The 72,089-nt window shown below is 44.6% G+C and overlaps 2 protein-coding genes across 3 annotated transcripts; one reads left to right on the top strand and one right to left on the bottom strand.

Annotated features, from left to right (window-relative positions):
* The first annotated feature begins 41,067 nt into the window (after window positions 1-41,067).
* LOC123136896 (plastidic ATP/ADP-transporter) lies at window positions 41,068-44,633 on the top strand. Its single transcript, XM_044556399.1, has 5 exons — window positions 41,068-41,873; window positions 42,073-42,336; window positions 42,417-42,560; window positions 42,884-43,231; window positions 43,961-44,633. The coding sequence occupies exons 1-5, from the start codon at window positions 41,157-41,159 to the stop codon at window positions 44,348-44,350; spliced, it is 1,863 nt and encodes a 620-aa protein (XP_044412334.1). The 5' UTR covers window positions 41,068-41,156; the 3' UTR covers window positions 44,351-44,633.
* Window positions 44,634-44,681: 48 nt separating this feature from the next.
* Window positions 44,682-52,544, bottom strand: LOC123136895 (protein argonaute PNH1). Of its 2 annotated transcripts, none has more exons than XM_044556398.1 (21): window positions 51,903-52,544; window positions 51,573-51,787; window positions 51,184-51,464; window positions 50,960-51,069; window positions 50,673-50,779; window positions 49,033-49,165; window positions 48,803-48,919; window positions 48,103-48,210; window positions 47,956-48,027; window positions 47,731-47,853; window positions 47,298-47,457; window positions 47,067-47,188; window positions 46,799-46,936; window positions 46,580-46,722; window positions 46,293-46,355; window positions 46,114-46,177; window positions 45,897-46,032; window positions 45,715-45,788; window positions 45,451-45,545; window positions 45,314-45,345; window positions 44,682-45,202 (listed from the first exon to the last, which is right to left on the bottom strand). In XM_044556398.1, exons 1-21 carry the CDS (start codon window positions 52,293-52,295, stop codon window positions 45,042-45,044), a joined length of 2,847 nt encoding a protein of 948 aa, XP_044412333.1. In that variant the 5' UTR covers window positions 52,296-52,544; the 3' UTR covers window positions 44,682-45,041. The 2 variants fall into 2 exon arrangements, 1 of the variants encoding a protein (XP_044412333.1); XR_006467451.1 differs by having other exon boundaries at window positions 45,137-45,202; window positions 45,451-45,537.
* Between the last annotated feature and the right edge of the window lie 19,545 nt (window positions 52,545-72,089).

Here is a 72,089-nt window from a genome sequence, read left to right as displayed (position 1 = left end):
GCTGGAGGGTCAGGCACAGACTGTTGGGGAACGTTGCAGAAAATTAAAATTTTTCCTACGGTTTCACCAAGATCCATCTATGAGTTCATCTAAGCAACGAGTCTAGGGAGAGAGTTTGCATCTACATACCACTTGTAGATCGCGTGCGGAAGCTTGCAAGGTGATGATGTAGTCGTACTCGACGTGATCCAAATCACCGATGACCTGCGCCGAACGGACGGCACCTCCGCGTTCAACACACGTACGGAACAGCCACGTCTCCTCCTTCTTAATCCAGCAAGGAAGGGAGGAGAGGTTGAGGGAGATGGCACCAGCAGCAGCACGACGGCGTGGTGTTGGTGGAGCTGCAGTACTCCGGCAGAGCTTCGCTAAGCGCTATGGAGTTGGAGGAGGTGTTGGGGAGGGAGAAGGAGGCAACCAAAGGCCAGGGCTCAAGGTATGAAGTCCCTCCTCCTCCCCCACTATATATAGGGGTGCCAAGGGGGGGTGGCCGGCCCTAGTAGATGAGATCTACTAGGGGGGGCGGCGGCCTAGGGAGGTTTCCCTCCCCCCAAGGCACCTAGGGGTGCCTTCCACCACTAGGACTCCTCCTAGGGGGAAACCCTAGGCGCATGGGCCTATAGGGGCTGGTGCCCTTGGCCCAAGATGGCCAAGGCGCACCCCCTACAGCCCATGTGGCCCCCCGGGACAGGTGGCCCCACCCGGTGGACCCCCGGGACCCCTCCGGTGGTCCCGGTACAATACCGATAACCCCGAAACTTGTCCCGGTGCCCGAAATAGCACTTCCTATATATAAATCTTTACCTCCGGACCATTCCGGAACTCCTCGTGACGTCCGGGATCTCATCCGGGACTCCGAACAACATTCGGGTTACTGCATATACATATCCCTACAACCCTAGCGTGACTGAACCTTAAGTGTGTAGACCCTACGGGTTCGGGAGACATGTAGACATGACCGAGACTCTCTTAGTCAATAACCATCAGCGGGATCTGGATACCCATGATGGCTCCCACATGCTCCTCGATGTTGTCATCGGATGAACCACTATGTCGAGGATTCGATCAAACCCTGTATGCAATTCCCTTTGTCAATCGGTACGTTACTTGCCCGAGACTTGATCGTCGGTATCCCAATACCTTGTTCAGTCTCGTTACCGGCAAGTCACTTTACTCGTACCGTAATGCATGATCCCGTGTCCAACACCTTGGTCACTTTGAGCTCATTATGATGATGCATTACCGAGTGGGCCCAGAGATACCTCTCCGTCATACGGAGTGACAAATCCCAGTCTCGATCCGTGTCAACCCAACAGCTACTTTCGGAGATACCTGTAATGTACCTTTATGGTCACCCAGTTACGTTGTGACGTTTGGTACACCCAAGGCATTCTTACGGTATCCGGGAGTTACACGATCTCATGGTCGAAGGAAGAGATACTTGACACTTACAAAGCTCTAGCAAAACGAACTACACGATCTTTTATGCTATGCTTAGGATTGGGTCTTGTCCATCACATCATTCTCCTAATGATGTGATCCCGTTATCAACTACATCCAATGTCCATAGTCAGGAAACCATGACTATCTGTTGATCACAACGAGCTGGTCAACTAGAGGCTTACCAGGGACACAGTGTGGTCTAAGTATTCACACGTGTATTACGATTTCCGGATAATACAGTTATAGCATGAATACAAGACAATTATCATGAACAATGAAATATAATAATACTTTTATTATTGCCTCTAGGGCATATTTCCAACAGTCTCCCACTTGCACTAGAGTCACTAATCTAGTTACATTGTGATGAATCGAACACCCATAGAGTTCTGGTGTTGATCATGTTTTGCACGCGAGAGAGGTTTAGTCAGCGGATCTGCGACATTCAGATCCGTGTGCACTTTGCAAATCTCTATGTCTCCATCTTGAACATTTTCACGGATGGAGTTGAAACGACGCTTGATGTGCCTGGTCTTCTTGTGAAACCTGGGCTCCTTTGCGAGGGCAATAGCTCCAGTGTTGTCACAGAAGAGTTTGATCGGCCCCGACGCATTGGGTATGACTCCTAGGTCGGTGATGAACTCCTTCACCCAAATCGCTTCATGTGCTGCCTCCGAGGCTGCCATGTACTCCGCTTCACACGTAGATCCCGCCACGACGCTCTGCTTGCAGCTGCACCAGCTTACTGCTCCACCATTCAACATATACACGTATCCGGTTTGTGACTTAGAGTCATCCGGATCTGAGTCGAAGCTAGCGTCGACGTAACCCTTTACGACGAGCTCTTCGTCTCCTCCATAAACGAGAAACATGTCCTTTGTCCTTTTCAGGTACTTCAGGATATTCTTGACCGCTGTCCAGTGTTCCTTGCCGGGATTACTTTGGTATCTTGCTACCAAACTTACGGCGAGGTTTACATCGGGTCTGGTACACAGCATGGCATACATAATAGATCCTATGGCTGAAGCATAGGGGATGACACTCATCTCTTCTTTATCTTTTGCCGTGGTCGGTGACTGAGCTGAGCTCAGTCTCATACCTTGTAACATAGGCAAGAACCCCTTCTTGGACTGATCCATTCTGAATCTCTTCAAAATCTTATCAAGGTATGTACTTTGTGAAAGACCTATGAGGCGTCTCGATCTATCTCTATAGATCTTGATGCCTAATATATAAGCAGCTTCTCCAAGGTCCTTCATTGAAAAACACTTATTCAAGTAGGCCTTAATGCTGTCCAGAAATTCTATATTATTTCCCATCAGGAGTATGTCATCTACATATAATATGAGAAATGCTACAGAGCTCCCACTCACTTTCTTGTAAACGCAGGCTTCTCCATAAGTCTGCATAAACCCAAACGCTTTGATCATCTCATCAAAGCGAATGTTCCAACTCCGAGATGCTTGCACCAGTCCATAAATGGATCGCTGGAGCTTGCATACTTTGTTAGCGTTCTGAGGATCGACAAAACCTTCCGGCTGCATCATATACAGTTCTTCCTTAAGATGCCCGTTAAGGAATGCTGTTTTGACGTCCATCTGCCATATCTCATAATCATAGTATGCGGCAATTGCTAACATGATTCGGACGGACTTTAGCTTCGCTACGGGAGAGAATGTCTCGTCGTAGTCAATCCCTTGAACCTGTCGATAACCCTTAGCGACAAGTCGAGCTTTATAGATGGTAACATTACCATCCGCGTCCGTCTTCTTCTTAAAGATCCATTTGTTTTCTATCGCTCGCCGATCATCGGGCAAGTCTGTCAAAGTCCATACTTTGTTTTCATACATGGATTCTATCTCGGATTTCATGGCTTCAAGCCATTTGTTGGAATCCGGGCCCGTCATTGCTTCTTCATAGTTCGAAGGTTCATTGTTGTCTAACAACATGATTTCCAGGACAGGGTTGCCGTACCACTCTGGTGCGGAACGTGTCCTTGTTGACCTACGAAGTTCAGTAGTAACTTGATCCGAAGTACCTTGATCATTATCATGGTTTTCCTCTTCAGTTGGTGTGGGCATCACAGGAATGGTTTCCTGTGCTGTGTCACCATCCCGCTCAAGAGGTAGTACTTCATCGAGTTCTACTTTCCTCCCACTTACTTCTTTCGAGAGAAACTCTTTTTCCAGAAAGCATCCGTTCTTGGCAACAAAGATCTTGCCTTCGGATCTTAAGTAGAAGGTATACCCTATAGTTTCCTTAGGGTATCCTATGAATACGCATTTTTCCGACTTGGGTTCGAGCTTTTCAGGTTGAAGTTTCTTGACATAAGCTTCGCATCCCCAAACTTTTAGAAACGACAGCTTAGGTTTCTTTCCAAACCATAATTCATACGGTGTCGTCTCAACGGATTTAGACGGTGCCCTATTTAAAGTGAATGTAGCTGTCTCTAGAGCGTATCCCCAAAATGATAGCGGTAAATCGGTAAGAGACATCATAGACCGCACCATATCCAATAGAGTGCGATTACGACGTTCGGACACACCGTTTCGCTGAGGTGTTCCAGGCGGCGTGAGCTGTGAAACGATTCCACATTTCTTTAAGTGTGTACCAAATTCGTGACTTAAGTATTCTCCTCCACGATCTGATCGTAAGAATTTTATCTTTCGGTCACGTTGATTCTCCACCTCATTCTGAAATTCCTTGAACTTTTCAAAGGTCTCAGACTTGTGTTTCATTAAGTAGACATACCCATATCTACTCAAGTCATCTGTGAGAGTGAGAACATAACGATATCCTCCGCGAGCCTCAACGCTCATTGGACCGCACACATCGGTATGTATGATTTCCAACAAGTTGGTTGCTCGCTCCATTGTTCCGGAGAACGGAGTCTTGGTCATTTTACCTAAGAGGCATGGTTCGCACGTGTCAAACGATTCATAATCAAGAGACTCTAAAAGTCCATCGGCATGGAGCTTCTTCATGCGCTTGACACCAATGTGACCAAGGCGGCAGTGCCACAAGTATGTGGGACTATCGTTATCAACTTTAAATCTTTTGGCATCTACACTATGAACATGTGTAACATTACGCTCGAGATTCATTAAGAATAAACCATTGACCATCGGAGCATGACCATAAAACATATCTCTCATATAAATCGAACAACCATTATTCTCAGACTTAAATGAGTAGCCATCTCGTATTAAACGAGATCCAGATACAATGTTCATGCTCAAACTTGGCACTAAATAACAATTATTAAGGTTCAAAACTAATCCCGTAGGTAAATGTAGAGGCAGCGTGCCGACGGCGATCACATCGACTTTGGAACCATTCCCGACGCGCATCGTCACCTCGTCCTTTGCCAGTCTCCGTTTATTCCGCAGCTCCTGCTGTGAGTTACAAATATGAGCAACGGCACCGGTATCAAATACCCAGGAGTTACTACGATTACTGGTAAGGTACACATCAATCACATGTATATCAAATATACCTTTGGTGTTGCCGGCCTTCTTATCCGCTAAGTATTTGGGGCAGTTCCGCTTCCAGTGACCCTTCCCCTTGCAATAAAAGCACTCAGTCTCAGGCTTGGGTCCATTCTTTGACTTCTTCCCGGTAACTGGCTTACCAGGCGCGGCAACATCTTTGCCGTCCTTCTTGAAGTTCTTCTTACCCTTGCCCTTCTTGAACTTAGTGGTCTTATTGACCATCAACACTTGATGTTCTTTCTTGATTTCAGCCTCTGCTGACTTCAGCATCGAGAACAATTCAGGAATGGTCTTTTCCATTCCTTGCATGTTGTAGTTCATCACAAAGCTCTTGTAGCTTGGTGGGAGCGACTGGAGGATTCTGTCAATGACCGCCTCATCTGGGAGGTTAATGTTTAGCTGGGTCATACGGTTGTGCAACCCAGACATCTTCAGGATGTGCTCACTGACAGAACTGTTTTCCTCCATCTTACAACTGTAGAACTTGTCGGAGACATCATATCTCTCGACCCGGGCATGAGCTTGAAAAACTAGTTTCAGCTCTTCGAACATCTCATATGCTCCGTGATGCTCAAAACGCTTTTGGAGCCCCGGTTCTAAGCTGTAAAGCATGCCGCACTGAACGAGGGAGTAATCATCAGCGCGAGTTTGCCAAGCATTCATAATGTCTTGGTTCTCTGGGACGGGAGCGTCACCTAGCGGTCCTTCTAGGACATATTGTTTCCTGGCAGCTATGAGGATGATCCTCAGGTTCCGGACCCAGTCCGTATAGTTGCTGCCATCATCTTTCAGCTTGGTTTTCTCTAGGAACGCGTTGAAGTTCATGTTGACATTAGCGTTGGCCATTGATCTACAAGACATATTTGCAAAGGTTTTAGACTATGTTCATGATAATAAAGTTCTAATCAAATTATGAACTCCCACTTAGATTAGACATCCCTTTAGTCATCTAAGTGTTACACGATCCGAGTCGACTAGCCCGTGTCCGATCATCACGTGAGACGGACTAGTCATCGTCGGTGAACATTTTCATGTTGATCGTATCTTCCATACGATTCGTGTTCGACCTTTCGGTCTCCGTGTTCCGAGGCCATGTCTGCACATGCTAGGCTCGTCAAGTTAACCCTAAGTGTTTTCGCTGTGTAAAACTGTCTTACACCCGTTGTATGTGAACGTAAGAATCCATCACACCCGATCATCACGTGGTGCTTAGAAACGACGAACTGTAGCAACGGTGCACAGTTAGGGGAGAACACTTCTTGAAATTTTATAAGGGATCATCTTATTTACTACCGTCGTTCTAAGTAAACAAGATGCATAATACATAATAAACATCACATGCAATTATATAGTTGTGACATGATATGGCCAATATCATATAGCTCCATTGATCTTCATCTTCGGGGCTCCATGATCATCTTGTCACCGGCTTGACACCATGATCTCCATCATCATGATCTCCATCATCGTGTCTTCATGAAGTTGTCACGCCAACGACTACTTCTACTTCTATGACTAACGTTTAGCAATAAAGTAAAGTAGTTTACATGACGTTATTCAATGACACGCAGGTCATACAAAAAATAATGACAACTCCTATGGCTCCTGCCGGTTGTCATACTCATCGACATGCAAGTCGTGAATCCTATTACAAAGAACATGATCTCATACATCACAATTCATCATTCATCACAACTTCTGGCCATATCACATCACATGATCAATCGCTGCAAAAACAAGTTAGACGTCCTCTAATTGTTGTTGCATCTTTTACGTGGTTGCAATTGGGTTCTAGCAAGAACGTTTTCTTACCTACGAATCACCACAACGTGATTTTGTCAACTTCTATTTACCCTTCATAAGGGCCCTGTTCATCGATTCCGCTCCAACTAAGGTGGGAGAGACAGACACCCGCCAGCCACCTTATGCAACTTGTGCATGTCAGTCGGTGGAACCGGTCTCACGTAAGTGTACGTGTAAGGTTGGTCCGGGCCGCTTCATCCCACAATACCGTTGAGCAAGAAAAGACTAGTAGAGGCAAGTAAGATGACAAAATCCACGCCCACAACAAAGTTGTGTTCTACTCGTGCAAAGAGAACTACGCATAGACCTAGCTCATGATGCCACTGTTGGGGAACGTTGCAGAAAATTAAAATTTTTCCTACGGTTTCACCAAGATCCATCTATGAGTTCATCTAAGCAACGAGTCTAGGGAGAGAGTTTGCATCTACATACCACTTGTAGATCGCGTGCGGAAGCTTGCAAGGTGATGATGTAGTCGTACTCGACGTGATCCAAATCACCGATGACCTGCGCCGAACGGACGGCACCTCCGCGTTCAACACACGTACGGAACAGCCACGTCTCCTCCTTCTTGATCCAGCAAGGAAGGGAGGAGAGGTTGAGGGAGATGGCACCAGCAGCAGCACGACGGCGTGGTGTTGGTGGAGCTGCAGTACTCCGGCAGAGCTTCGCTAAGCGCTATGGAGTTGGAGGAGGTGTTGGGGAGGGAGAAGGAGGCAACCAAAGGCCAGGGCTCAAGGTATGAAGTCCCTCCTCCTCCCCCACTATATATAGGGGTGCCAAGGGGGGGTGGCCGGCCCTAGTAGATGAGATCTACTAGGGGGGGCGGCGGCCTAGGGAGGTTTCCCTCCCCCCCAAGGCACCTAGGGGTGCCTTCCACCACTAGGACTCCTCCTAGGGGGAAACCCTAGGCGCATGGGCCTATAGGGGCTGGTGCCCTTGGCCCATGATGGCCAAGGCGCACCCCCTACAGCCCATGTGGCCCCCCGGGACAGGTGGCCCCACCCGGTGGACCCCCGGGACCCCTCCGGTGGTCCCGGTACAATACCGATAACCCCGAAACTTGTCCCGGTGCCCGAAATAGCACTTCCTATATATAAATCTTTACCTCCGGACCATTCCGGAACTCCTCGTGACGTCCGGGATCTCATCCGGGACTCCGAACAACATTCGGGTTACTGCATATACATATCCCTACAACCCTAGCGTGACTGAACCTTAAGTGTGTAGACCCTACGGGTTCGGGAGACATGTAGACATGACCGAGACTCTCTTAGTCAATAACCATCAGCGGGATCTGGATACCCATGATGGCTCCCACATGCTCCTCGATGTTGTCATCGGATGAACCACTATGTCGAGGATTCGATCAAACCCTGTATGCAATTCCCTTTGTCAATCGGTACGTTACTTGCCCGAGACTTGATCGTCGGTATCCCAATACCTTGTTCAGTCTCGTTACCGGCAAGTCACTTTACTCGTACCGTAATGCATGATCCCGTGTCCAACACCTTGGTCACATTGAGCTCATTATGATGATGCATTACCGAGTGGGCCCAGAGATACCTCTCCGTCATACGGAGTGACAAATCCCAGTCTCGATCCGTGTCAACCCAACAGCTACTTTCGGAGATACCTGTAATGTACCTTTATAGTCACCCAGTTACGTTGTGACGTTTGGTACACCCAAGGCATTCTTACGGTATCCGGGAGTTACACGATCTCATGGTCGAAGGAAGAGATACTTGACACTTGCAAAGCTCTAGCAAAACGAACTACACGATCTTTTATGCTATGCTTAGGATTGGGTCTTGTCCATCACATCATTCTCCTAATGATGTGATCCCGTTATCAACTACATCCAATGTCCATAGTCAGGAAACCATGACTATCTGTTGATCACAACGAGCTGGTCAACTAGAGGCTTACCAGGGACACAGTGTGGTCTAAGTATTCACACGTGTATTACGATTTCCGGATAATACAGTTATAGCATGAATACAAGACAATTATCATGAACAATGAAATATAATAATACTTTTATTATTGCCTCTAGGGCATATTTCCAACACAGACATGTTCACTTCATGAACTATTTCTTCAGGCATGGGGGGAGTTTGGACACGTTCTTCTTGACGTTCCTCATCGGCTAATGCAGCCGGATTGTCTTCAGCAGCTTGTGCTTCAGACACAGAGACATTCACAGTTGGAGTGGCTTCAGAGAACACTTGACGTGCAACAGGTTGACGGTGCACTTCTCCTTCTGGAACGCTCAGAAGAGGGACATGAGGGCTTGGTCCTTTGTGAAGCCTTTGTAGTACAGGCGACGCCTTGGAGATGGAGTGGGCAGGTCCTCATCCTCTTCAACTTGTACGGACGGTGTGGTTTGTTGTTGTTGGGGAGTACTGGGGGAGTCTTGTTGCTATGGGTGATCAGCCCACGATGCATCCTGAGCAATTGGCATTAGAGGACGACCAATGCTGATGTTTTTGTTGTTCGTATGAACAGGCGATGATACCACATTATATTCGATCTGAGGAAGAACTTCATCATCTTCAACATTGTCATCATGACCAATGTCTTCAGCAACGGTGGGTTCAGCTGCTGGTATATCTTCAGCTTCAGGAGCCTCTGTGAAAGCAGGCTCATGAACAGTCATGCGAAGTTCTTGGGATGCAGATGCAGGACGAACCACTTAGATGGGTTCAACAACAAAGGGCTCTGTGGGAGCAGCCCGACTCTTCTTGGTCTTGCGCTTCTTCTTGGAGGGAGTGGCATCAGAGGCTTCGGTGTTCTTCCTCTTTCTGGCTTCAGCCTCGGCAGCCCTCATCTTCTTCTGTTCAGAAGCGGTTGTGGTGACCTTTGGCTTCGAGCCAGTCATGCTGCTCGGGAAGATAATGCGTGGGGCTTCTTGGCTTGAAGGTGCAGGCTGGTCAGCAGAAAGCTTCTTCTTTTTCTTTGCAGCCATCCTGGGGTCAATGCCATGACGGCCAAGTGACTTGCGCTTCTCAGCCTCATTGTAGGCAAGCACGCACTTATCAGCCAAACGCTTCATGCGCTCACGAGAGCCTTGAGCTTCTTGGCGCTTCTTTAGAAAAGCTTCTTTAAGCTCATGCAGCATGACTTTGAAGTTTCGGACGTCTTAAACACTTAGCTTGGCCACATGCTTCTTGAATTGAGCCTTCTCATAATCAATCTTGTTCTTGAGCTCAACGATTCACTGAGCGAGAGCCAGCTCAGAAGCAATGGCACCATTGAAGGCGACACTGAGGCCAATGGGAAGCTGTAAATCTTCAAAGCTGACATTGGGGGTGTCGAACCACTCATCAATGAAATTGTGGATGATGGCCACATCAAAGAGAGGCAAGTTGTTGAAGATTTCTGCTTCTTCCTTGCTCTTTATCAGCTGCTCAAGAGCATCATCAGCAAGATCTTCATCACTTGACAGATCAATGGGTTCTTCACGCAGAATGGCGGCAGGAGTCAAGGCTTGATCAGTATGCCTGACAAGTTGCTTTTTCTTCTCCGTCTTCTTGGAGATACGGGATTGATCTTCAGACTGCACACTGGCTTCAGGAGGTGCAGTGGCCAGAGGCTTCGCACGTAAAGCTTTTGGAGGTGCTGATTTAGAAGCCTTTAGCTTCTTTTGCTTCTGTGGCTTTGAAGGAGGAGCTGGGGCTTCATCAGTGTCAGCATCATTATCCGAATGATCTACCTTGGCACCTTGGACCAAGATGTAAGTGATGAGGCCATCAAGGTTTGCAAAGGGGCCAATTCTATTTTCTTCAGCTTCACGTGTGCCATCATCACGGGGAGCAGAGGGACCAGGATTGAAGTCTAATCCCCGTGACTTCTTGTTTTCCTTTGCCGAAGCTTTAGCAAACTGGAAGTTGCGCCTGAAGAGATTGTCGTCACGACACCAGAGCAATGATGATGGGTCGGCTTCTTCAGGCTGTGGCCCACGGACCATGCAAGGATAGAATTCTTGCGCAATGGCTTCAGCTTTGTTCTTGGGGGGAAGGCCTCGATAGAGAATATCACCCCAAGGACTCTTGATAGAATTTTTCTCTGCGTACTCCTGGGTGACGAACTTGTACTTGTACCATTGTTCAGCCTAATGGCGTCGAATCCATTGGATTCGAGTCTTGTGCTGATTGTAATCTTCTTCAGGATCTGTTTTATACATTTCTGCCAGATCATCAGGCAGATCCCTTGATGTTCCCCCACGACGCTGTCTGCCACCCTTCCTGACAGATTTCTCCGTGGCCATGAACTTCAAACTGAACGGTTTCAATATGTTCAAAGGCTTTCGCTTGCTGGTCAGACAGGAACTGGCTTCAGGAGAATTGATATGATGCCGTAAGTATTCTGCAAACGAATGCAGACTATGAGAACCAAGGGATTCTCCCACGGACATGTACCTGTGACAGCATTAGAGATGCGAGGGAAGGGGAAGAGGTCATATGCATTCTCAGAAGATTTTGAAGATAAATCAGTTTGAAGATATTGACCTCATGATGCGAAGACATTCACTTATATAGGTGAGTTGGTTCCAGATTTGTACCAATCCGTGAATGAGTACAAGTGAGGAATCAAACTAGATAGGAAATCTAAGTGAATAGACTAGGCATTATGAGATGCAAACAGAATAGATCTAACATTGAGTAGGTAGAAACCACTTTCGGTAAGTAGGATGAATCAATGAAGATCAAAAAGGTGGTAAAAATAGAGTTATAATTACCGCACGATGAACTACAAGATGGGAAGAATAGGAGAGCGAGCAGTTCAGCCCACCGTGCCCTAACTTGGCGACGGAGGACACCTACGGCGACGGCGGAGAGGACGATGTCCGCGGCCGGCGTGAGGGCGGCATCGGAGAAGTCGCGACAGTTAAGCGCTTCGTCGCCGGCGTCGTCGCGAGCTAGCGGTGGCTCTAGGGTTTTGACGGAGGTGGAGAGGTGGAAGAAGGATTTCTTTACCGCAGGGGACAAGTATTTATAAGTAGGTGAGAGACACAGTGCAATTACGCTGGTGCCCCTGGCGGTTCACATCTGAGGGGTACGTGTCAAGCATGCAACATACTTAGAATTGTCCCACGTTCCCACGCCCGCCAGGCATGTCGGAGAGTTGTTCCGGCTTCTCCGGATTTCAACAATAAAGATAAGTCATTTAAAACAGATTTAATGTTTGTCTCTTTGCCTTCTGCTGACTAGGACGCAGAGAAGACATTCGACAGTTTCAATAGAATGCATATGATTTGGACAGATAGAGTTTGAGATAGGAAGCATAGAGAGGTTAGGGTCCGATCACATTCACTTAGTTCAAAAGATCCAATCTTGAAGACATAGCTATAAGTGAATGTTGTAGAGGACAGAACACTAGTATATATATATATATATATATATATATATATATATATATATATATATATCAGAAAGCAATCAAATCATCATAGTGTATAAGATCATGAAGATAAATTGAAACTGAAGACAAACCAAATGCGAAGTTATTGCAATATAACGCCATGAGTGAAACACTTCAGACATAGAAAGTTGGTGGTGGCGTTACCCACCGTATAGGAAGTATTAGACCCAGACACGGCGCACAATTATCGTGGCGCTCCGAAGTCAAATTCCATGTTAATGTATTCACACTCAGAGTGTAAATCTTCATTGATTGAAGATATACATTACTTTGTGTGTTGCACATCTAAGTCATCAACATGCATAAGTGTTAGGATGTGTGCCTGATCACAGGACATTCGAGGATTCCAAGATATTTAGCTCACACCGCAACTTGCAAAACCTTTTCTCATCCAAGGGCTTTGTGAAGATATCTGCCAGTTGCTCTTCAGTGTTGACGTGCATGATATCTATATCTTTCTTCATAACATGATCTCTGAGAAAGTGATGACGTATTTCAATGTGCTTTGTCTTCGAGTGCTGGACTGGATTGTTGGCTATCTTGATGGCACTTTTGTTGTCGCAGAAGAGAGGTACTTGTTTCAGGTTGATGCCATAATCCTTGAGAGTTTGCTTCATCCATAGAAGTTGAGCACAACAGGATCCAGCAGCAATGTATTCAGATTCAGCAGTTGAGAGTGATACACAGTTCTGCTTCTTTGAAGACCAACAGACAAGTGATCGACCAAGAAAATGACATGTGCCTGATGTAGACTTGCGATCCACCTTGTCACCAGCATAATCAGCATCCGAGAATCCAACCAAATCAAACTTTGAGCCCTTGGAATACCATAATCCGAGTGTTGGGGTGTAAGCCAAATATCGAAGAATTCGCTTCACAGCTAAGTGATGCGATTCCTTTGGTGCCGCTTGGAATCGAGCATACATGCAAACACTAAGCATAATATCTGGCCTAGATGCACATAAATAAAGCAAAGAACCAATCATGGAGCGGTATACCTTTTGATCAAACTCTTTACCATTATCGTCAGGACCAAGATGGTGTTTGGCTGGCATTGGCGTCGTGTAGCCTTTGCAGTCTTCCATTCCAAACTTCTTCAGACAATCTTTGAGGTATTTTTCTTGAGATATGAAGATGCCATTTCGTTGCTGACGAATTTGAAGACCAAGGAAGAACTTCAGCTCACCCATCATGGACATTTGATATTGCTCTTGCATCATGTACCCAAACTCATCACTGTACTTTTGGTTGGTGCAGCCGAAGATTATGTCATCCACATATATTTGGCACACAAACAGTTCACCATCATATGTCTTCGTGAAGAGTGTGGGATCGAGGGATCCAGGTTTGAAGCCTTTGCTCTTCAGGAAGTCTTTGATTGTATCATACCAGGCACGAGGAGCTTGTTTGAGGCCATACAGTGCTTTGTTTAGCTTGTACACCATATCAGGATGTTTTAGATCTTCAAAGCCAGGTGGTTGTGCGACATATACTTCTTCTTCAATCTTGCCATTGAGAAATGCACTCTTTACATCCATTTGATATAGCAAGATGTTGTGATGATTAGCGTAGGCTAGCAGTATGCGAATAGCTTCAAGCCTAGCAAGAAGCAAATGTTTCATCGGAGTCAATTCCTTCAACTTGAGTATATCCTTGAGCCACAAGACGTGCTTTGTTTCTGACGACTTGACCATGCTCATCTTGTTTGTTTCGATATATCCATTTTGTGCCAATTATGTTATGCTTGCGAGGGTCAGGGCGCTTGACAAGTTCCCAAACATTATTCAGCTTGAACTGTTGAAGTTCTTCTTGCATGGCTTGAATCCATTCGGGTTCCATAAAAGCTTCAGCAACTTTCTTGGGTTCTGATATTGACACAAATGAAAAGTTCCCACAGAAGTTTGCTAACTGTGTTGCTCTTGAGCGAGTAAGCGGACCAGGCGCGTTGATGTTGTCAATTATCTTCTCGATTTGTACTTCATTTGCAACACGAGGATGGACAAGACAAAGATTTTGCTCTGGCTGATCATTGTCATCATTGGGAGGATTGTCTTCGGTCTGAGCAGTGTCTTCAGGTTGATTTGGTGCAGAGATGATAAGTTCCTCTTCAGGCTGTGCTTCAGAAGGCATGATTTCACCAGTTCCCATCAGCTTGATAGATTCGCTTGGAGGAGCTTCATCTAGTGTACTTGGCAGAATTTCTCTTTGTGAACCATTGGTTTCATCAAATTTCACATCCACAGTTTCAACGATCTTATAGAGAAAGAGGTTGAAGACTCTGTAGGAGTGTGAGTCCTTTCCATAGCCAAGCATGAAGCCTGAGTGAGCCTTAGGTGCAAATTTTGACTTGTGATGGGGATCCTTGATCCAGCATCTAGCTCCAAATACTCTGAAGTAACTGACATTTGGCTTCTTGCCAGTAAGGAGCTCATAGGATGTTTTGTTCAGAAGCTTGTGGATGTAAACACGATTGATGATGTGACAGGCTGTATCAATAGCTTCAGGCCAGAACTTTCTTGGTGTCTTGTATTCATCTAGCATTGTTCGAGCCATCTCAATGAGGGTTCTGTTTTTGTGCTCAACGATGCCATTTTGCTGAGGTGTGTACGGAGCAGAGAACTCATGAGTGATTCCCATTGTATCTAGATACAGATCAAGTCCTGTGTTCTTGAATTCAGTGCCATTGTCACTTCTGATATGCTTGATCTTCATGCCATAATTGTTCATTGCTCGATTTTTGAAGCGCCTGAAGACATCTTGCACATCAGTCTTGTAAAGAATTATATGAACCCATGTGTATCTTGAGTAGTCATCAACAATGACGAAGCCATAGAGACAGGCAGTTGTTGTGAGGGTGGAGTAGTGAGTAGGTCCAAATAAGTCCATGTGTAACAGCTCGAAGGGTTGAGATGTTGTCATGATTGTCTTCGAGGGGTGCTTTGCCCTTGTCATCTTTCCAGCTTCATAGGCACCACACAGATGATCCTTCTTGAACTTGACATCTTTGATGCCAATGACATGCTTCTTCTTGACAAGTGAGTGTAAGTTCCTCATGCCAGCATGTCCTAGCCTTCGATGCCAGAGCCAGCACTCTGAAGCTTTTGTGAGAAGACATACGGCAAGCTGTGGACCTGCTGAGAAATCTACCACGTATAGATCGTCTTTCCTATATCCTTCAAAGACTAGAGATTTGTCAGATTCCATTAGTACAAGGCAACGATATTTTCCAAATAGCACAATCATGTTTAAGTCACAAAGCATTGAGACAGACATTAAGTTGAACCCAAGGGATTCAACAAGCATCACTTTATCCATGTGTTGATCCCTAGAGATTGCAACTCTACCTAGACCCAATACTTTGCTTTTACCAGTGTCAGCAAATGTGATTTGACTCTTGTCGGATGGACGTAAGGTTGAGTCCATGAGAAGACTTTGATCACCAGTCATATGATTAGTGCATCCGCTGTCAATAATCCATTCTGAAGCTTTTGGTGACATGCCCTACAGTGCAGTAGGAGGATAGGCTTCACAAGGTATGTTGTGAAGCATAAGCATTTTATGCATACTAGGATTATCACAACATGGATCAAGATTAGAACACACAGTATGACAAATAAGAGATTCATATGTGGAATACATAGTAAGTCATTTTATCATGCGTCCCTTTATGTTTTAGGTCCCCAGCAATAATATCGGATGCCATTGATTGCTGGCTGGAGACCACATTCTGCAAAAGAGAGTTAATTCTTCTTCACCACCCACATTTTCAGGGGTGGCTTAGAAGCAATGAGTCTAAGTGCAGCATCTAAGAATTTCGGCTTTGAAGCCCTAGCAAATAGCCTTGCAGGAAATGAATGATACTCATGTGAATAAGCAGAAAAGTTCTTAGTTCTATGAACATAGCGGTTTGAAGACACATGCTCATATTCATGAGTCTCAGTATGATTTCCCTGCAAAACATTGGCGTTAGGGTGACTCAAGTGAGTCTTGTGTTCGTAAGTAGCCGTTGGACCATATGATGCATTTGGTCTGGGGTTTGTCTTCTTCCCTGGTGGTGTCATGATGACATTCACTGGAAGATTCTCAAGGCAGCTTTTGGGAACCCAGATCTTCTTCATAGGAGGTCCATTCCTGCAGTTAGTACCAATATACCTGGCAAACACTTCACCATTCTGATTTTTGAACAGTTTATAGTTTGCATCAAAGGATTCATTAATGATAATAGGATTAGCACAGGTAAATCCAGATAAAGTGGATGGATCCACTAAAGGTTCCTTTGCAGCAACCCATGTGGTTTTGGGATACTGCTCAGGCTTCCAATAGGAACCATCAGCATTCATTTTCCTCTCGAACCCAACACCCTCTTTCCTAGGGTTTCGGTTCAGAATCTGCTTTTTGAGGACATCGCAGAGTGTCTGATGTCCCTTCAAACTTTTGTACATCCCTGTTTCAAGCAATGTCTTCAACCTAGCATTTTCATCAGCAATATTAGTGGTATCCTCCGCAGAGGGGTTAGTAACCACATCAATAGTTGAAGACAATGAAACAGCAGGAGCAGTGGAACATTCAGCAACAGATGTAGCGTTATCACGCTCAATGCATTTTAAACATGGTGGTTCAAATCCATTCTGAGCGGAACTGATCTGTTGAGCGCGAAGTGACTCATTCTCTGTTTGAAGGTCTTCATGAGTCGCTTTCAATTTCTCAAGATCTCGCTTCCTTTGAAGATAATCATAGGAGAGCTTTTCATATGTGGTTGAGAGCATCTCATGAAGACTTTCAAGTTCTTGGTACTTAGCATGAAGATTTTTTATGTCTTCTACTAAGGACTGTGAACGTGTCATTTCCGCGTCCAACAGGTCATCGCTTTTGTCTAACAGTTTTTGAGTATGTTCCATAGCCCTTTGTTGTTCAGTAGCATTTTTAGCAAGTGTTTTGTAGCTGGGTTTAGATTCACAATCAGAATCATCTTCACTTGATGTTTGAAAGTAAGCATCGCGTGATTTTACCTTGGCACCGCGTGCCATGAAGCAGTAGGTGGGAGCAGGATTGTCCATGTCATCAGCTTCAGCGTTGGTGTGGAAGTCATTGCCTTCAGTGTTGAAGATGGACTTGGCAACATAGGCTGTGGCTAGAGCCAGACTCGCAACGCCAGGGTCGGACTCCTCTCCAGATTCCACCTCCGCCTCCTCAGAAGCAGACTCCTCCTCTGACTCCATTTCCTTGCCAACAAAGGCACGAGCCTTGCCTGATGAGCTCTTCTTGTGTGATGAAGACTTGGAAGAAGACTTTGAGGATTTCTTCTTGTTGTTGTCATCAGAATCATATTCCTTGCTCTTCTTCTTCTTCTTCTTCTCATTGTCCCACTGTGGACACTCAGATATGTAGTGACCAGGTTTCTTGCACTTGTGGCAGGTTCTCTTCTTGTGGTCATGGGTGGAAGCTTCATCAATCTTGGAGCTGGATCGTGAAGACTTTCTGAAGCCCTTCTTCTTGGTGAACCTCTGAAACTTCTTCACAAGCATGGAAAGTTCCTTTCTAATGTCTTCAGGATCATCAGAACTGCAGTCAGATTCTTCTTCAGATGAGGAAATCACTTTTGCCTTCAAGGCACAAGTTCGGCCATAATTGGGACCATAGATATCTCTTTTCTCAGAAAGCTAGAACTCATGTGTGTTGAGCCTCTCAAGTATATCAGACGGATCGAGTGTCTTGAAGTCAGGACGTTCTTGAATCATGAGGGCAAGGGTGTCAAAGGAGCTATCAAGTGATCTCAGCAGTGTCTTAACGATTTCATGCTTGGTGATCTCAGTGGCGCCAAGAGCTTGAAGCTCATTTGTGATGTCAGTCAGACGATCAAACGTGAGCTGGACATTTTCATTGTCGTTCCTCTTGAAGCGGTTGAAAAGGCTGCGAAGAACACTGATCCTTTGATCTCTCTAGGTTGAGACGCCTTCATTGACCTTGGATAGCCAGTCCCAGACTAGCTTCGACGTTTCCAGAGCACTCACACGGCCATACTGTCCTTTGGTCAGATGACCACAGATGATGTTCTTTGCAGTAGAGTCCAGTTGAATGAACTTCTTGACATCAGTGGGGGTGACACCTTTATTAGTTTTGGGAACGCCGTTGTTGACGACATACCAGAGGTCGACATCAATGGCTTCAAGATGCATGCGCATCTTATTCTTCCAGTAGGGATATTCAGTTCCATCGAACACTGGACAAGCAGCGGAGACTTTGATTATCCCTGCAGTCGACATAGCTGAAACTCCAGGTGGTTAAACCGAATCACACAGAACAAGGGAGTACCTTGCTCTGATACCAATTGAAAGTGCTAGTATCGACTAGAGGGGGGGTGAATAGGCGATTTTTGTGAAAGTCTTCAAGACTTGGAAGTTTAGAAGACAAACAATAGAAATAACCTAGTTGATATGCAGCGGAAGATAAACTACCTTAAGCGAGCCATAGTCAAGTATGCAATGATGTGAAAGTACAGGACTAATAGCAGCTAAGTAGTAAGGATCAGGATGGAAGATAGTATGAAGCCAATCAACAGTAGTAGTCAAACAATGAAGTCAAACAGATAGACATATGGGCAGTGACTTCACGAAGACAAACTTAAGTAAAGGATGGAAAGGGATAGAACCAGTTGCTTGTTGAAGACACATGATTTGTTGGACCAGTTCCAGTTGCTGTGACAACTGTACGTCTGTTTAGGGAGGCTGAGATTTAACCTAGAAGACCGTGTCTTCACCTTATTCCCCTTGAGCTAAGGACACCCAGTCCTCGCCCAATCACTCTAGTAAGTCTTCAAGGTAGACTTCCAAACCTTCACAGACTTCGTTCACCGGCAATCCACAATGACTCTTGGATGCTCAGAACGCGACGCCTAATCGGCTGGAGGATACACAGTCCTCAAGTGTAATAAGTCTTCAGGTCACACAGACAGAAAGACTTCAGTGATGCCTAACACTCTTTGGCTCTGGGTGTTTGGGCTTTGTCCTCGCAAGGATTTTTCTCTCTCTCAAATGCTTCGAGGTGGGTTGCTCTCAAACGACAAAAGCCATGTACAAACTCTGAGCAGCCACCAATTTATGGTGTAGGGGGTGGGCTATTTATAGCCACTAGGCAACCCGACCTGATTTGTCCAAAATGACCCTGGGTCACTAAGGAACTGACACGTGTTCCAACGGTCAGATTTCAAACACACGCGGTAACTTTACTTGGGCTACAAGCAAAGCTGACTCATCCAGCTCTGGATAAGGTTTGCTCTCATTGTCTTCGCTCGAAGACATAGGATTTGAGTTGAGCATCACTTCAGTCACTCCGACTTAGTTCACTTGGACCCCACTTAACAGTACGGTGGTTCCTATGACTCAAGAAGAAAAGGAAGCAACGAATCCACACAATCTTCGCGCTCCATAGTCTTCACGCAATGTCTTCTCATGTCATAGTCTTCAATATGAATATCTTCTCATACCACCATTTTCTTCAATGTCTTCATACATTTTTAGGGGTCATCCCCGGTAGGTAAACCGAATCAATGAGGGACACTACCTGCGTTATCCTGCAATTCTCACAAACGCATTAGTCCCTCAACCAACTTTGTCGTCAATACTCCAAAACCAACTAGGGGTGGCACTAGATGCACTTACAGTATATCACATCATGTCTGGACCATATCACATCACAAAATGCCCTGCAGAAACAAGTTAGACGTCCTCTACTTTGTTGTTGCAAGTTTTACGTGGATGCTACGGGCTTCTAGTAAGAACCGTTCTTACCTACAGCATAAAAACCACAATGATGATTTATCAAGTTTGCTGTTTTTACCTTCAACAAGGACCAACCGCAGTCAAATTCAATTCAACTAAAGTAGGAGAAACAAACACCCCCCAGCCACCTTTATGCAAAACTAGTTGCATGTCTGTCGATGGAAGCGGTCTCATGAACATGGTCATGTAAGGTTGGTCCGGGCTGCTTCATCCAATAATACCACCAAATCAAAGTAATGCATTGGTGGTAAGCAGTATGACGATCACCGCCCACAACTCTTTCTGTTCTACTCGTGCATATCATCTACGCATAGACTTGGCTCTTGATGCCACTGTTGGGGAACGTAGCATGCAATTTCAAAATTTTCCTACGCTCACGCAAGATCTATCTAGGAGATGCATAGCAATGAGGGGGAGAGTGTGTCTATGTACCCTTGTAGACCATAAGCAAAAGCATTTCACAATGCGGTTGATGTAGTCGAACTTTCTTCATGATCCACCGAACGAGTACCGAATGTACAACACCTCCGAGTTCTGCACACGTTCATCTCGATGACGTCCCTCGCCTTCTTGATCCAGCAAGAGGTTGAGGTAATAGATGAGTTCTGTCAGCATGACGACGTGGTGATGGTGACGGTGAAGTGATCTCCGTAGGACTTTGCCTAAGCATTACAAAATTATGACCGGAGACATAAACTATTGAGGGGGCACCACACACGGCTAAGATAATGTCTTGGGTGTGCTAGGCGCCCCCCTACCACATATATATAGGTGGGGGGAGGAGGGAGCAGCCAGGGGGCGCCCCAAGTAGGATCCGAATCCTACTTGGGGTTTCCCCAAGTGGCGCCCCCTGCCTTTTTTCACCGGAGAAGAAAGGGAAGAGGGAAGAGATAAAGGGAAGGGGGCCGAACCTCCTCCTTCCTTCTCCCAATACGGCCTCTGCCGTAGGGGGGCGCACCACCCCTTGTGGGCTGGTGTGCTCCCCTCTCATGCCCCATATGGCTGATACGTCTCCAACGTATCTATAATTTTTGATTGTTCCATGCTATTATATTACCCCTTTTGGATGTTTATGGGCTTTATTTTACATATTATTATCATTTTTGGGACTAACCTACTAACCGGAGGCCCAACCCATATTGTTGTTTTTGCCTATTTCAGTATTTTGAAGAAAAGGAATATCAAACGAGTCCAAACGGAATGAAACCTTCGGGAGCGTGATTTTTGGAACGAACGTGATCCAGAGGACTTGGAGTGCAAGTCAAGAAGCAGCCGAGGCCTCCACGAGATAGGAGGGCGCGCCCCCCTATAGGGCGCGCCCCCTGTCTCGTGGGCCCCTCGGGCGGCCACCGACGTACTTCTTCCTCCTATATAAGCCTACGTACCCCGAAAACATCCAGGGAGCAGCCGAAACACAATTTCCACCGCCGTAACCTTCTATATCCGCGAGATCCCATCTTGGAGTCATCCCCGGCGTTCTGCCGGAGGGGGAATCCACCACGGAGGGCTTCTACATCAACACCAGAGCCCTTCCGATGAGTTGTGAGTAGTTTACCACAAACCTTCAGGTCCATAGTTATTAGCTAGATGGCTTCTTCTCTCTTTTTGGATCTCAATACAATGTTCCCCCCTCTCTTATGGAGATCTATTCGATGTAATCTCTTTTTCCGGTGTGGTTGTCGAGATCCGAATTGTGGGTTTATGATAAGTTTATCTATGAGAAATATTTGAATCTCCTCTGAATTCTTTTATGTATGATTGAGTTATCTTTGCAAGTCTCTTCGAATTATCAGTTTGGTTTGGCCTACTAGATTGATCTTTCTTGCCATGGGAGAAGTGCTTAGCTTTGGGTTCAATCTTATGGTGTCCTTACCCAGTGACAGAAAGGGTTGCAAGGCACGTATTGTATTGTTGCCATCGAGGATAAAAAGATGGGGTTTATATCATATTGCATGAGTTTATCCCTCTACATCATGTCATCTTGCTTAAGGCGTTACTCTGTTCTTATGAACTTAATACTCTACATGCAGGCAGGAGTCGGTCGATGTGTAGAGTAATAGTAGTAGATGCAGGTAGGAGTCGGTCTACTTGTTGCGGACGTGATGCCTATATACATGATCATGCCTAGATAATCTCATAATTATTCGCTTTTCTATCAATTGCTCGACAGTAATTTGTTCACCCATCGTATTACTTATGCTATCTTGAGAGAAGCCACTAGTGAAACCTATTGCCCCCGGGTCTATCCTTTATCATATTTGCTTTCAATCTACTTTTATTTGCATCTTTACTTTTTGCATCTATATTATAAAATACCAAAAATATATTTATCTTATCATACTATCTCTATTAGATCTCACTTTCGCAAGTGGCCGTGAAGGGATTGACAACCCCTTTATTGCGTTGGTTGCGAGTTCTTTGTTTGTTTGTGTAGGTGCGTGGGACTTTTGAGGAGCCTCCTACTGGATTGATGCCTTGGTTCTCAAAAACTGAGGGAAATACTTACGCTACTATTGCTGCATCACCCTTTCCTCTTCAAGGAAAACCAACGCAAGCTCAAGATGTAGCAAGAAGGATTTCTGGCGCCATTGCCGGGGAGGTCTTCACTCAAGTCAAGACATACCACCTTTGCCGTTTTATTCGCCCTCTCTTTCCCAATCTCTCCTCCTCTCTTTTCGCTTGCCTTTTTTCTGTTTGCTTGTGTGTTGGATTACTTGTTTCCATGGCGCAAGATAATACCAAATTGTGTGATTTCTCCAATACCAATAATAATGATTTCCTTAGTACTCCGATTGCTCCTCTTAATGATGTTGAGTCTTGTGAAATCAATACTGCTTTGCTGAATCTTGTTATGAAAGATCAATCCGCCGGCCTTCCTAGTGAAGATGCCGCTACTCATCTAAACAACTTTGTTGATTTGTGTGATATGCAAAAGAAGAAAGATACATATAATGATATTGTTAAATTGAAGTTATTTCCGTTTTCACTTAGAGATCGTTCTAAAGTTTGGTTTTCGTCTTTGCCTAAAATTAGTATTGATTCTTGGAACAAGTGCAAAGATGCTTTTATCTCTAAGTATTTTCCTCCCACTAAGATTATCACTCTTAGGAACGATATTATGAATTTTAAACAACTTGATCATGAGCATGTTGCCCAATCTTGGGAAAGAATGAAATTGATTATTCGCAATTGCCCTACTCATGGTTTGAATTTATGGATGATCATACAAAAATTTTATGCCGGTTTGAACTTTGCTTCTAGAAATCTCTTAGATTCGGCCGCGGGAGGCATGTTTATGGAGATCACGTTAGGAGATGCTACAAAACTTCTTGATAATATTATGGCAAATTATTCTCAATAGCACATCGAGAGATTTTCTAGTAAAAAAGTGCATGCTATAGAAGAAATCAATGTTTTGAGTGGAAAGATGGATGAACTTATGAAATTGTTTGCTACTAAGAATACTCCTCTTGATCCCAATGATATGCCTTTGTCTACTTTGATTGAGAATAATAATGAATCTATTGATGTGAATTTTGTTGGTAGGAAAAGTTTTGGAAACAATGCTTATAGAGGAAACTTTAATGCTAGACCGTTCCCTAGTAATTTCTCTAATAATTATGGAAATTCCTACAATAATTCTTATGGTAATTTTAATAAGATGCCCTCTGATTTTGAGAATAGTGTGAAATAATTTATGATTTCTCAAAAGAATTTTAATGCCTTGCTGGAAGAAAAATTGCTTAAAGTTGATGATTTGGCTAGGAACGTTGATAGACTTTCGCTTGATGTTGATTCTCTTAAACTTAGATCTTCTTCTCCTAAGCATGATATCAATGAGTCTCTCAAAGCAATGATAATTTACATTGATGAGTGCAAAGAAAGAACCGCTAGATTGCGTGCTAAGAAAGATAGCTTTATAATGGTGTGTTCTGCTAGTTTCCACGAAAATAATGATGAAGATCTTAAAGTTATTGATGCGTCTCCTATTAGATCTTTGTTTTGCAATATGAATCTTGATAATTATGGGACTGATAATGAGTCAACTTTGCCTAGAAGGCGTCCCAAGAATTCGGAGTTTTTAGATCTTGATGCTAGATTTGGTAAAAGTGGGATTGGAGAGGTCATGACTTTAAATAGCATTGAACCCACTATCTCGGATTTCAAGGAATTTGATTATGATAATTGTTCTTTAGAAGGTTGTATTTCCTTGTTGCAATCCTTTGTTAATTCTCCACATGCTTATAGTCAAAAGAAAGCTTTTACCAAACATATCGTTGATGTCTTGATGCAATCTTATGATGAAAAACTTAATTTGGAAGTTTCTATACCTAGAAAACTTAATGATGAGTGGGAACCTACTATAAAAATAGAATTAAAGATCATGAGTGTTTTGCTTTGTGTGATTTGGGTGCTAGTGTTTCCACGATTCCGAAAACTTTATGTGATATTCTAGGTTTCCATGATCTTGATGATTGCTCTTTAAATTTGCACTTTGAGGATTCCACCATTAAAAAGCCAATGGGAAGGATCAATGATGTTCTCATTGTTGCAAATAGAAATTTGGTGCCCGTAGATTTTATCGTTCTTGATATAGATTGCAATCTTTCATGCCCTATTATTCTTGGTAGACCTTTCCTTAGAATGATTGGTGCGATTATTGATATGAAGGAAGGGAATATTAGATTCTAATTTCCATTAAAGAAAGGCATGTAGGACTTTCCAAGAAAGAAAGTCAAATTACCTTATGAATCTATCATGCGAGCTACGTATTAATCAAGTGCCAAAGATGGCACTACTTAGATCTATCTTCGCTTTTATGCTTAGCTAGGGGCGTTAAACGATAGCGCTAGTTGGGAGGCAACCCAATTTTCTTTATGTTTCTTGTTTTTGTTCCTATTTAGTAATAAATTTTGTATCTACTTTCTGTTTAGATGTGTTTTTATCTTTTAATTAGTGTTTGTGCCAAGTAGAACCTATAGAATAAACTATGATGATAGTTGATTTGATTCTGCTGAAAAACAGAAACTTTGCGCTCACGAGAAAACATTCAATAAATAACAGAAACGTGCTTTTGCATTGATTCTTTTTGCTGCTGATCAATAAACAAATTTTCCAGTACGTCCTGTTTTGGTAGGATTTTTAGAGTTCCATAAGTTTGCGTTAGTTACAGATTGCTACAGACTGTTCTGTTTTTGACAGATTCTGTTTTCGTGTGTTGTTTGCTTATTTTGATGCATCTATGGCTAGGAAAATAGTTTATAAACCATAGAGAAGTTGGAATAAATAATGAGTTCATTACAGTACCTTATGTGGTGATTTTGTTTTCTTTCACTAACGGAGCTTATAAGATTTCCTGTTGAGTTTTGTGTTGTGAAGTTTTCAGGTTTTGGGTAAAGCTTTTATGAACTATGGAATAAGGAGTGGCAAGAGCCTAAGCTTGGTGATGCCCATGGCACCCCAAGATATTAAAGGATAGCCAAAAGCCTAAGCTTGGGGATGCCCCGGGAAGGCATCCCCTCTTTCGTCTTTGTTCATTGGTAACTTTACTTGGAGATATATTTTGATTCGCCACATGATATGTGTTTTGCTTGGAGCGTCGTGTATTATATTAGTCTTTGCTTTTTACTTTACCACAATCATCCTTGCTGTACACACTTTTTGAGAGAAGCCTATTTGACTAGAATTTTGCTAGAATACTCTATGTGCTTCACTTATATCTTTTGAGCTTGATAGTTTTTGCTCTAGTGCTTCACTTATATCTTTTAGAGCACGACGGTGGCTTGATTTTATAGAAATTGCTAGTCTCTCATGCTTCACTTATATATTTTTGAGAGTCTTTTAGAACAGCATGGTATTTGCTATGGTTATAAAGTTGGTCCTAGAATGATGAGCATCCAAGTTGGGTATAATAAAAACTATCATAGGAAGTGAATTCGATGCTATGATCAATTTGATACTTGATAATTGTTTTGAGATATGGAGGTAGTGATATTAAAGTCATGCTAGTTGGGTGATTATGCATTTAAAGAATGCTTGTGTTGAAGTTAGCAAGTCCCGTAGCATGCACATATGGTTAAAGTTGTGTAACAAATTTGAAACATGAAGTGTACCTGGCTTGTGCATCCTTATGAGTGGCGGTCGGGGACGAGCGATGGTCTTTTCCTACCAATCTATCCCTCTAGGAGCATGCGCATAGTGCTTGATTTTTGATGACTTCTAAATTTTTGCAATAAGTATAGGAGTTCTTTTGACTAATGTTGAGTCCATGGATTATACGCACTTTTACCTTTCCACCATTGCTAGCCTCTTCGGTATCGTGCATTGCCCTTTCTCGCCTTGAGAGTTGGTGCAAACTTCACCGGTGCATCCAAACCCCGTGATACGATACGCTCTATCACACATAAACCTCTTTATATCTTCCTCAAAACAGCCACCATACATACCTATTATGGCATTTCCATAGCCATTCCGAGATATATTGCCATGCAACTTTCCACTGTTCCGTTCATCATCATCATGACATACTTTACTTTTGTCATATTGCCATTGCATGATCATGTAGTTGACATCGTATTTGTGGCAAAACCACCATGCATTATTTTTTATACATGTCACTCTTGATTCATTGCACCATCCTGGTACACCGCCGGAGGCATTCATATAGAGTCATATCTCGTTCTAGTTTCGAGTTGTGATTCATATGTTGTAATCAATGAAAGTGTGATGATGATCATTATTAGAGCATTGCCCAAAAAGAAAAAAAAGAAGTAAAGAAGAAAGGCCAAAAAAGGGCAATGTTACTATCTCTTTTTCCACACTTGTGCTTCAAAGTAGCACCTTGTTCTTCATGTAGTGAGTCTCATATATTGTGCTTCAAAGTAGCACCATGTTTTTCATATAGTGAGTCTCATAGGTTGTCTTTTTCATACTAGTGGGAATTTTTCATTATAGAACTTGGCTTGTATATTCCTACAATGGGCTTCCTCAAATGTCCTAGGTCTTCGTGAGCAGGCAAGTTGGATGCACACCCACTAGTTTCCTTTTGTTGAGCATTCATTTATAGCTCTAGTGCATCCGTTGCATGGCAATCCCTACTCCTCATGTTGACATCAATTGATGGGCATCTCCATAGCCCGTTGATTATCCTTGTCATTGTGAGACTTTCTCCTTTTTTTGTCTTCTCCACACAATCCCCATCATCATATTCTATTTCATCCATAGTGCTATATTCATGGCTCACACTCATGTATTGCGTGAAGGTTCAAAAAGTTTGAGATTATTTAAGTATGAAACAATTGCTTGGCTTGTCATCGGGGGTATAGAAGTTGGGAACATCTTTGTGTGACGAAAATGAAGCATAGCCCAACTATATGATTTTGTAGGGATGAACTTTCTTTTGCCATGTTATTTTGAGAAGACATGATTGCTTTGATTAGTATGCTTGAAGTATTACTATTTCTTTTATCAATATGAACTTTTATTTTGAATCATTTGGATCTGAATATTCATGCCACAATTAAAGAAAATTACATTGAGAATTATGCTAGGTAGCCTTCCACATCAAAAATTTCTTTATTATCATTTACCTACTCGAGGACGAGTAGGAATTAAGCTTGGGGATGCTTGATACGTCTCCAACGTATCTATAATTTTTGATTGTTCCATCCTATTATATTACCCCTTTTGGATGTTTATGGGCTTTATTTTACACATTATTATCATTTTTGGGACTAACCTACTAACCGGAGGCCCAACCCGTATTGCTGTTTTTTTTGCCTATTTCAGTATTTCGAAGAAAAGGAATATCAAACGGAGTCCAAACGGAATGAAACCTTCGAGAGCGTGATTTTTGGAACGAACGTGATCCAGAGGACTTGGAGTGCAAGTCAAGAAGCAGCCGAGGCCTCCACGAGATAGGAGGGCGCGCCCCCCCTATAGGGCGCGCCCCCTGTCTCGTGGGCCCCTCGGGCGGCCACCGACGTACTTCTTCCTCCTATATAAGCCTACATACCCCGAAAACATCCAGGGAGCACCCGGAACACAATTTCCACCGCCGTAACCTTCTGTATCCGCGAGATCCCATCTTGGAGTCGGCGCCGGCGTTCTGCCGGAGGGGGAATCCACCACGGAGGGCTTCTACATCAACACCATAGCCCTTCCGATGAGTTGTGAGTAGTTTACCACAGACCTTCGGGTCCATAGTTATTAGCTAGATGGCTTCTTCTCTCTTTTTGGATCTCAATACAATGTTCTCCCCCTCTCTTGTAGAGATCTATTCGATGTAATCTCTTTTTGCGGTGTGTTTGTCGAGATCCGATGAATTGTGGGTTTATGATCAAGTTTATCTATGAGAAATATTTGAATCTCCTCTGAATTCTTTTATGTATGATTGAGTTATCTTTGCAAGTCTCTTCGAATTATCAGTTTGGTTTGGCCTACTAAATTGATCTTTCTTGCCATGGTAGAAGTGCTTAGCTTTGGGTTCAATCTTGCGGTGTCCTTACCCAGTGACAGAAAGGGTTGCAAGGCACGTATTGTATTGTTGCCATCGAGGATAAAAAGATGGGGTTTATATCATATTGCATGAGTTTATCCCTCTACATCATGTCATCTTGCTTAAGGCGTTACTCTGTTCTTATGAACTTAATACTCTAGATGCAGGCAGGATTTAGTCTACTTGTTGCGGACGTGATGCCTATATACATGATCATGCCTAGATAATCTCATAATTATTCGCTTTTCTATCAATTGCTCGACAGTAATTTGTTCATCCACCGTATTACTTATGCTATCTTGAGAGAAGCCACTAGTGAAACCTGTGGCCCCCGGGTCTATCCTTTACCATATTTGCTTTCAATCTACTTTCATTTGCATCTTTACTTTTTGCATCTATATTATAAAATACCAAAAATATATTTATCTTATCATACTATCTCTATTAGATCTCACTTCCGCAAGTGACCGTGAAGGGATTGGCAATCCCTTTATTGCGTTGGTTGCGAGTTCTTTGTTTGTTTGTGTAGGTGCGTGGGACTTTTGAGGAGCCTCCTACCGGATTGATACCTTGGTTCTCAAAAACTGAGGGAAATACTTACGCTACTATTTCTGCATCACCCTTTCCTCTTCAATGGCCCATATCTCCCCCCCGGGGGTTCCGGTAACCCCTCCGGTACTCCGATAAATATTTGATACACTCCGGAACACTTCCGGTGTCCGAATACCATCGTCCTACATATCAATCTTTACCTATCGACCATTTTGAGACTCCTCGTCATGTCCATGATCACATCCGGGACTCCGAACAACATTCAGTCACCAAATCACATAACTCATATAATACCATATCATCAATGAACGTTAAGCATGCGGACCCTACGGGTTCGAGAACTATGTAGACATGACCGAGACACCTCTCCGATAAATAACCAATAGGGGAACCTGGATGCTCATATTGGCTCCCACCTATTCTATGAAGATCTTCATCGGTCGAACCGTTATGACAACATACGTTATTGTCTTTGTCCATCGATATGTTACTTGCCCGAGATTCGATCGCCGGTATCATCATACCTAGTTCAATCTCATTATCGGCAAGTCTCTTTACTCATTCTGTAATACATCACCTCGTGAATAACTCCTTAGTCCTTTGCTTGCAAGCTTATGATGTGTATTACCGAGAGGGCCCAGAGATACCTCTCCGATACTCGGAGTGACAAATCCTAATCTCGATCTATGCCAACTCAACAAACACCTTCGGAGATACCTGTAGAGCATCTTTATAATCACCCAGTTACATTGTGACGTTTGATAGCACATAAGGCATTCATGTGGTATCCGGGAGTTGCATAATCTCAGAGTCGAAGGAATATGTATTTGACATGAAGAAAGCAATAGCAATAAAACTGAACGATCAATATGCTATGCTAACAGATGGGTCTTGTCCACCACATCATTCTTCTAATGATGTGATCACGTTCATCAAATGACAACAGATGTCTATGGTTAGGAAACTTAACCATGTTTGATTAACGAGCTAGTCTAGTAGAGTCTTAGTAGGGACACGATGTTTTGTCTATGTATCCACACATGTATCAAGTTTTCGGTTAATATAATTCTAGCATGAATAATAAACATTTATCATGAAATAAGGAAATATAATATAACAACTTTATTATTGCCTCTAGGGCGTATTTCCTTCAAAAGCCACCTAGGAGAGAGGTGGGCCTGGTCCCTGGTCGTTGTCCGCGGTTATTTCTTAATAACCTGCTTAACGAGATTGGATATTTGATCTGAGTTGGTCGTTGACCTATATGCACTAACCGCCACGCGAAAATAGTTATGGGCACTCAGCATCGTACATTTTCTCTCGAGCTTTCCAGACGTCACGGTTGAGCGACACGCGCCCGGGTGGTCCATGTAAGCACCTGCCTTGTATAAGGAGGTAGCCAGGACTGATCCCGACCATCCTCGCAACATGCAGGAGTGCAACGAGGTGATGTGCCGAAGACCCGTGCGCACTTAGGAGGTAGACCGGCGTGCTGACCTCTCTGGAGAGCCTAGGTAGGGCTACGACGTGTTGATCTTCCGAGGTCGGGCATTACCCAGAAAAGTGTGTCCAACCAGAGTAGTCGAGCGTGTTGGGTAATGTGGTGCACCCCTGCAGGGAAGTAATCTATTTCAATAGTCGTGTCCACGATAACATGATGACTTGGAGTTGTATTCTGACCTCTTATAACTAAAACCGGATACTTAATAAAACACACCCAGATAAGTGACAGATACAACCCGGTGATCGCTCTCTCATAGGGAGATGAGGAGAGGATCTCCGGGTAGGATCATTGCTATATGATGATACTTGTTACATACCAACTACTCTCTTCTACTGCTCAAGATGGTAGCTGCCAGAAGCGTAGTCTTTGATAGGACTAGCTTCTCCCCCCTTATTCTGGTATTCTGCAGTTTAGTCCACATATACTACCCTTTTCATTGATACCAATGTATATGTAGTGTAGATCTGATGTAAATTTTGCGAGTACTTTGGATGAGTACTCACGGTTGCTTTGCTACCTCTTTTCTCACTATACCCGATTGTTGTGATCAGATGGCGGATCCCAGGAGCCAGATGCCACCGCCGACTACTACTACTACCCGAGGGTGCCTACTACTACGTGAAGACTGCTGACGACCAAGAGTAGTTAGGAGGCTCCCAGGCAGGAGGCCTTCCTTTTCGATCTACATTGATGTTTGGGCTAGCCTTCTTAACGCAAACTTGTTTATCTATGTTTGTACTAGAATATTGTTGCTTCCACTGACATGTTTGTATTCGAGTCCTCGAGGTCTCTGACTTGTAATATGAACCTTGTATGACTTAAATTTGTCTTTATAGTTGTGTTCCTGTTGGGGAACGTAGCAGAAATTCAAAATTTTCCTACGTGTCACCAAGATCTATCTATGGAGAAACTAGCAACGAGGGAAGGAGAGTGCATCTACATACCCTTGTAGATCGCTAAGCGGAAGCGTCCAAGAGAACGGGGTTGAAGGAGTCGTACTCGTCGTGATCCAAATCACCGGAGATCCTAGTGCCGAACGGACGGCACCTCCGCGTTCAACACACGTACAGCCCGGTGACGTCTCCCACGCCTTGATCCAGCAAGGAGAGAGGGAGAGGTTGAGGAAGACTCCATCCAGCAGCAGCACAACGGCGTGGTGGTGGTGGAGGAGCGTGGCAATCCAGCAGGGCTTCGCCAAGCACCATGGGAGAGGAGGAGTAGGGAGAGAGGTAGGGCTGCACCAAGAGGGAGAGAACTCATGTGTTGGGCTGCTCCAAAACCTCCAATATATATAGGGGGAGAGGGGGCTGCGCCCCCTTTAGGGTTTCCCACCCCAAGGGGTGCGGCCAAGGGGGGAGGAGTGCCTCCCAAGTCAAGTGGAGGCCTCCCCCTTTAGGGTTTTTCCCTTCCCATGCGCATGGGCCTTGGGGGGGCTGGTGCCCCTGGCCCATTAAGGCTAGGGCGCCCCCATACAGCCCATGCTACTGTATTGGACGTGGTGGAACAATTTCCGGACCTCTGGTCCCCTCCGGAATCCTCCGGAACCTTCTGGAAGCTTCCCGGTACAATACCGAAAAAACCCGAACTTTTTCCGGAACCCGAACAACAACTTTCCATATATAAATCTTTACCACCGGACCATTCCGGAACTCCTCGTGACGTCCGGGATCTCATCGGGGACTCCGAACAACATTCGGTAACCACATACAAACTTCCTTTATAACCCTAGCATCATCGAACCTTAAGTGTGTAGACCCTACGGGTTCGGGAGACATGCAGACATGACCGAGACGTTCTCCGGTCAATAACCAATAGCGGGATCTGGATACCCATGTTGGCTCCCACATGTTCCACGATGATCTCATCGGATGAACCACGATGTCAAGGACTCAATCGATCCCGTATACAATTCCCTTTGTCTAGCGGTATTGTACTTGCCCGAGATTCGATCGTCGGTATCCCGATACCTTGTTCAATCTCGTTACCGGCAAGTCTCTTTACTCATTCTGCAACACATCATCCAACGGTCAACTCCTTGATCACATTGTGCACATTCTGATGATGTCCTACCGAGTGGGCCCAGAGGTACCTCTCCGTTTACACGGAGTGACAAATCCCAGTCTCGATTCGTGCCAACCCAACAGACACTTTCGGAGATACCTGTAGTGCACCTTTATAATCACCCAGTTATGTTGTGACGTTTGGTACACCCAAAGCATTCCTACGGTATCCGGGAGTTGCACAATCTCATGGTCTAAGAAAAAGATACTTGACATTAGAAAAGCTTTAGCATACGAACTACACGATCTTTGTGCTAGGCTTAGGATTGGGTCTTGTCCATCACATCATTCTCCTAATGATGTGATCCCGTTATCAACGACATCCAATGTCCATAGTCAGGAAACCATGACTATCTGTTGATCACAACGAGCTAGTCAACTAGAGGCTCACTAGGGACATATTGTGGTCTATGTATTCACACGTGTATTACGATTTCCGGATAATACAGTTATAGCATGAATAAAAGACTATTATCATGAACAAAGAAATATAATAATAACACTTTTATTATTGCCTCTAGGGCATATTTCCAACAGTCTCCCACTTGCACTAGAGTCAATAATCTAGTTCACATCGCCATGTGATTGACACTGACAGGTCACATCGCCATGTAACCAACATCCAAAGAGTTTACTAGAGTCAATAATCTAGTTCACATCACTATGTGATTAGCACTCAATGAGTTCTGGGTTTGATCATGTTGCTTGTGAGAGAGGTTATAGTCAACGGGTCTGGACCTTTCAGATCCGTGTGTGCTTTACAAATCTCTATGTCATCTCCTAGATGCAGCTACCACGCTCTATTTGGAGCTATTCCAAATAACTGTTCTACTTGGAGCTATTCTAAATTGTTGCTCCATTATACGTATCCGGTATCTCTACTCAGAGCTATCCGGATAGGTGTTAAGCTTGCATCGACATAACCCTTTACGACGAACTCTTTTACCACCTCCATAATCGAGAAAATTCCTTAGTCCACTAGTTACTAAGGATAACTTTGACCGCTGTCCTGTGATCCATTCATGGATCACTCTTGTACCCCTTGACTGACTCATGGCAAGGCACACTTCAGGTGCGGTACACAGCATAGCATACTGAAGAGCCTACGTCTTAAGCATAGGGGACGACCTTCGTCCTTTCTCTCTATTCTGCCGTGGTCGAGCTTTAAGTCTTAACTTCGTACCTTACAACTCAGGCAAGAACTTCTTCTTTGACTGATCCATCTTGAACACCTTCAAGATCATGTCAAGGTATGTGCTCATTTGAAAGTATTATTAAGCATTTTGATCTATCCTTATAGATCTTGATGCTCAATGCTCAAGTAGCTTAATCCAGGCTTTCCATTGAAAAACACTTTCAAAATAACCCTATATGCTTTCAAGAAATTCTACGTCATTTCTGATCAACAATATGTCAACAACATATACTCATCAGAAATTCTATAGTGCTCCCACTCACTTCTTTGGAAATACAAGTTTCTCATAAACTTTGTATAAACCCAAAATCTTTAATCATCTTATCAAAGTGCACATTCCAACTCCGAGATGCTTACTCCAGTCCATGGAAGGATCGCTAGAGCTAGCATACCTTTTAGCAACCTTAGGATCGACAAAACCTTTCTGATTGTATTACATACAACCTTTCCTTACGAAAACTGGTAAGGAAACTTGTCTTGACATCCATCGGCCAGATTTCACAAATGCAGCTAATGCTAACATGATTCCGACGGACTTAAGCATCGCTACGGATGGGAAAATCTCATCGTAGTCAACTCCTTGAACTTGTGAAAAACACTTTGCCACAAGTCAAGCTTCATAGACGGTGACATTACCGTCCACGTCCGTCTTCTTCTTAAAGATCCATTTATCTCAATGGCTTGCCGATCATCGGGCAAGTCCACCAAAGTCCATGCTTTGTTCTGATACATGGATCCTATCTCGGATTTCATGGCCTCGAGCCATTTATCGGAATCCGGGCCCACCATCGCTTCTCCATAGCTCGTAGGTTCATTGTTGTCTAGCAACATGACTTCCGAGACAGGATTACTGTACACTCTGAAGTAGTACGTATCCTTGTCACCCTACAAGGTACGGCAGTGACTTGATCGAAACTTCATGATCACTATCATAAGCTTCTACTTCAATTGGTGTAGGTGCCACATGAACAACTTCCTGTGCCCTGATACACACTGGTTGAAGTGATGGTTCAATAACCACATCAAGTCTCCACCATCCTCCCACTCAACTTTTCGAGAGAAACCTTTCCTCGAGAAAGGACCCGATTGAAGAAACAATCCATATTGCTTTCGGATCTGAATTAGGAGGTATACCCAATTGTTTTGGGTGTCCTATGAAGATGCATTTTATCCGCTTTGGGTTCGAGCTTATCAACCTGAAACTTTTTCACATAAGCGTCGCAGCCCCAAACCTTTAAGAAATGACAGCATAGGTTTCTCTAAACCGGTGTCATCTCAACGGAATTACGTGGTACCCTATTAAAGTGAGTGCGGGTGTCTCTAATGCCTAACCCATGAACGATAGTGGTAATTCGATAAGAGACATCATGGCACCCACCATATCCAATAGGGTGCCACTATGATGTTCGGACACACCATCACACTATGGTGTTCCAGGCGGTATTAATTGTAAAACAATTTCCACAATGTCTTAATTGCGTGCCAAAACTCGTAACTCAGATATTCATCTCTACGATCATATCATAGACATTTTATCCTCTTGTCACAATGATCTTCTACTTCACTCTGAAATTACTTGAACCATCCAATAATTCAGACTTGTGTTTCATCAAGTAAATATTCTCAACATCTACTCGAATCATCTGTGAAGTAAGAACATAACGATATTCACTGCATGCCTCAGCACTCATTGGACTGGACACATCAAAATGTGTTACTTCCAACGAGTTGCTATCTTGTTCCGTCTTACTAAAACGAGGCTTTCAGTCATCTTGCCCATGTGGTATGATTTGCATGTCTCAAGTGATTCAAAATCAAGTGAGTTCAAACGGTCCATTTGCATGGAGTTTCTTCATGCGTATACACCAATAGACATGGTTCGCATGTCTCAAACTTTTCAAAAAATGAGTGAGTCCAAAGATCCATCAACATGGAGCTTCTTCATGCGTTTTATATCGATATGACTTACGTGGCAGTGCCACAAGTAGGTGGTACTATCATTACTATCTTTTGGCATGAACATGTGTATCACTACGATCGAGATTCAATGAACCATTCATTTTAGGTGCAAGACCATTGAAGGTATTATTCAAATTAACAGAGTAACCATTATTCTCCTTAAATGAATAACCATATTGCGATAGACATAATCCAATTATATCTATGCTCAACGCAAACACCAATCTCGATGGTAGAGGGAGCGTGCGATGGTTGATCATATCAACATTAGAAACACTTCCAACACATATCGTCAGCTCACCTTTAGCTAGTCTCCGTTTATTCCGTAGCTTTTATTTCGAGTTACTAACACTTGGCAACCGAACCGGTATCTAATACCCTGGTGCTACTAGGAGTACTAGTAAAGTACACATCAACACAATGTATATCCAATATACTTCTATCGACCTTGCCAGCCTTCTCATCTACCAAGTATCTAGGGTAATTCTGCTCCAGCGGCTGTTCCCTTTATTACAGAAGCACTTAGTCTCGGGTTTGGGTTCAACCTTGGGTTTCTTCACTAGAGCAGCAGCTGAATTGCCGTTTCATGAAGTATCCCTTCGTGCCCTTGCCCTTCTTGAAACTAGTGGTTTCACCAACCATCAACAACGGATGCTCCTTCTTGATTTCTACTTTCGCGGTGTCAAACATCGTGAATACCTCAAGGATCATCATATCTATCCCTGATATGTTATAGTTCATCACGAAGCTCTAGCATCTTGGTGGCAATGACATTGGAGAAACATCACTATCTCATCTGGAAGATCAACTCCCACTCGATTCAAGTGATTGTTGCTCTCAGACAATCTGATCGCAAGCTCAACGATTGAGTTTTTCTCCCTGAGTTTGTAGGCTAAGAAAATCGGCGGAGGTCTTATACCTCTTGACGTGGGCACGAGCCTGAAATCCTAATTTCAGCCCTCGAAACATCTCATATGATCCGCGATGTTTCGAAAAACATCTTTGGTGCCTTTACTTAAGCCATTTAACTGAACTATCACGTAGTTATCAAAACGTGTATGTCCGATGTTCGCAACATCCACAGACGACGTTTGGGGTTCAGCACACTAAGCAGTGCATTAAGGACATAAGCTTTCTACTGTCCGCATAATTGCTACTATCAACTTTCAACTATATTTTCTCTAGGAACATATCTAAAACAGTAGAACTAAAGCGCGAGCTACGACATAATTTGCAAAATCCTTTTGACTATGTTCAGGATAATTAAGTTCATCTTATGAACTCCCACTCAGATAGACATCCCTCTGGTCATCTAAGTGATTACATGATCCGAGTCAACTAGGCCGTGTCCGATCATCACGTGAGACGGACTAGTCATCATCGGTGAACATCTTCATGTTGATCGTATCTGCTATACGACTCATGCTCGACCTTTCGGTCTCCGTGTTCCGAGGCCATGTCTGTACATGCTAGGCTCGTCAAGTTAACCCTAAGTGTTTTCGCGTGTGTAAATCTGTCTTACACCCGTTGTATGTGAACGTAAGAATCCATCACACCCGATCATCACGTGGTGCTTAGAAGCGACGAACTGTAGCAACGGTGCACAGTTAGGGGAGAACACTTCTTGAAATTGTTGTAAGGGATCATCTTATTTACTACTGTCGTTCTAAGCAAACAAGATGCATAAACATGATAAACATCACATGCAATCAAATAGAGTAGTGACATGATATGGCCAATATCATATAGCTCCTTTGATCTTCATCTTCGGGGCTCCATGATCATCTTGTCACCGGTATGACACCATGATCTCCATCATCGTGTCTTCATGAAGTTGTCACGCCAACGAATTCTTCTACTTCTATGACTAACGCGTTTAGCAATAAAGTAAAGTAGTTTACATGGCGTTCTTCAATGACACACAGGTCATACAATAAATAAAGACAACTCCTATGGCTCCTGCCGGTTGTCATACTCATCGACATGCAAGTCATGATTCTTATTACAAGAACATGATCAATCTCATACATCACATATCATTCATCACATTCTTCTTGGCCATATCACATCACATAGCATACCCTGCAAAAACAAGTTAGACGTCCTCTAATTGTTGTTTGCATGTTTTACGTGGCTGCTATGGGTTTCTAGCAAGAACGTTTCTTACCTATGCAAAACCACAACGTGATATGCCAATTGCTATTTACCCTTCATAAGGACCCTTTTCATCGAATCCGTTCCGACTAAAGTGGGAGAGACTGGCACCCGCTAGCCACCTTATGCACCAAGTGCATGTCAGTCGGTGGAACCTGTCTCACGTAAGAGTACGTGTAAGGTCGGTCCGGGCCGCTTCATCCCACAATACCGTCGAAACAAGATTGGACTAGTAACGGTAAGCATATTGAACAAAATCAACGCCCACAACTACTTTGTGTTCTACTCGTGCAAAGAATCTACGCAATAGACCTAGCTCATGATGCCACTGTTGGGGAACGTAGCAGAAATTCAAAATTTTCCTACGTGTCACCAAGATCTATCTATGGAGAAACCAGCAACGAGGGAAGGAGAGTGCATCTACATACCCTTGTAGATCGCTAAGCGGAAGCGTTCAAGAGAACGGGGTTGAAGGAGTCGTACTCGTCGTGATCCAAATCACCGGAGATCCTAGTGCCGAACGGACGGCACCTCCGCGTTCAACACACGTACAGCCCGGTGACGTCTCCCACGCCTTGATCCAGCAAGGAGAGAGGGAGAGGTTGAGGAAGACTCCATCCAGCAGCAGCACAACGGCGTGGTGGTGGTGGAGGAGCGTGGCAATCCAGCAGGGCTTCACCAAGCACCATGGGAGAGGAGGAGTAGGGAGAGAGGTAGGGCTGCACCAAGAGGGAGAGAACTCATGTGTTGGGCTGCTCCAAAACCTCCAATATATATAGGGGGGGAGGGGGCTGCGCCCCCTTTAGGGTTTCCCACCCCAAGGGGTGCGGCCAAGGGGGGAGGAGTGCCTCCCAAGTCAAGTGGAGGCCTCCCCCTTTAGGGTTTTTCCCTTCCCATGCGCATGGGCCTTGGGGGGCTGGTGCCCCTGGCCCATTAAGGCTAGGGCGCCCCCCTACAGCCCATGCTACTGTATTGGACGTGGTGGAACAATTTCCGGACCTCCGGACCCCTCCGGAATCCTCCGGAACCTTCTGGAAGCTTCCCGGTACAATACCGAAAAAACCCGAACTTTTTCCGGAACCAGAACAACAACTTTCCATATATAAATATTTACCTCCGGACCATTACGGAACTCCTCGTGACGTCCGGGATCTCATCTGGGACTCCGAACAACATTCGGTAACCACATACAAACTTCCTTTATAACCCTAGCGTCATCGAACCTTAAGTGTGTAGACCCTACGGGTTCGGGAGACATGCAGACATGACCGAGACGTTCTCCGGTCAATAACCAACAGCGGGATCTGGATACCCATGTTGGCTCCCACATGTTCCACGATGATCTCATCGGATGAACCACGATGTCAAGGACTCAATCGATCCCGTATACAATTCCCTTTGTCTAGCGGTATTGTACTTGCCCGAGATTCGATCGTCGGTATCCCGATACCTTGTTCAATCTCGTTACCGGCAAGTCTCTTTACTCGTTCCGCAACACATCATCCCGTGATGAACTCCTTGATCACATTGTGCACATTCTGATGATGTCCTACCGAGTGGGCCCAGAGGTACCTCTCCGTTTACACGGAGTGACAAATCCCAGTCTCGATTCGTGCCAACCCAACAGACACTTTCGGAGATACCTGTAGTGCACCTTTATAATCACCCAGTTACGTTGTGACGTTTGGTACACCCAAAGCATTCCTACGGTATCCGGGAGTTGCACAATCTCATGGTCTAAGAAAAAGATACTTGACATTAGAAAAGCTTTAGCATACGAACTACACGATCTTTGTGCTAGGCTTAGGATTGGGTCTTGTCCATCACATCATTCTCCTAATGATGTGATCCCGTTATCAACGACATCCAATGTCCATAGTCAGGAAACCATGACTATCTGTTGATCACAACGAGCTAGTCAACTAGAGGCTCACTAGGGACATATTGTGGTCTATGTATTCACACGTGTATTACGATTTCCGGATAATACAGTTATAGCATGAATAAAAGACTATTATCATGAACAAAGAAATATAATAATAACACTTTTATTATTGCCTTTAGGGCATATTTCCAACAGTGTTGTGATATCTTCTCGTGGGTCTCTGATCTTGATCGTGCACGTTTACGTGTATGATTAGTGCATGATTGAATCGGGGACATGACAGCTACTCTTCAACGCCAGGGGCTAACATTGGGCGCTATTTCTACGGTAATTAAACTATCTATGTGTCGCACGCGATGGGGGGGGGGGAGAAAGCGCTCGACGCACATCTTTGCGCCCCGTGGCGTCCGATGCCAGGATTTGATTGCTTTAACTGCCAATCGACCGGGGTATTGATAGGAAGGAATCCTGGCGCCTTGCATTGTACAAGCCCTAAACTTCTTTCACTAAATTTATTTTTATTTTTATTTTTAATTACATAAAAAATAGATGGTTGACTAAGACCCGCCAGTCAGTGACACACATGAGGGCTATGGTGCGGTGGCCGCCGGCGAGGAGCGACACGAGCTGCGGCATTCCGGCGAGTGGCGGTGGGTGGCAGCGGCGGTGTTTATAAGAAGTTGGGGCAAGTGGAGGTGTGTCTCCGGCAGATATATCTTTGGTGGATTTGCTCGGATCTCGTTGTTGTTCGTCTACGTTCGTGTGTCTTCGGTTTGGATCCTTCTGATCTACGCTATTTTTCATCGGCGGCGGTTGCTGTTTTGGGGTGCTGGTCCTATGGGGCCTTAGCACGACGACTTCCCGACTGTCTACTACAACAAGTTGTGCCCGGCTCCGGCGATGGAGGGGCGATGACGGCGGCGCGCCTTCAGCTCGCTTCGGTGCTCGTAGTCGTCGCTAAGTGATCTACGAATCTGGATGTAATTTTTATTTCTGGTATTCGTTGTACTGCCATAATTGAAAATGAATAGATTGGAAGTTTTTCCGAAAAAATGTTGGGGCAAAAGAAACTCTCGAATGGTTCTCGTAAAGTTGATCTTCCTGTAAACCTGTGGGGAGAAAATGTCATTTTGTAGTGGTTTTTTGCGGTAATTTTTGGTAAACATCGATTATTCCAGAGATACGGGAGAGAGATGCCCTAACCAGAATTAAGGTAGGTCGGGCAATACCAATTTCGCACTAAGCCACTGGCATCTTCTCTAATCTCTCGCCAGCGGTGGCAGCGGGGCATCAGAGGAGTGGTATAAGAAAGAACCCTCCCCTGCCCAAACCCCTGCTTTGCCCGAGCTCCTCACCCTTATCTCCTCCATCCTCCATCCCGGGAATCTTCCTTCCCACCTTCTCCGTCCCCATGGAGTCCGGCCTCGTCGCAAGCCACCGCCTTCGCCTCCCGGCCCTCCCCTCCGCGGCCCATGCCCACCTCCTCCGCCACCGCCGCCTCGCGGCCACGCCCCTCCGCCTCCCCACCACCCCGACCCCTCTCCGCCAGCCCGCCGCGCTCCCGCTCCGCCCGTGCCTCAGGCCTCCCCGCGCCGCCTCCGTCGCCTCCCCCGCGCCGGTGCCCGGCGATGCGCCGGACAATTCCCGCAAGTTTCTCGGCGTGGACGCGCTCACGCTCAAGAAGATCGTGCCCCTGGGGCTCATGTTCTTCTGCATCCTCTTCAACTACACCATCCTGAGGGACACCAAGGACGTCCTCGTCGTCACCGCCAAGGGGAGCAGCGCCGAGATCATCCCCTTCCTCAAGACGTGGGTCAACCTCCCCATGGCCATCGGCTTCATGCTTCTCTACTCCAAGCTCGCCGACGTGCTCTCCAAGGAGGCGCTCTTCTACACCGTCATCTTCCCCTTCATCGCCTTCTTCGGCGTCTTCGGATACGTGCTCTACCCTATGCGCGACGCCATCCACCCCACCGCGCTCGCCGACCGCCTCCTCGCGTCGCTCGGCCCCAGCTTCCTGGGCCCCGTCGCCATCCTCCGCGTATGGAGTTTCTGCCTCTTCTACGTCATGGCGGAGCTCTGGGGCAGCGTTGTCATCTCCGTCCTGTTTTGGGGATTCGCCAATCAGGTACACTCAGGGAAACACTTCTCGTTCCGGAATCTTGGCAATAAGTGTGCAAAATTGTTGGGTCCTCCGTTGTTCCAAAATATTGGGAACGACTAAAGTACGTGTGCACAGGAATTTATAAATTACTGTTTCAGAATCAGTCGCAGTAGATGGTTCTGCTGTTATACAGTTTCTCATGTGCCAGTACTGTTGTTCTTAGATTACTACGGTTGAAGAGGCTAAAGAGTTTTACCCACTCTTCGGGCTTGGGGCCAATGTGGCTCTCATCTTCTCTGGTCGCACGGTGAAATACTTCTCAAACATGAGGCAGAATTTGGGTCCAGGGGTGGACGGATGGGCTATTTCACTGAAGGGCATGATGAGCATAGTGGTTGTACTGGGTTTCGTCATTGCCGGTATCTATTGGGGGGTGAACAAGTATGTTATTGATAAAACATCTCTGCCGGTCGAACGGAAGAAAAAGGTTAGCTTTGGTTTCTGTGCTTTTACTACTTGTATATATAATAGAGTTTCTGTTGACGGTGCTGTGCATAAATCTTATAGAATAAGCCAAAGCTTAGCATGGGGGAGAGTTTGAAGGTGCTGGTATCATCTCGATATGTGAGGGATCTTGCCACACTGGTCGTTGCGTATGGTATAAGCATCAACCTTGTAGAGGTGACATGGAAATCGAAATTGAAGGCACAGGTAAGTTCATCCATAAATCAGGACTTACAATTTGTATAGTACTCCCTTCATTCCACAATGTAGTGCTTCCTCTATCCCCGTGCTTCAACTTTGACCGCAGATTTAACTGCCAAGACCGATTGCGGCGGGAGCAAAAATTATATCAGTGAATTCGTATTCAAAAGAAGTTTTCAATTATATATTTTTTTCTCCCGCCGCAGTTGGTCTCGTTGGTTAAATTTATGGTCAAAGTTGGACCTCGGAAAGCGTGGGCGCACTATATTTTGGAATGGAGGGAGTATATAGACGACATAGTAGTTAACTTTTATGTTGTTCTGTTGCAGTTCCCAAGTCCTAACGAGTATTCTTCATTCATGGGTGATTTCTCAACGGCTACTGGCATAGCTACGTTTACAATGATGTTGTTGGGGAGATTAATTCTTAGAAAATTCGGGTGGGGAGTTGCAGCTACAATCACCCCTGCAGTGTTGCTTGTCACTGGAGTTGGATTCTTCTCACTGCTTCTGTTTGGTGAGCCACTCACTCCTCTTCTAGCCACGTTTGGGATGACGCCTTTGCTTGCTGCGGTCTTCGTTGGGGCACTACAGAACATTTTCAGTAAGAGTGCAAAGTACAGTTTGTTCGATCCTTGCAAAGAAATGGCGTACATTCCTTTGGACGAGGACATGAAGGTTAGTGCTGAAAGTTACTTGTTCTTAATGTAGAAAATCTCTCGCCAGTTATAATATAGTAGCGTGGGAACACACGGCAAAAACAACCAGTCATGTTTCATACTGTTTTGGATTTCCAAGATCTGAAATCGATTTACTAGTAACTGAAACAAAACAGAACGTGTCGTCAATCATGATGATTATGTAACTATGGTATTTTTAAGCTTCTTTGCTGTCTCAGTTTAGTACAGTTCAAAAGAAAGTATAGATTTTGAGAACAGACAAGGAAGAATGTGAATAGAACATAAACTTCATTTGATATACTTGCTATATTACAAAATGAGAATCAATCATCATATGATAAAAATATACATGCAAAACTGTATAGTTTGATGAGGCCTGGTTTAAATTGTAACTAGAATTTGGTTATGTTGATATGATCAAAGTATGTTTAAGTTGTTGTGTTTCATTATTTTTACTTCCAATCGTAACTGTCTCGCACACTAGAATCGTTGCTCAATGTTATCTCACAATTATCTGTACTTGTTTGTTGTTCCCTCTCGTCATGAAGAAAGGCGTGCTTTCTCCCGCGTTCCTGAAAAAAAATGATATATACTTAATTATCAGAAATTTTATGATGGATATAAACGCCTTAGTAGTCCACAGGCCTTGATGCTTTAACGAATACACTTGACTATTGTCGAATTCTTGATACTTATTGAGTAACCTTTTCTCTTGTTGTGATTATAGGTCAAAGGTAAGGCAGCAATAGATGTGGTATGCAACCCATTGGGAAAATCTGGAGGTGCCCTGATCCAGCAGTTCATGATCTTGTCATTTGGGTCTCTTGCTAACTCAACGCCGTACCTTGGAGGAATATTGCTGGTGATTGTCATCGCGTGGTTGGGCGCCGTAAGGTCCCTCGACTCGCAGTTCTCTCCCCTGGCAAAGCAAGACCTGGAGAGGGAACAACAACTGAAAGCAGAGGCGGTAGAAACGACAGCTCAAGTCGTCGGGACAGGAAACGGCTCTCTTCAAGAAAATGTTGCCAGCCAGAACTCCACGAACGGTACAGTCATCAAACAATCGCAAGAACCCGAGATCACTGCCCCTGAAAAATCTGGCAAGCAGTCTCAATAAGTTTCCGCCCCCAGAAATTTAGTTAGTACAAGTTTTTGATGGAACCAAATGTTGCTTGGTTGGGCCTGCCGCCATGGGGAGCTGCTGGGAAAGGCAGTAGTGATTGATAAGAAAAATAAGATGGCCTATTCTTCTGTTGTTGTAGCATATTTTTGACTTCATGCGAGTATCTATAGCTGTTTACTGGGAGTATCTGTAGCTGTTTGGTTTGTGGCTCCGTAGATATGGAACTATTTTTCTTGATTTTTTTATATTACAATTTTGCGGAAAATCTGCTTTCACAGATCTATTAGTCCATGCTCAAAAGTTACTACTCCTACTTTTTTTTTTGCTACTGCTTGTTATTCAAATAAACCCTAATCTTTCGGAACACTGATCAGACAATTAATCATGAGCCTTGCCTAATTCTGGCATCAATATATGCCCAAAATACAGCACAACCCCTGCAAAGTTGAAGAAAGGAGTGCCCTTAAGAAGCATATTTGTGCACGTTTTCCAGACTTGACTTTGTCAATATATAAGCTATATATTACGCAGGATTTTTTCGCCCTTTTAACGAAACATCGGCCAAGTTTTTACAGGACAAGATACCTAGTTCTTCACTCTTCCCGCCCTACATATCTAATCTAAACCTCTAACTCCTAGTGTTAGCTGGAGTATATAGCATGCCTGGGTGAGTGTTTTCCCCTCGTCAGCAGTAGAACATCACCCTCTTCACCCTCTCTTTCACCGCCGGCATAGTCTTCATGGCGCCTCCATTCCTCCAGTTGGCATTCTTCACCGAGAGGTTATCTTGGTCCATGTAGAAACGTGCCCGGAATGCGGCTAGATGAGCGTAGTAAACAGGCGGCACTGCTCAAACAACACAACAGATCAAAGGCCAAAGTTCAGATTTGTCACCAAATTGTAACGTCGAAAGAGGAAATGTATTCAGCAGGAGCACAAGAAGGAAGAAGAAATTACCCACAGAAACAGACCGTGTGCAACGCGCATACCTGCGACGAATTCACATAGCTAGTAAGATATTCTTCAAACTGAATAGCGAAATGCAACTTTGGTTCTGAAAAAGTATCATGAATTATAGGATGGGAACAGCATACGTGTAGCAAAGGTTGTTTGTCAAAGTCTGCATTTCGTCCGCCGTGAAATTGTTCTCGTCCCACAGAACATGATAATGTGCTGGCTTACTGGTGCCCTGGCAATGTCACTAACATTAGCTAACTCACTATAAGATCATCTCAGCTTTTACCACTATAATTATTGCACAGGTTGTTCTCTGCATTTTATACATTCAAGCATATAATCATAGCCGCAAAATATGAAATCAAGGCAATCCTTTCAAATTCTATCAGACGCACCCTTACCTGAATTCCAGCATGACTGCAGAGGTAGAAATCAAACTGTGTGGGATGGCATATCTTCGAATCAACAACGGTGCCTATTTTAGGAGGAACCAATGAGCAGCTATGAAAATTTATTAGGGCAAACAAAATGTAAATTAATAAATGGGTCATCAATATCTTGATGATGGAATGGCACGTCATACCAGGCAGAATATTTCCGCTCTTGTCGGTGCTACTTTTATCGTTGTGGTTGTTTGCAAATAGTTTTGTATGGTGACGCTTTTGGACTATCACAAACGTCACTGGAGGTTGGTAATTTGGTTCTAAAGACGCACAAGCCTGAAAAAACTCCAAGGGGTTAATTAGGATATTTTATCGTGTAAGCATGTCAACATAATAGGTAGAACATTAGTTGACAACCTTGCGGATAGCATCTAACTCGTAAAGTAATACTTGATGGAACTGTCCTGCGCTGACACCGTCCCTGCAGAAGAAAAGAGTTCGTAATTATCTGAACTTCCATACAACACAAAACAGGTGGCAATAGCAAGCCTTTTGTACTCTGCAAGAGATATCCAACATGCACAGTGAAGTACTACCTGTAGAAGATTATTCTCAATGGTTTCTGCCCTGTGGCTTTCCTGAAGGAAATTAAAAGCTCCCTGTATGAAGTTGCACAAAGAAAGGAAATTCGTCAAGCTCATTCTGTGCATGGGGGTCCTGATATTTTTTCCAAGAGATCCAGTGATCTAATGTTGGAGGCTCTATATAACACTTTCACGGCACATGATGACGGATGATCAAAACGCACACATTGTTCTGTGCTTCTTTGTCGTCTCAAGTGAACTTGTGTTATCAAGGGTGTGACTCAGTGTATGAGAAATACCTGATCATGCCTCCGGTTACAGTGCCTCGCTGAGGATCATGCCATGTTTTGTAGAGGTCCTGGATGAGCTCTTGCCGATAAGCTTGAGCACACACCAATCCAGCGTACTTTGTAACTTCTGGCCAGTCTTGAGAAGCAACAACCTGTAAAAGCATCGTATTAGAGGAAAATCATATGGAAAATTGGTTAAAGAGACAGCAGAGTAATGCTAAATCTTACTGCAGCTATAGATGGACTGGTATCCTCTCTGGTTTCAGGATGTGTTACATCTGCACCAAATATTATTGTCGGTATATCACTGACCAATGGGATCCTCCGACTTACCGCGTCCAAGAGTACGGTATTTCTTCCCCCCATCTGATTTCACCAAAATTGTTAAACATGAGATATAGTCAATTGTCTCTATCATCAGAGGATAACTTACTTTCTGAACGTGGAATCTACTGTATGTGTGAAAAGAAGGCCATTGCTCCCAGTTAATAACTACCTTAACATTGATTTTGAGTGAGACATTGGCCAGGTATCGTTTGCAGATCTTAAATACATGCTTTGCTAAGCAGCACTGTGACATTAATCCCAATTCGGTTTCACAAATGCGCTTTATGTCACCTGAAAATTAATACTCATTATATGTGAGAAAAGCAGAAAGGACGAGCAGAAGACTGAAAAATATTTGCAACAAAGTACTGTACAATAGGAGGTGAAACTGCATCCTCACCATACAATGCGCCATTGCTGTCAGGGAGGATTACCAAAAGAAGCTCAAGCTCCTTTCCCTTGAGTTTTTTCAGTGCAGCGTTATACACATGCTTAAGCGCCTGTACTGCTTGCTCTGGTCTAGCCGAATACATTGGTATAGCAGGCTCACTGTTGAACTCCTGCAATGCCATTTAACAAATAACAGTTGCTTGAAAAAATATTGCTAGTCTGCAACTGAAAAAAGCAAGCCTCTGTATAATACTCCCTCCGTTCCTAAATACTTGTCTTTCTAGAGATTTCAACAAGTGACTACATACGGTGCAAAATGAGTGAATCTACACTTTAAAATATGTCTACATACATCCGTATATTGAGTCCATTTGAAATGCCTAGAAAGACAAGTATTTGGGAACGGAGGGAGTATAATATACTAGCATAAATGAGAGGTATACCATGCCTAAAAGTCTACACGTTTGGGCTAACTCCTGGCAAAATCCACTGGCAGTGTTTTCTTGAACACTTCTTGAGAAGTTGATGGATGCCCAATGATTCACAGTGCATCCATTGACAACTTTCTGCAAAAATGATTTTATTTCAGTGGTGAATTGACAACTTCAGGCACAATAGTAACTCTACTACAACTGAGAAATGATGACTTCAGCAGAGTGGATATTAACCTTGTTTTTCATGTCCCATTGGCCAACACGAGGTAAGCACTCTGACTCTTTTCCGGTATCATGATATTTTAGCTTCACACAGAAAGGCAAGTCAGGAATGAGCAGAGAAGCTGGCAATAGCAAATTGGAGAATAGCATTGATCTTACCCAGGGTGCAGGCAGAACTCTTGCTTCAATAGAGGTGAGTTTGTCGCTTATGTTTATCCCAAATTCCTTCGCATAGGGATCTTGATCATATCCATTTTGGTGAACGGTCTGAAAACAGTTGCCTTTTAGTCTTTTAGGCAATTTTGGTAGGGGCCAGACCATGTTTTATGTTACTCAATGTTGTGTAATGAAACAAAACAAGAAGAATTGGCTGCGAGCAGTGAAAATTGTACTCTTTCTATATCGGGTTTTGACTGAATTATGTTGAAGCACTGACAAAAACAGAGTACATGCACGTTTGGTTCATAACCGAGCTTGGCTAAGATTTTCCTCTAAACTGTGGCAAGCTAAAAAGGGTGCGTCAAATAAATTGGTATTGGCAAAAGTTGTGCGAGTTCGGTGACAGGTGGAAGGTGGAGCAGGCTGGTAAGTATGCCGCGACACTTACAGCCGTGCCAGTAAAACAAACAGTAGCTATACAGAGCTGTCACGTCTGTTGCAAAGTGTGTCAATGAAGCAAAAAATATTCTTCAATGTACTACTCAAAGAATGAAATAAACTTGCAATGTTAATTATTCAAAAAATGAAGAAGTTATTCAAAATAAATTTGGCATGTTAGCATCTGAATTTCTTATGAATGGTGTCTGCAAATATTGCCAAGTTCAATCACTTTTTGAGTATACCAAGAAACACTCCATACCCGTCGAATATCCATTTCCTTGTCTCCAGGCCTTTGGCATGTAACTTTCAGCAATGATGTGATCTGCTTTTCATTCAACCTCTTCTTGTATCTCTGACCTTCAACAATCTTACAGGCCTGTCAATAAGCATCTCATGTCACGCAGGATTCAGCAATAGGAAAAGCATCATGTATTGCACTGGCTGATAGAAAGTTGTGACAGCGCGAGACTAAAGACATTAGTTACTGACCTCCATTGGTAGATAATTTGGCTTCTTTTGGTTTCCTACAAGAAGGCAGGGAAGATGTTGTTGCTTTATGGTAAAACCATACATTTCCTTGAAGTACTCTACAACCGATTTCATTTCATCGTCAATTAGGAAACTGTTATAAGAAAAAGAGCAAAGGCAGGTGCTGAAATGTTAGCCCAAGCACCACTACTTTGTTTTTTGCATGTTTAAGTACATGTTTGCGTAACAGTGTAAGAAAGGATGCCAATATGCCATGCACCGTCAATACGCTATGCACTTTAGGAGTTAGGACAAGTTTGAATTAGCATAGTTTATCTAGCAATTGTTAACACATATAACACCAAAAATTAAGGCCTCCTATTGTTCTGTAGGAATTCCATAGTATAGGATTCCTATAGGAAAAAATCAAAGAAATCTAGCGAAGCTGTGGATGAGGCTGGCTAAGGGAGAATATCATACGGAAACCAACATTCGGTGGAAACCACGCGAAAACGATGTTTTAGAGTTTCGAAAAAATCTCAAAAAAATATGGGATGTTAAAAGGGTGATGTTCTATTGCCATGCAAGATTTCAAGTTCAGATACATTAGGGATGTGAGCTATGAAAAAGACAAAATCAGCATTGAATAGTACTCCCTCCGTCCGGAAATACTTGTCAGAGAAATGGATGTATCTAGACGTGTTTTAGTTCTAGATACATCCATTTTTAACCATTTCTCCGACAAGTATTTCCGGACGGAGGGAGTACCAAACAGTAACATCACTATTCATTGCTGAATTTGTCTTTTTCATAGCTCGAATGTGTTTTTACTTGAAATTTCACATGAAAATAGAACATCATCCTCTTAACATCCCACATTTCACATGACAATAGAACATCCTCCTCCTATGGTTTCCACAAAGTTTTCTTTGAATGTTGGTCTCCGTATTATATTCTCCTGGCGGCTAATGGGGCGGTCATCTTTCGAACCAAGGTAAAAGGCACTTAAGTTTCATCAGATTCAGACTTACGGTCAGTGCTGAAACCAATGTCCGAACACCCCACTTAAGATAAATTCCTTTAGAGCCCTTTGGTTTGTTAGAATAGATTCCTATTCCTATGTAGGATTGGTTCCCATCCTTCATATTTCAAAGGAAAACAAACATTAGCCTGGACCTAATGTAAAAATTCCTATCTATGAACCAAATGACATCTCATTTGCTATAGGAACTGAGATACATGTCATCCCATTTCCTATGACTTCCCCATTCCCATGATACTTCTATCCTATCAACCAAAGGAGGCCTAACTAACTGCATATAGTTTCATGTATCAACCAGTTCAGTGCTCAAGTTGTTAAGAAAAACTGCTGTTCATGCTACAACATATTTTAAGTATTCTATTTCTCAGACTAGAACCATCACCAATAAGCCTGTCGAATCATTTTTCTTCCAGTATTTTTGATTATTACACAAACATTTCAGTTGCCAGTACAAAACTACAAATCATCCTGGAATAAGCTGAAGTTCCCATAACATTTAAAGTCCAATCAGATAAATTTTATGGCATTAAAACTGACAATCGCCGATTATTTGAAAAGTAAAATCGAAGGCAAAAAACAGGAACACAAGAATAACACCAACAGAGATTTCAGAACATACATTAGCTCATGAGTTGGTTGCGCCGTCAAGCCAAAGACGCGGTACTTCCGTCTTAAACTTCCTCGGTGAGTGATTTCGACCTTCAAATCGCGTAGAGCTTTCTTTACCTGCTTGACATCAAACACAACCATATAAACTAATCATCGGGCATGAAGTGTTGAAAAACCTCCAGTTCACAACCGAATAAGTACGATTTTCACATGGTTTTGCCTATGTAATGTACGTAAGTAGTAGTGTATCACTAGTCTGGATATAGCACATAAATGCAAGTGTGCAACACAATTTACCCTGACTCGGTTCGCGTCCGACAACGGCCTTGACATGACATCCTTCCCCAGGATCTGCGCCGCGAAGTCAATCACCGGCAGCGGCTCGACAAATGCCGTGGACGACATGTCTGAAATCGGCACCCGGGTGTAAGCTCAGGACACACACACACACAAGGAAGCAATCACTTGGATCATCAAGAGACAGGAAACGTTGAGGCAACCAAGGCATATAAGTATCTCACCAATGTTGAGTGACAATCCCATTTGGGTCGGACGGATGCTCTGGTAGAAGCCGAACCACGACTGCAAACCATCGCCGAGCCTCTGTGGCGTCCTAATGTCCGGCGAGTAGAACGACCGTCTTACGGAGAGGTACCTCTGGCTAGCGACTTCCCGCAGCACGACGTCGAGGACCTGTAGGGCCCCCTGCGGCTCATCGGGTTGCCGCCCCGCCATGAAATCCCGGAGGTTGCGCAGGTCGGCGCCGGCAGCGAATTTGATGGCCACCTTGTACTCCTTCTCCCTGCAGGTACAGGTACAGGTACAGACAAACGAAATCAATTAGTCGTCGACAGAGACGGGGCGCGTTAGGGCGTACTGTGTTTGCGTACGGATCGGCCGATTGTGGTACCGGGCGGTGGCGCCGGAGACGCCGTCGTTGTCGGCGGCGAGGCGTATGACGAACTCTCGGGCGTCGAAAGGGAGGCGGCCGGCGGTGTAGAGGTTGCTGCGGCCGTCGTAGGCCGGAAGGCGCATGCCGAGGTCGGACGCGCGGTAGAGGCGGACCAGCTCGGCCACGATGGCCCGGTTCACGCTCCGCGACCTCACCTCCGGCGTGATCTTGACCTGCAGGACATCGAAAACACCCCGCCGTGGTGGGCGTCACTGTCACGGTCACCACGGTTGCTCATGCACGGCCACGTTGTGTTCGGCGAGAGGCTAGGAGTGGCGAGCGACTTACGTCGTACTGGGTGAGGTCCTTGTCGGCGACCTCCGCGAGGAAGTGGTTGGCCTTCACCACGCAGCGCGTGCCCGCCCTCCCGAACCCCGGACGGCGGCAGAGCTCCAACCCCTTGCTCGACACCGGCGGTGGCTCCGCTGGCGCGATGGCGAAAACGCCAGTGCACGCGGCCGGCACCGCTGCCGCCTCCTCCTTGTTCCGCCCCTTCGGGCCGTTGCGCCGCGGGCCGCTCGCACCGGAATTGCACTTCTTGCCTCCCACCCCCGGCGACCGCGCGGCCGCCTTGGGCCGCGCCAAGCTGCTTTGCAGCGCCTGTCTCCGCGGCGGCCCCGGGCACCCGCCAGCCGCCCTACCACCGACCACCGTCCACGGCACCTCCAAAACCTCGAGCATCCCGCCGGACGTGGCCGCCGGGAGCCGCACTCACGCAACAAGACAAAGCAGCCGCCTGGCGATCAAGAATCCAGGCAGGAAACTCGATCCGCCGTCCAGCGGGAAGTACCAGTGGGCAGAGATAGTAGAAGAAGAAAGCCAAGATTTAGCTAGCATGCGTCAATGCGGACACGACGGCACGAGCACGGCCCGATCACCACCGTGACAGGGAGCGGGACATTCGAGCTCCGCGCGCCATAAAAGGGAGAGGTCGGCATTGACGCGACAGCCGCAGCACGCACGAAAAAGGGTTCGCGTCGACGACGTCCTCCGGCATTAAAATCCTTCCTTGTTCCAGTACCCAAGCGATAACTCCACCTGACCAACGGCGTTTTTACCAAACGGAGTAGTAGGCGTCAGCGGGACTAGGGTAGCACGTTTGGTTGCAAGGGCGGTCATGAATGGATTGGGATCGTTCAAAAAATAGACATGTTTGGTTATAAAGCCATGAATGGTTCGAGCCAAAAAAAGAGAATATGTCATGAAGATGCTGAACCGTTCCACCCAACCAAATCGGTCGAATCAAATGGCCACCCTTTGCATGCATGACTATGTGAGCATGACTGGTGCTTCCGTTCTAAATAATTAGCTCACCACTTAATATTCAGCCAAACACATGAATTGAATGGTTCAATCCCAAAAAAATTGAACGGTCCCAACTCATTCATACGACACCTTTAACCAAACGCATCCTAAAAGGTCACGAACAGTGGCGCAGTGGGTGGGCTACAGAGAGGCGGGAGTATTTTTATTGAACGGAAGGGGGTGGCGGAGGAAGCCTCGGCGATCTCACCCAAGAAGGAATTAATATGGCGACCTGTGCCAGCGCTGGTGGCCGTGGCGTCGAAAGCAGCGTCGGCCTCCGGTTGGGGTGTGTGCACGCTGTTTTCAAAGACGCACTTGTGTCATGCGATGCATCGATCTCACGGCCCGTTTCACCGCGAAAATTCAATTCGGTGCCCGAGCTCGTCTACGTCCGGTATATAGCAAAAAGAAAAGCTCGAACTTTTTATGGTTTATAAGACGCTCAAAATGCGTATTGTTTGTGTAAAATTTCAACTTGTTTTAACATTTGAGGAGCTTCTGGCAAAAAAGACAAAATCCGTATGAACGGCGTTGTTTTTGAAAAATTTCTCACTCACAGAATTTGTATTTTTTCGCCACTAGCTCCTCAAATGTCTAGATAAGCTGAAATTTTGCACGAACCTCGCGCATTTGAACATCTTACACATTTTTCTATTTTGCTGCTATTTTTAAAATTTATTGTTTACACTCGGGTGTAGATGAGCCTAGATGCAGAATAGTCGCTTCCCGCTTAGATTTCTCTCCCACAATACCATCGGAGCATGTACAACCGGGCGTCCTATATTCGCCTCAATCATCCAGACCTGCCCATACACTCTTTGACATAAAAATTCACTCAACCAATCATCCCAAACGCAGCCTAACATCCGGAATATCAGGCAGCCCCATATTCAGCCTAATATGTGGGGTGGACTTGGGACGCATGGACGTGTCCATCACGTCGGATCCAACTCATTATGACCCACACCGATCCCACATACATTCATCCCTATCCGCTCTCCATACCAAATCGTATAGACTCCACTCCCCTCCGTCCTCAAGCTCTTGTCTCACGAACTCCGACCTTCTCCCGCATGACAGGCAGTGATCCGCCCCCGAGAACTCCTGATCCATTGGTCGGGACCTTGTCCCGTGCAGAGAGAAGAGGAGAGGGTCGTATGCATGGCTCTCCACCGCTCCCAAGAGGAGTGCGCCCGACCGCGATAGAACTCGATCCGAAGGGAATCAATTGTGTCCAGTCAAATGTCGCTTGGATCCGTCAAAGCTAGTAGCGCGAGGCGGGTGACGCCGCAACCAAGATGTGGTGGCTCAATCCCTTTGGTGTTGCCGAGTCCCCATGGCGTTGGGCTCCCAGTCGGAGATCTACACTGGCATGCCTCATGGCCCGTCTGTCGCGGGAGGGTGCGAGAGGGCGCGGAGGCAGAGTCGCACGACACCAATTAGGCCGCCACCCCGGTCTGTCCACGTCAATTGTAGACCTCGCCTCGATCGGTGACGTCCAGGTCGTGGGCTCCAGCGAAGAAGAGTAGGGCATGGGTGTGACGCCCCCGCCTCGACCGTGCACTAATCATACACGCAAACATGCACAATCAAGGCCAGAGACTCACGGGAAGATATGACAACAAAACTCTAGACACAAAGACAATATAAAGTTTTATATTACAAGCCAGGGCCACGAGGACCAAATACATAAGTCAGCGAAAATGACAATATCTTAGTACGGACATAAATAGACAGGTTTGCCTTAAGAAGGCCGAGCAAAACAACGACAACTAGATCAAAAAGGCGCAGGCCTCCCGCCTAGGGCATCCTATCTACTCCTGGTCGCCAGTCTCCACGTACCAGTAGGCTCCGTCGGTATAATAGTAGTCATCAACGGGAACAACTGGCTCCTGGGCTCCGTCATCTGATCGCAACAATCAGATAAAAGGGGGAAAAGGTAGCAAAGCAACCGTGACTACTCATCCAAAGTACTCGCAAGACTTACATCAGATCTATGCTAAGTATGCATCAGTATCAAAGGGAAGGGGTTGTATCTGTGGACTATACTACAGAATTGCGATAATACATGGGAAGACCTAGCCAAAGGAAGACTAGCATCTCGCAACAACAGAAGAGAGTAAAGTAACTTAACATATAGTAACTAGTATATAATTGCCATGCCCGGAGATCCTTCCTCGTCTACCCCACGAGGAAGCGACCCCAGAGCCATCATATCAGTTTGGTATCACCAGTATCCAATTTTAGTTGTAGTAGATCGGGATACAACTCCGAGCGTCCGTTACCGTGGCGACGGCTATTCGAATGAATAAACTTCTCTGCATGGGTGCACCAACTTACCCAACACACTCGGTTAACTCCGGTCGGACACACTTTTCGGGTCATGTCCGACCTTGGCTGATCGACACGCCGTAGTCCAACCTAGGCTCAACAAAGAGTTCAGCACGCCGGTCTACATCCTAAGTGCAAAGGTGTCATGGGCCAATTGTTCTAAGCACTCCTGAGCGTTGCGCGACTGGTCGGGGACTAGACCCACCTCCTTATACAAGCGCAGGCGGTTACCGTCCACCTCAGTAGTCAGCCCACATCTCTGAACTGTGACATCTAAAGAGCTTTCGGAAGAATCGTACGACGCCGAGTGCCCATAACTTAGCCCGCGTGGTGGTTAGTGTGAAAAGGCCAGAGGCCTACTCAGATCATACATCCAAACCCGTTAGTGTGTTGGGAGCTCGTGCTAATGATCAATGCTCCTATCACCCCGTCTCGCGGTCTTATGACAAGGGCCAACCCCATCCCTCTCTAGGGCAGTTTGCTTGCCCGGTCGTGCCGCGTCATTATTGAAGGAAATATGCCCTAGAGGCAATAATAAATTTGCTATTTTATATTTCCTTAATTCATGCTAGAATTGTATTAACCGGAAACTTGATACATGTGTGGATACATAGACAAAACTCCGTGTCCCTAGTAAGCCTCTACTAGACTAGCTCATTAATCAAAGATGGTTAAATTTCCTAACCATAGACATGTGTTGTCATTTGATGAATGGGATCACATCATTAGAGAATGATGTGATGGAGAAGACCCATCCGTTAGCTTAACATAATGATCATTCAGCTTTATTGCTATTGCTTTCTTCATGTCAAATACATATTCCTCCAACTACGAGATTATGCAACTCCGGATACCGGAGGAACGCCTTGGGTGCTATCAAACGTCACAATATAACTGGTTGATAATAAAGATGCTCTACAGGTATTTCCGAAGGGTTTGTTGGGTTGGCATAGATCGAGATTAGGATTTGTCACTCCAAGTATCGGAGAGGTATCTTTGGGCCCTCTCAATAATGCACATCATAAGAAGCCTTGCAAGCAATGTTACTAATGAGTTAGTTGCAGGATGATGCATTACGGAACGAGTAAAGAGACTTGCCGGTAACAAGATTGAACCAGGTATGAAGATACCGACGATCGAATCCCGGGCAAGTAACATACTGATGACAAAGGGAATAACGTATGTTGTCATAACGGTTCGACCGATAAAGATCTTCGTAGAATATGTGGGAGCCAATATGAGCATCCAGGTTCCGCTATTTGTTATTGACCAGATAGGTGTCTCAGTCATGTCTACATAGTTCTCGAACCCGCAGGGTCGCACGCTTAACGTTCGTTGACGCTAGAGTACTATTGGGATATTTGATGAGTGGTAACCAAATGTTGTTCGGAGTCCCAGATGTGATTCCGGACGTCACGAGGAGTATTGGAATGGCCGAAAGGTAAAGATTTATATATAGGAAGTCATATTTTGGGTTCCGAAAAAAGGTGCAGTTTTTTCGGTATTGTACCGGGAAGCTTCTAGAAGGTTCCAGAGGATTCCAGAGGGGTCCGGAAGTCCACAAGTGGGCTCACCACGATCCAAGGGATAGCATGGGCTGGGGGGAGGTGCCCTAGCCTTATTGGGCTAGGTGCACCAAGTCCTCAAAAGCCCATGTGGCTAGGGAAGGCAAAAAAGGAAGGAGTCCTAGTAGGAATAGGATTGGACTTGGAGTCCAAGTCCTCTCCCCCTTAGCTGCGCCCTAGGGCTTGGAGGGGCTGTTTGCTACGCCCCTCTGTCGATGTCAAAACCGGCGGATCTCGGGTAGGGGGTCCCGAACTGTGTGTCTAAGGCTAATGGTAATAGGAGGCAGGGGACATGATGTTTTACCCAGGTTCAGGCCCTCTCGATGGAGGTAATACCCTACTTCCTGCTTGATTGATCTTGATGATATGAGTATTACAAGAGTTGATCTACCACGATATCGTAGAGGCTAAACCCTAGAAGCTAGCCTATGATTATGATTGTTCTTGTCCTACGGACTAAACCCTCCGGTTTATATAGACACCGGAGGGGGCTAGGGTTACACAGAGTCAGTTACAGAGAAGGAAATCTACATATCCGAATATCCATGCTTGCCTTCCACGCAAAGGAGAGTCCCATCCGAACACGGGACAAAGTCTTCAATCTTGTATCTTCATAGTCCAACAGTTTGGCCAAAGTATATAGTCCGGCTGTCCGAGGACCCCTTAACCCAGGACTTCCTTAGTAGCCCCTGAACCAGGCTTCAATGATGATGAGTCCGGCGCGCAGATTGTCTTCGACATTGCAAGGCGGGTTCCTTCTCCGAATACTCCATAGAAAATTTAGGACACAAGGATCGTGTCCGGCTCTGTAAAACAAATTCCACATTCCACCATAGAGAGTATAATATTCCACAAATCTAAACTGCCGACAGCTTTTTACGACATCACGCCATGGTCCGGTCTTTATTTGAACCGTTTTCATAACCCTACCACACGTAATGCGAGGCAGTTTCCTTGACACGTCTTGTCAAAGCAGAGATCGTGTCCCCTTATCATGGGATTCTCATCAATACGGGTATGGGTAACCCAACCGCGCCATCAATCGTGGCGCTTGGGAAATAAGCAATTTTAACGGGCAAGTGGGGAGGTGCACAGTTTTCTACCGCCTTTATAAAGAGATAAGGATTCTCCTCTTTCACCCACACCTCCTTCCTTCTTCGCTCATCCATTCTCGCACGCTCGAGCTCCAGCGCCCCAGTTCTCACCTTCTCCGCATAGCCAAACATGTCTGGAGTTGGAGGTAGGTGGATGCCCTCCTCCGTCAAAGAGGAGGACATTACGAAGCTCCGGGCGACCGGATACTTGGCCGCAAACATCGTGCACCGGCTTCCGGACGCAGGGCAGATCATACCGACTCCGAGACCCCATGAGAGGGTTGTGTTCCTCGCCCACTTCGTCCGTGGACTGGGATTCCCCCTCCACCCATTTGTCCGCGCGCTCATGTTCTATTACGGGTTTGATTTTCATGATCTGGCCCCTAATTTCATCCTCAACATCTTGGCGTTTATCTTCGTGTGCGAGGCTTTTCTCTGCATTAGGCCCCACTTCAGCCTGTGGCTGAAGATCTTCAACATGAAGCCGAAGATAGTGGTCGGCCAGCAGGCGGAGTGTGGAGGCGCCATGGTGGGCAAGATGCCCAGCATCACTGATAACCCGCAAGTATACGAGATAGTTGTAGCCTCTTTCGATAAGTAAGAGTGTCGAACCCAACGAGGAGATAAAGGTAGAACAAATACTCTCTCGAGTCCTATCGGCCACTGATACGACTCTACGCACGCTTGACGTTCACTTTACCTAGAACAAGTATGAAAATAGAAGTACTTTGTAGGTGTGATAGGATAAGTTTGCAAGATAATAAAGAGCACGTAAATCAAAAGTAGGGGCTGTTTAGATGAAGAGACAATAAAGTAAATATAACGAGTGTGGAAAAGTGGTGGTAGGAGTTGTGGAATTGTCCCTAGGCAATTGACTACGTTACTAGACCGGTAATCACTATTGCAATTCTATTTGAGGGAGAGGCATAAGCTAACATACTTTCTCTACTTGAATCATATGCACTTATGATTGGAACTCTAGCAAGCATCCGCAACTACTAAAGATTCATTAAGGTAAAACCCAGCCATAGCATTAAAGTATCAAGTCCCCTTTATCCCATACGCAAACAACCTACTTACTCGGGTCTGTGCTTCAGTCACTCACGCCACGCACCATAAGAAAATCATAAACATATTGCAAACCCTACAGCGGGAATCCCTCACGATTGCGCGACACGGAGAGCACCATAGGACAGCACCAATAATAAAACATGCAACTCAAACCAATCATAGCAATTCATCAATCACCGATAGGGCAACTAAAATCTACTCAGACATCATAGGATGGCAACACATCATTGGATAATAATATGAAGCATAAAGCACCATGTTCAAGTAGAGGGTACAACGGGTTGCAGGAGAGTGGACCGCTGGATATAGAAGGGGGAAGGTGATGGAGATGTTGGTGAAGATGGCGGAGGTGTTGGTGAAGATCGCGGTGATGATGATGGCCCCCGGCAGCGCTCCGGCGCCACCGGAAGCAAGGGGGAGAGAGGCCCCCTTCTTCTTCTTCTTCTTCTTCTTCTTCTTCTTCTTCTTCTTCTTCTTCTTCTTCTTCTTCTTCTTCTTCTTTCTTGACCTCCTCCCTAGATGGGAGAAGGGTTTCCCCTATGGTCCTTGGCTCCCATGCCGTGGGAGGGGCGAGAGCCCCTCCGAGATTGGATCCATCTCTCTGATTCTGCGTTCTCACATTCCGCCCCTTCACCGTTTCTTTTATATCCGGAGATCCATAACTCCGATTGGGGTGAATCTTTCGCCCAGATTTTTCTCATAAAATTAGATTTCTTGCAGCAAAAGAAGAGCATCAACCGCCTTACGGGTGGCCCAGGAGAGTGCCAGGCACGCCCAGGGGGAGGGCACGCCCCCTATCTCCTGGCCACCTCGGGCACCGTTTCACGTTGGTTCTTCCGCCGGAAAATCCCAAATATTCCAAAATAATTCTCCGTCCATCTTTATCCCATCCCGTTTGATATTGGGTTTCTGTGAAACATAAAACATGCAACAAACAGGAACTGGCACTGGGCACTGGATCTATATGTTAGTCCCAAAAATAGTATAAAAAGTTGCCGAAAGTATATGAAAGTTGAATAATATTGGCATGGAACAATCAAAAATTATAGATACGACAGAGACGTATTAGCATCCCCAAGCTTAATTCCTGCTCGTCCTCGAGTAGGTAAATGATAAAAAAGATAATTTTTGATGTGGAATGCTACCTAGCATAATCTTGATCATATGTCTAATCATGGCATGAATATTAAGACACGAGTGATTCAAATTTGACATAAAAACGATAATACTTCGAGCGTACTAATAAAGCAATCATGTCTTTTCAAAACAACAAGGCCAAAGCAAGCTTATCCCTACAAAATCATATAGTTTGGCCATGCTTCATTTTCGTCACACAAAATGCTCCCATCATGCACAACCCCGATGACAAGCCGAGCAATTGGTTCATACTTTTTAACGCGCTTCAGCTTTTTCAACCCTCACGCAATACATGTGCGCAAGCCATGAATATAGCACTATAGGTGGAATAGAATATGATGGTGGAGGTTTATGTGGAGAAGACAAAAAGGGAGAAAGTCTCACATCGACGCGGCTAATCAACTGGCTATGGAGATGCCCATCAATTGATGTCAATGCGAGGAGTAGGGATATGCCATGCAACGGATGCACTAAGAGCTATAAGTGTATGAAAGCTCAACAAAAGAAACTAAGTGGGTGTGCATCCAACTTGCTTGCTCATGAAGACCTAGGGCATTTGAGGAAGCCCATCGTTGGAATATACAAGCCAAGTTCTATAATGAAAAATTCCCACCAGTATATGAAAGCGACAACATGGGAGACTCTCTATATGAAGAACATGGTGCTACTCTGAAGCACAAGTGTGGAAAAAGGATAGTAACATTGCCCCTTTCCTTTTTCTTTTCTTTTTTTCTTTTTTTTCTTTTTCTTTTTTTGGGTGGGCTTCTTTGGCCCCCTTTTTATTTATGCTTCTTTGGCCTTTCTTTTTTTTCTTTTTTTTCTTTTTTTCATGGGGAAATGCTCTATAATGATGATCATCACACTTTTATTTACTTACAACTCAATATTACAGCTCGATACTAGAACAAAGATATGACTCTATATGAATGCTTCCGGCGGTGTACCGGTATGTGCAATGATCTAGCGTAGCAATGGCATCAAAAAACGGACAAGCCATGAAAACATCATGCTAGCTATCTTACGATCATGCAAAGCAATATGACAATAAATGCTTAAGTCATGTATGTGATGATGATGGAAGTTGCATGGCAATATATCTTGGAATGGCTATGGAAATGCCATAATAGGTAGGTATGGTGGCTGTTTTGAGGAAGATATAATGAGGCTTATGTGTGAAAGAGCATATCATATCACGGGGTTTGGATGCACCGGAGAAGTTTGCACCAACTCTCGAGGTGAGAAAGGGCAATGCACGGTACCGAAGAGGCTAGCAATGATGGAAAGGTAAAAGTGCGTATAATCCATGGACTCACATTAGTCATAAAGAACTGATATACTTATTGCAAAAGTTTATTAGCCCTCGAAGCAAAGTACTACTACGCATGCCCCTAGGGGGATAGATTGGTAGGAAAAGACCATCGCTCGTCCCCGACCACCACTCATAAGGAAGACAATCAAAGAAACGCCCCATGCTTCAAATTTGTCACACAACGGTTACCATATGTGCATGCTACGGGACTTGCAAACCTCAACACAAGTGTTTCTACAATCCACAACCACCCACTAGCATGACTCTAATATCACCATCTTTATATCGCAAAACTATTGCAAGGAATCAAACATATCATATTCAGCGATCTACAAGTTTATGTAGGATTTTATGACTAACCATGTGAATGACCAATTCCTGTCATCTCTCTAAATTGATATAAGTGAAGCAAGAGAGTTTAGTTCTTTCTACAAAAGATACGCCCGCGCTCTAACAAATATAAGTGAAGCAAAAGAGCATTCTACAAATGGCGGTTTTCTATGTGAAGAGAAACAGGCAATCCAAACTTCAAATGATATAAGTGAAGCACATGAAGCATTCTATAAAGCCATACTCAAAAGTGTAGGACCTTGAAGTATGTCTAGAGGGGGGTGATTAGACTACTTGACCAATTAAAAACTTAACCTTTTCCCAATTTTAGAGTTTGGCAGATTTTAGCTATCTTAGGACAAGTCAAGCAATCATCACACAATTCAAGCAAGCATGCAAAGAGTATATAGGCAGCGGAAATTAAAGCATGCAACTTGCAAGAAAGTAAAGGGAAGGGTTTGGAGGATTCAAACACAATTGGAGACACAGATGTTTTTGGCGTGGTTGCGATAGGTGGTGCTATCGTACATCCACGTTGATGGAGACTTCAACCCACGAAGGGTAACGGTTGCGCGAGTCCACGGAGGGCTCCACCCACGAAGGGTCCACAAAGAAGCAACCTTGTCTATCCCACCATGGCCGTCGCCCACGAAGGACTTGCCTCACTAGCGGTAGATCTTCACGAAGTAGGCGATCTCCTTGCCCTTACAAACTCCTTGGTTCAACTCCACAATCTTGTCGGAGGCTCCCAAGTGACACCTAGCCAATCTAGGAGACACCACTCTCCAAGAAGTAACAAATGGTGCGTTGATGATGAACTCCTTGCTCTTGTGCTTCAAATGATAGTCTCCCCAACACTCAACTCTCTCTCATAGGTTTTGGATCTGGTGGAAAGAAGATTTGAGTGGAAAGCAACTTGGGGAAGGCTAGAGATCAAGATTCATATGGTAGGAATGGAATATCTTGGCATCAACACATGAGTAGGTGGTTCTCTCTCACAAATGGTAAGTTGGAAGTGTAGGTTTAGTCTGATGGCTCTCCCCACGAATGAAGAGGAGGTGGAGGGGTATATATAGCCTCCACACAAAATCTAACCGTTACACACAATTTACCAAACTCGGTGGGACCGATTCAACAGACTCGGTCGGACCAATTTAGTAAACCTAGTGACCGTTAGTGATTTTCGGTGGGACTGACATGCAACTCGGTGAGACCGATTCGGTTAGGGTTAGGGCATAACGTAATCTCGGTAAGACCGATTACACAAACTCGGTGAGACCGATTTTGCTAATAAGCTTTCCAGAGAGTTGGTCAGGTAAACTCAGTGGGACCAATTTGCTCTTTTCGGTGAGACCGAAATGTTACAAAAGGGAAATAGAGAGTTTACATTGCAATCTCGGTGGGACCGAAACTTTACGAAGGGAAACAGAGAGATTACAATCCCATCTTAGTGAGACCGAGATCCCTATCGGTAGAACCGATTTGCTTAGGGTTTGTGGCAGTGGCTATGACTTTTGAAATCGGTGGCGCCGGATAGGAAGAATCGGTGTGACCGATTTTGGCTTTGGGTTTAGGTCATTTGTGGATGTCAGAAAGTAGCTGAGGGTTTTGGAGCATATCACTAAGCACATGAAGCAAGAGGCTCATTAAGCAACACCTCATCCCTCCTTGATAGTATTGGCTTTTCCTATAGACTCAATGTGATCTTGGATCACTAAAATATAAAATGAAGAGTCTTGAGCTCTTGAGCTTGAGCCAATCCTTTGTCATTAGCATTTTGAGGGATCCACTTTCATCATCCATGCCATGCCATTCATTGAGCTTTCCTGAAATAATAGTCTTGGAATAGCATTAGCTCAATGAGCTATATGTTGTTATGAATTACCAAAACCACCTAGGGATAGTTGCACTTTCAATCTCCCCCTTTTTGGTAATTGATGACAACATATAGATCAAAGCTTCGACAAATGATAATAAGATTAAAAACATCATCGCTTTGAGAAGTATGTGATAAGCAAGAGCTCCCCCTAAATTTGTGCATAGTTTAAGATTTGCTTTGGACTGCAATGCACAAGGAATTAGGCTCATGGGTTACTCTTCCATGTCACATACATCTTGGTGGAGCGCTCAAAATGATAAAGATTGAATACATGCACTCATCACCAAGCAAAGTGAATGATCACATAGGATAGATAAGATAATATCATCAAACATGCATAAGTGTAGCTTATGATCAAACACATGATCATCAATGTCTCACAAGAATAGCATAGTATCTCAAGCAATCAAAAGCAAACAAGTTTAACCACCAAATCAAGAGAGAACAAAAGCAACACTCTCTCTCTCTCGAAGCCTATGATCTATACATTTTTCTCCCCCTTTGGCAACAAGTTACCAAAAAGTTCATAGAAAATGCATAGTGCTAGATCGACTCTCAGGCTTGATCTTCAGGTGGTGGTGTCCGGATAACTCCAAGAACGAAGGCTTCAGTTGAAGTAGAGGGTGCTGGAGTTGATGCTGGAGCTGGTTGCACTGGAGCTGTAGGAGCTGTAGCTGGTGCAGATGATGTTGCTCTAGTGTCTGTCACAGGCACTGCAACTGACCTCTGGGCTCTAGGCACTCTGGCAAACACATTAGTGGTAGTCTTGCCCTGCCTCTCCTGCATGTCATCCTGCAGCTGCTCCACAACAGACTGAATCTCAGTTACTTTGACATCAAGATCATGAAATTTGAGTTCCATGATTCTTTCCAAGCTCTCCTGATTATGAGTGAGGGTGGCCAATCCCTTCTCAATCCTCAGTGTTGATGCTATCAAGTAACCAAGCTGCTCCTGCTTGTTCTTCAAGAAATACTCAGATGCCTCCTCTTGAGTTGGCATCTTGGCAGCCTTCTCCTTCCTTGCCTTCTCCTTCTTCTCTTGAGCATGTACAGATGATGGATCATTCTCATTCATGACAACCTCATTGTCCTCAAAGTCTGGATAAAGTGGAAAATGTTCCTTATCTAATAGATATTTTCCTGTTCCCATCTTTGAGTTAATCAACTCCTGAATCTGAGGGGCATATCCACAGCTCCTTTTCTGATCTGCTGCAGTCCTCTTAATGGTTTCAACCATAAGGCTCATGACCTTGAATTTCGGAGGCACATCAAACAAATGCAACATGTTGATTGCATGCCCTCTGATCTTGTTGTGGTCACCAGACTTAGGCAATAGAGTGTGCCTTAGGATGCAATTAATAGTTGGCAACCCTGACAGAAGGAAGTGGACTGATCCAAACTTATGTGTCTCAACAGCTTTGTTTGGGATCTCCTTGTACATGTGTGCCATGGAATTGTGGTCCATCTTCTTCTTGGCATATACATCCAGGTCATCATCATTTTCCTTTGGGGCATTGATCAGTCTTGCCCATTCCTCAACAGTGGACTGGTACCTTGTACCTTCAGACATCCAAACTATCCTCCCATCTGGATAGAAGTGTGCCGTGGAGTAGAATTGCATGATAAGTTCATCATTCCAGTTGGTGAGCTTTTGCCCAACATAATCAGCAACTCCACAAGCAACAAAATTGTCTCGCACTCCAGGATAGTGCTCTTCATTGTCCTTCATATAGGTCCAGTCGATGCACCTCATATCACAAACTATGGGCTTCTTGTCAAACAAGATTGTCTCATAGAAGTCCTGCTGTTCTTTTGTATGGAACCTGTAGTCAACAACAGTTCTTCTCCTTGTGGCATATGGATCTATCAGCCTCCATAGCCTCAACCCTGAGTCTCTTCTGATGTTCATGTCCTCAGCCACATGATGGGCATCATTGTGGTCTGGTATCTTGGGCTTAAGCTTCCTTAGGACCTGTCCTTCTTCATCTTCCTCATCAGCAACATTAGGCACTGGGGCCTTGTTCTTCTCAGCAGCTGGAATACTCCTGGTATTCCTCTTTGGTGCAAGCTTGGCCTTGGGGGAAGCTTTGGGTGCTTCCTTGGGCTTAGATGTTGCAGCCCCTGATCTAATAGCATCACCCATAAGCTTTGGTGCCTTAGGTGCTGGTGCAGCAACCTCTTCTTCCTCTTCAGAATCTCTTCTCATTGAGGGCTTTCCAAGAACCTGGGCAGTTGTGGTTCTTGCTCTCTTCTTCTTCTTTTCCTGAGCAGCTTCATCCTCTGATTCAATGGTAAACTTCATTGTTTCTCCAGTGGTAACTTTCTTGGAAGTTGTGACTTTCTTAGCAGGTGCCTCTTTGGGTTCAGTTTGTTCTGGCACTTGAGTGGACCTTCTGGCTTTGGGCATTGGTGTCCTCTTGGCAGGAACCTTCTTGTTCAGTCCAGGCTTTGTGCTATGTGCAGAGCCATACTCCTTTTTGAGCACTACTTTCTTGGAAGTAGCCTCATCTTCTTCAGCTCTATAGTCCTCATCTTCAGAGTTTGAAGTTCTCTTCTTCCTTTGCCTGGTAGCAGCCTTAGGCAGGTTGCTAGGAGTGCTCCTGCTGCCTTCATCTGAAGTGCTTGAGGGACTAGTGCCCTCACTCATGTCAATCTGCTCTTCTGACTTGTTCTGGCTGTCACTCTGGTCTGACATGCTGCAAACACTGACTGCTGACCCTGTGAAGAGTTATAGATGAGATAGAGTGGATGAGCACCACAGAATGCAGAGATTTTTGCAAAAGAATGATTCAAAAATTCAGTTTTAGTTTTCCATAGAAAGCATTTCGGATCAACCGATTTTCAAACTCGGTGATACTGAAGCAGTTTTGGAACCTAAACTGATGAACTCGGTTGGACCGAGTCACAGTTTGGTGGCACCGAGACTACTAGGGTTTCACAAAGTCCTAAAATCGGTCTCACCGATTAGCAATTCTCGGTCAGACCGAGAGTTACTAGTGCAATGGCATGAGCCAAATCGGTGGGACCGAGTTTTTCAACTCGGTGGGTCCGAGATGGTTTCGGCGGAAACCTAACCCTAAAATTTTGAATCTCATCTAATCTACGGATTGCATTGACTGGATAGGAGTGTTTCAATCGTGGCAAGAATCAATAAGAACACAATGTAGCGGGAATCGGACGAAGATAGCACAGTGATCGAGTCCATACCCTAGCTTGGCGATGAACTCGCTACGGCGGCAACGGCGGGGTTGAAATCCGTTGACGGCGGCGGAGACCAGCGACAGGAGGCGGCTGGCGACGAGGAGACGATCCGGAGACCTTGGAGGCAGAGCGAGCTATTGCGCGGGCGAAGGGGTTCGGAGGAATTTCCAAATTTTGCCCGTGACTATATATAGCCCGACCCTGTCGGTGTGACCAAGTGGAACAACTCGGTGGCACCGAGATGCATAACTGTTTACAGTTACAGCAACTCGGTGTGACCGAAAAGTTCAAATCGGTTGCACCGAGATTGAAAACTTAGATCGACTTAATGATCTCGGTAGGACCGAAATGGAGGAATCGGTCAGACCGAGAATCACAAAGAAGTTTTGGAAGTTTAAGTCTATGACGAATCGGGGACTCCGAGTGCTCCTCACACAGAGTGGTTCGAATCTGACTTGATCAAATTTTGTGATGTAGCATGAATAGAGTTTGAGACGAGAAAAGCATAGATAGCTAGAGAAGGTTCTTAGGCATTCTTGTCCATCCACTTGGCAAAAAGAAAAGAACTCAAACAATCAAAGCAACAAGTGGATGTCCTCGAATGAGTAAAATATGCACCAACATGCTCACACAATAAGATGGCAAATGAAATATGTGGCAAAACATGCACAACCAATTCTAGCATCTATCAAACAATTGGCGATGACTAGGTCATCTATATATGAGTATATTGACTTAGGAGTCAAATGAAAACATTTGATCATAGGTCATACTCATCGTTTAAGCTCAAGTGGGGTTACCACTTTTACATAATGCATTGATGTGTTCACACCATTAGAGTTGCTTTGACTCAATTCTTAGAGTTAAGCTCCCCCTAGATGTGAGATCCCCCCTTAGAGGGATGAACTAACCTTGGGTTTTGTCGATGATGACTTCATGTAGGTGTTGAAGATGTGGATGCTCAATGTTGATGTAGATCATTTGGAGCAATCCTTTGGAGTGAGTTGCACTTTCAACTTACCTACATGGGTTAGTCCCACAAGGAACAAACAAGAATATCCATAGACATAGAGTGATGCACACACAAGATGATGTCCATGAAATCATTAGGTTACCTTGTCCCTTGCCTTACCAACATGAGGGTTTGTGACTCCTTGAACTAGTGCAAGATGTGGAAGTTGATTGCACTTGTTCTTGCCATAATGATATGAGTGAAGAATGTTGGCGGAGTCACCCTCAAGAACTCTCTAGTTCTTCTTCTTCGGGATCCACATCATCTTGATGGGAATCCTTGGAGTTGTAGTTGTACTTGATGAAGTAGAACTTGACGTAGTCTTGGGAACCCACTTGAACGAGGCCTTAGGTGCTTCTTCAAATGCATCAATCTCTTCTTGAAGCTTGTCCTTGCCTTTGTTCTTGTGGTCTTGTGGTGGAAGATCATCTTGTGCTTGTGTTCCCTTGAAGGAAGTAGGATCATACTTCTCTTGTTGAGGAACAAACTTCGTCTTGGGGTATTGATCTTCTTCCCACTCAACTCCATTGGCATTGAACTTTCGTTCAAAACCAACACCTTGATTCTTCCGGTGCCTTCCTTGCTTGCGTACAATTTCCTCGAATTGCTTACTCCCGGCAAGGCTCTTGTAAACACCTTTCTCTATAATTCCCTTCAATAAGCTATTTTCTTGCTCAAGTGTAACTTGGCTAAGAGAATCATTAGTGGAATCAAGAGAACTACTAGAAGCAACAATATTGGATTTGACATTATTATTGTTACTACTAGAGGAAGTATCTTTCTTGTACTTGTTACTAGACTTGACTTGAGGCATGTAAGTAGATAAGAGTAAACGCTTGGCAATGTAAGAAGAACTTTTCTTACGGAGATCATCATTGATTGCTTTTAAGAACTCATGCTCTTGCTCAAGATTGAGCTTTTCAAAGCGTAACTTCTCATGAGCCCTTAAAAGTTCTCGATGATCTTCGAAGATAGTTTCATGAGCCAACTTAAGAGTGTTTAGTTCTTTAGTTAGAAGCTCAATCTTCTCCTTATCATTGTCATTCGTTTTATCTTGATTAGCATGATTAATTGACGTTTCATCATAGTATTCATCACTAGAGTTGTCAACAAGTAAATCATCATCCACAAGCAAGTCATCTTCATCACTATTGAAATCAACATACTCAGGATGTGTTACCTTTGGACCTTTGGCCATGAAGCATCTTCCAATTCCTTAATTTGGTGAATCAAATATGTCGTAGGAGTTAGTTGACACAAGTGCTAGACCGGCAACACCTTCATCTTGAGTATATTCGGAGTCGGAGTGATAGCTTCTCTCGGAGTGATTGTCGGAGTCGGAGCCGGATACCCATTCACCAACATGAGCTTGATGTCTTCGTTTTGTGTAGCTCCTTGATGACTTGTCCTTCCTTTCCGAATCCTTGCTTCTCCGTGAGGGTCTTCGTTCATAACGATCATCTCTACTCCTTCTCTCTCTTGGTGGTGATTCTTCTCTTTTGCTTCTTCTTCTTGGAGAATCTTCTCTTCTTTTGTAGGGTGTCGTACAATCATTGGAATAGTGTCCGGGTCTCCCACAATTGTAGCAATTGCGCTCTCGACTAGAAGATCTTTTGTCATTGTAAGACCTTGACTTGGAGCTTCTTTCTTTGCTTCTACTCTTGTAGAATTTGTTGAAGTTCTTCACCATTAAGCTCAATTCTTCATTGAAGGTTTGTTTCTCACTTGATGATGTGGGGGCTTCACTTGAGGCTTTGTAAGCACCACTTGACTTGTTGTGAAGTTCCTCCTTATCCTTGAGTGACATCTCATGAGCAACAATTCTTCCAATGACTTCCGTTGGCTTGAGATCTTTGTAGTTTGGCATCATTTGGATCAATGTGCACACGGTATCATACTTTCCATCCAATGCTCTTAGGATCTTCTTGATGATGAATCTGTCGGTCATCTCTTCACTCCCTAAGCCGGCAATCTCATTTGTGATAAGAGCAAGCCTAGAGTACATTTCAGCGACACCTTCACCATCCTTCATTTTGAACTTGTCAAGCTGACTTTGGAGCACATCCAACTTGGATTCCTTGACGGATTCGGTACCTTCATGCATATCAATCAAAGTATCCCAAATTTCCTTTGCATTCTCAAGACGGCTGATTTTGTTGAATTCTTCGGGGCACAATCCGTTGAAGATGATATCACAAGCTTGAGCATTGTATTGCAGCATCTTCAATTCTTCCGCATTAGCTTCACGGTTCGGCTCTCTCCCATCAAAGAATTCACCTTGCAAGCCAATACAAATAATTGCCCAAACGGCGGGGTTATGTCCGAGAATATGCATTTTCATCTTATGCTTCCAACTAGCAAAATTAGTACCATCAAAGTAAGGACCTCTACGGTGATAATTTCCCTCGCTAGACGCCATACTCTCCTAGGTTGTGAAACCAAGGCTATGACCACCAAAAGCTATGGAAATCAAAGCAAATGGAGACCAAAGCTCTGATACCACTTGTAGGACCTTGAAGTATGTCTAGAGGGGGGGTGATTAGACTACTTGACCAATTAAAAACTTAACCTTTTCCCAATTTTAGAGTTTGGCAGATTTTAGCTATCTTAGGACAAGTCAAGCAATCATCACACAATTCAAGCAAGCATGCAAAGAGTATATAGGCAGCGGAAATTAAAGCATGCAACTTGCAAGAAAGTAAAGGGAAGGGTTTGGAGGATTCAAACGCAATTGGAGACACGGATGTTTTTGGCGTGGTTCCGATAGGTGGTGCTATCGTACATCCACGTTGATGGAGACTTCAACCCACGAAGGGTAACGGTTGCGCGAGTCCACGGAGGGCTCCACCCACGAAGGGTCCACGAAGAAGCAACCTTGTCTATCCCACCATGGCCGTCGCCCACGAAGGACTTGCCTCACTAGCGGTAGATCTTCACGAAGTAGGCGATCTCCTTGCCCTTACAAACTCCTTGGTTCAACTCCACAATCTTGTCGGAGGCTCCCAAGTGACACCTAGCCAATCTAGGAGACACCACTCTCCAAGAAGTAACAAATGGTGCGTTGATGATGAACTCCTTGCTCTTGTGCTTCAAATGATAGTCTCCCCAACACTCAACTCTCTCTCATAGGTTTTGGATCTGGTGGAAAGAAGATTTGAGTGGAAAGCAACTTGGGGAAGGCTAGAGATCAAGATTCATATGGTAGGAATGGAATATCTTGGCCTCAACACATGAGTAGGTGGTTCTCTCTCAGAAATGGTAAGTTGGAAGTGTAGGTTTAGTCTGATGGCTCTCTCCACGAATGAAGAGGAGGTGGAGGGGTATATATAGCCTCCACACAAAATCTAACCGTTACACACAATTTACCAAACTCGGTGGGACCGATTCAACAGACTCGGTCGGACCGATTTAGTAAACCTAGTGACCGTTAGTGATTTTCGGTGGGACTGACATGCAACTCGGTGAGACCGATTCGGTTAGGGTTAGGGCATAACGTAATCTCGGTAAGACCGATTACACAAACTCGGTGAGACCGATTTTGGTAATAAGCTTTCCAGAGAGTTGGTCAGGTAAACTCGGTGGGACCGATTTGCTCTTTTCGGTGAGACCGAAATGTTACAAAAGGGAAACAGAGAGTTTACATTGCAATCTCGGTGGGACCGATCGCTCACTTCGGTTAGACCGAAACGTTACGAAGGGAAACAGAGAGATTACAATCCCATCTCGGTGAGACCGAGATCCCTATCGGTAGAACCGATTTGCTTAGGGTTTGTGGCAGTGGCTATGACATTTGAAATCGGTGGCGCCGGATAGGAAGAATCGGTGTGACCGATTTTGGCTTTAGGTTTAGGTCATTTATGGATGTGAGGAAGTAGCTGAGGGTTTTGGAGCATATCACTAAGCACATGAAGCAAGAGGCTCATTAAGCAACACCTCATCCCTCCTTGATAGTATTGTCTTTTCCTATATACTCAATGTGATCTTGGATCACTAAAATATAAAATGAAGAGTCTTGAGCTTTTGAGCTTGAGCCAATCCTTTGTCATTAGCATTTTGAGGGATCCACTTTCATCATCCATGCCATGCCATTCACTGAGCTTTCCTGAAATAATAGTCTTGGAATAGCATTAGCTCAATGAGCTATATGTTGTTATGAATTACCAAAACCACCTAGGGATAGTTGCACTTTCAAAAAGATATAAGTGAAATGCAATGAGCATTCTATAAATCCACCAAGGACTA

This window comes from Triticum aestivum, chromosome 6B (genome assembly GCF_018294505.1).
Source record: "Triticum aestivum cultivar Chinese Spring chromosome 6B, IWGSC CS RefSeq v2.1, whole genome shotgun sequence".
Lineage (NCBI taxonomy): Eukaryota > Viridiplantae > Streptophyta > Magnoliopsida > Poales > Poaceae > Triticum > Triticum aestivum.
This window is presented reverse-complemented; position numbering and strand designations above follow the sequence as displayed.

What these genes read in the sequence shown, in the direction of transcription:
- LOC123136896 (XM_044556399.1), top strand. Translation starts at nt 41,157, where the DNA reads ATGGAGTCCGGCCTCGTCGCAAGCCACCGCCTTCGCCTCCCGGCCCTC. An exon ending in TTTGGGGATTCGCCAATCAG is followed by an intron (nt 41,874 to 42,072) that starts GTACACTCAGGG and finishes TGTTGTTCTTAG; the next exon opens with ATTACTACGGTTGAAGAGGC. An exon ending in CGGTCGAACGGAAGAAAAAG is followed by an intron (nt 42,337 to 42,416) that starts GTTAGCTTTGGT and finishes TAAATCTTATAG; the next exon opens with AATAAGCCAAAGCTTAGCAT.
- LOC123136895 (XM_044556398.1), bottom strand. Translation starts at nt 52,295, where the DNA reads ATGCTCGAGGTTTTGGAGGTGCCGTGGACGGTGGTCGGTGGTAGGGCG. An exon ending in GTCTCCGGCGCCACCGCCCG is followed by an intron (nt 51,465 to 51,572) that starts GTACCACAATCG and finishes CTGTACCTGCAG; the next exon opens with GGAGAAGGAGTACAAGGTGG. An exon ending in CACACGGTCTGTTTCTGTGG is followed by an intron (nt 45,203 to 45,313) that starts GTAATTTCTTCT and finishes TTGTTTGAGCAG; the next exon opens with TGCCGCCTGTTTACTACGCT.